At 36.2% G+C, this 72,089-nt stretch overlaps 2 protein-coding genes and 1 long non-coding RNA gene across 5 annotated transcripts; 2 read left to right on the forward strand and 1 right to left on the reverse strand.

The window, feature by feature from the left end:
* Positions 1-17,402: 17,402 nt before the first annotated feature.
* LOC149533803 (uncharacterized) lies at positions 17,403-43,584 on the forward strand. The gene is made up of 2 exons (XR_016356924.1): positions 17,403-17,986; positions 43,219-43,584. It is a non-coding gene; the product is annotated as an uncharacterized LOC149533803 (long non-coding RNA).
* LOC149533804 (uncharacterized) lies at positions 18,780-44,679 on the reverse strand. Of its 3 annotated transcripts, XM_089804237.1 has the most exons (4): positions 44,383-44,679; positions 44,082-44,194; positions 19,359-19,509; positions 18,780-19,159 (listed from the first exon to the last, which is right to left on the reverse strand). In XM_089804237.1, the coding sequence occupies exons 3-4, from the start codon at positions 19,491-19,493 to the stop codon at positions 18,899-18,901; spliced, it is 396 nt and encodes a 131-aa protein (XP_089660363.1). In that variant the 5' UTR covers positions 19,494-19,509; positions 44,082-44,194; positions 44,383-44,679; the 3' UTR covers positions 18,780-18,898. The 3 variants fall into 3 exon arrangements, with proteins under 3 accessions (XP_089660363.1, XP_089660362.1, XP_089660364.1); XM_089804236.1 differs by lacking the exon at positions 44,082-44,194 and having other exon boundaries at positions 44,383-44,574; XM_089804238.1 differs by lacking the exons at positions 44,082-44,194; positions 44,383-44,679 and adding an exon at positions 43,927-44,075.
* On the forward strand, positions 30,228-31,790 carry LOC149533805 (uncharacterized). Its single transcript, XM_089806899.1, has 3 exons — positions 30,228-30,540; positions 30,652-31,147; positions 31,296-31,790. The coding sequence occupies exons 2-3, from the start codon at positions 30,761-30,763 to the stop codon at positions 31,680-31,682; spliced, it is 774 nt and encodes a 257-aa protein (XP_089663025.1). The 5' UTR covers positions 30,228-30,540; positions 30,652-30,760; the 3' UTR covers positions 31,683-31,790.
* Positions 44,680-72,089: the final 27,410 nt, after the last annotated feature.

Genomic DNA, 72,089 nt, shown 5'->3' on the forward strand with positions numbered 1-72,089 from the left:
CTACACCTCATAGTCCACTGCTGAAGCTGAATATGTTGCAACTACTATAAATTGCACAAATATTATATGGATCAAACATTTTCTACAAGATATGAAGGAAGAAGTAACTGAACCTGTGATACTCTATTGTGATAATACAAGTGCTATTAATATATCAAAGAATCTTGTAATGCATGTTAAAGCCAAGCATATTGCAATCAAGTATCACTATGTAAGAGAATTGGTGGAAGACAAACAAGTGAAGATGGAATATGTTAGCTCAAAGGAACAGATTGCTAACATCTTCACAAAAGCACTACCTAAAGATGTTTTTTAATATCTTAGAGGTAAGTTAGGAGTGATACACCTAGCTAAGACTACTTGAGGCAAAAGCAAGAATCCCCTGCATCAAATGAGCTAATTATTGAAGATTTTACACGTTGATGCAGAGGATGCTTACTTTAGCATTCATACCTAAAGTAGTAGATGTGTTAAAGTTCCAAATCGGTCACAAGTAAGGTGACAGAGGGAGAAATTGAATGAAACTACAAAGCTACACTTGCATATTAAGATGCTAATATGTCTTTGGCATTGTTGTCAAAGAGGGAGAAATAGCAAAAAACTAATCAACAATTGTTGAAGATAAAGAATCACAAAAGAGGGAGAAGTTGTGAGAAACTGATTACATGCTGATGATCTAGTGATCAAATGAAGATAGAGGGAGATGTTGATCAGAATAGTAGAAGATGAGTACAAAGGGAGAAAGACAAAGAAGAAGGATATAGTAGCAAAGAAGGAGAAGTAGAAATGAAGCAATTAGAATAGTAGAAGGAAATGTGAAGTTACAATTTACTTTTTGGCATTTGACTTACTATTCTAACCTAGTAAGCTTGTGGTTAAATAGTTTAGTCTGATGGTTGATCAGTTTGGTTTTCCATCAATGCCAAAGAGGGAGATTGTTGAAAATATGATTGAAAAGCTCATTGTTGAAAATCAAAGAGGGAGATTGTTGCAAAGAAAGAAGATTGTTTTTTCAATCATTCTTTTGTCATTAATGTCAAACCTATTATTTTTAGGGATGATATTTGTTTATAAGATCCAAGTACTATCACTTAGTTGATTGATGAAGAGGATTTGATCAACAAGATGTAACAAGAGAACCTAAGGGAAAGGTTGAGTTATGATGTTGTAATGAAGTGCAAGGATCAGTTAAGACAATGGTTAGATGATGTGTTGATAACATACTCAAAGATACAGAGGTTGGTCACACTTAGAAACATTGAAGGAAAAAGTTGTAACAAGGTTGATTGCAAAGCTTAAACTAAGATCATTAGTGGGTGCCAACCAAGTTAGTTGAAGTCGAGAAAATTCTCAGTAGGAGCTGAGCAAAAATAAACTCTAGTTGGTGCCGAGTGATCTTTAGGTGCTGAGTGAAGATTAGGTGTCGAGCATCAGAAAATTCTTGGTTGGTGCTAAGTGATCTTCAAGTGTTGAGCATCAAGAAAAACACAGTGGGTGCCAAGTAACACAGTATGTGTCGAGCACCAATATTTCAATAGTGTCAAGTTGTTGCATTATTTCAAATGATGAAGATTCACCAAATCTGAGCTGACAAAGTGGTTATCTTGAATTTTGTGAACGAGTTGGAAGATAAGGATGATGAGCTAGTGGCACATAATTCTATGTAAATTATTTTTGGGAAAATTTTAAAGGATTATTTAAGAAGTTTCTAGAGGAAACAAAATATGGGTTAGATGCAATGAATCCTACCTAATCCATGCGAATTAAAATTAAAGAATGAGAGAATCGAGTGGGAAAAGGAACTCTAAGACTTCTATTTAAGGAGTCATAGACCAAGAAGCAAATGTTGCTAGTACTATTGCTTCCAAAGAGCCAAAATTGTGAAGTGGTTAGAAGGGTGTCAAGGAAGTGACATCTAGGAGAAGGAAGAGCACAGAGGCTTTACTTCTATAAGTGGTCATGAAGAGATGATTGCACTGGTATATTGAGCATGGAAACTCAAGGAGACTAAGCTTGAAAGGAGGGAAAGCTATCAGAGTTGCAGAGATTGAAGGCTAGGCACGGGTATGAGCTGAGAAGTGATCTGAGATCTGCAAGATAAGTTGTATGTTGTAGTTAGGTCAAGATTTTCTAATACTCTCTAGCAATTGTATTAGATTTGAAAATCCTATGGACTTAGGTTGGCCTAACAACCATTTGTAAATCCTTTAATAGGTTGGCATTCCAAGTGAATGTTCTAAAGTCCTCTAACCAGGCCCACTTCTAACAGGGTGGTTAAATCCTCTAACAAGGTCACATTTAACAGTGTGTTGTAAGCCTTTAATAGGGCAAGCCTTTCACAGGGCATCACTTCAAAAGAGTGAGAATGGAGTAGCATGTTACTGGTGGTTTTTCCCAAATTGGGTTTTCACGTAAATCACTATGTTATGTATTGATTTTTTATGTGTTATGCTTGCATGTTGATTTACAGTAATTTTTTGATTAGAAAAGTTAAAGCTTGGATGAATGAATGGTTGAATGGGCTCACTACACATAGTGAAAAGTTTGAATAGGACATTTGGACCTTGAATAATTGATTCACCCCCCTCCCCACCCAGCCCCCCAACCCAATTATTCTAAAGAATTTCTAACATGATATGCAACTATTGATGGAACGATGAAACTTTAACATCTAACCTTTTTGATCAAGAAGAATCCACGATCGTAGCGACCTTTTCAAGATAAAAACTTGACCCATTCTACGTATCACTATAAATCAATGGGTGCAAATTAAATAATTGTATAATTGATTCAAGTGCATCAGACAATGTGATGCCTTTTACTGTAGCTAAAGTTGTAGGCCTCACTCTCACCAAAGTTCATGGTAGATGTTATTCTATGGATGCTAAACAAATCCGACTACAAGTAGCACTAGCCTCTTATCTAGAAAAGAAATTGTTTTTAACTATCCTAGTTGTGGATATGCCAGCAAACTATGGCCTACTCTTAAAAAAAAGTTTTTGTAGAGATCTAGGAGAGATAAAATTAGATTGGTCTCAAGTAGTCATACCCATAGTAAGCAAGAAGGTTAAGTTGGAACTTGAAGAGAAAGCTAAATTTTCAGTTTTAAAGTTGAATGACCCCAAAGCCCAAATTCTCTACCAAGAATTAGAATTCGGTAACTACATGTTGTTTACTAAAGATGTTTTAAATAATCAAGAGGTTGAAGACCCAAAAAATCAAATCCTTAGTGAGGAGAAAGAATCATCGTCCATATGGACATTGGAGTTTGATGGAAGTTGTTCCTCATCTGGGTCTAGTGTAAGTGTAGTGTTGATATCTCCTAAAAGAGAGCTCGAACCCATGGCTTTCAAACTAGAATATGTGAATACAAATAATATAGTAGAATATGAAGCCATGTTACTTGGGATAATAGTTGCGAAGGAAAAGGGAATAAATATCCTAAGAGCTTGGGGTGATGCAGAGCTCATTGTGCAAAAAATCAAGGATAGTACTCTATGAAGAACCATAAATTGAAGAATTATAGGAACAGGGTTTGGGGTGAAATAGAGGGGCTAGATGCATTCACAATTGAATTAGTGCCAAGGGAGATGAATTCTAGAGCAGATTCACTATTTGTTTCCACCTCCTTGTTGCTCCCTCACCCAGAATTCAAGGACAAAAAGTACCAGGTGGAAATTGTATATAGAGCTTTTGTTCTTGACAATATAGAAGCTTGCCATTTTCAGATAATTCCAAAGCTACTCACATCATCCTAGTAAAATCAATCAAGATGACCTTCACTAGAAGTGAAAAGAAGATCAAACTGATGAAGTTCAACTCCAAGGTAATATCATTCCCCTGCACTTTGTATCATTGGAAAAATTGTTTAATAGGAATGATACCTACATAAAGAAAAAGAGGATAGAAAAAGGGCCTACTAATGGTGAGTACAAAGGAGTGAACATTGGAGATATGCAAAGTCCCAAAATAATCAATAGTGGAAAGTGTTGTTCAACTGAGGAGAAGGAAGTTGCCAAACAACTTTTTGTAGAATATCAAGATGTCTTTTCTTGGAGTTATAGAGATTTGAAAAGCTATAGAGGCAGGAAAATAAAACATCAAATTCCCTTGAAACCTAATGCAATTCCTTTCTGAAAAAAGCAGAGAAATTACAATCTGAAAGTAGTAGACACTATATTCTAGGAAATTGACAAGATGCTAAAGGCAAGAATCATTTATTCTATTCATCACTCTACTTGGGTAGCAAATATAGTACCAATTAGAAAGAAGAATGAAGAAATAAGGATCTGTGTACATTTTAGAAATCTAACTGAGGAATCTTTGAAGGATAATTATGCTCTCCCTAACATGGATTATCTACTACAAACAGTGGCTAGAGCTAAAATGATGTCCATGTTTGACGAGTTCTCAAAATACAATCAAGTAGAAGTGGAAGAGAAAGATCAACACAAGACGGCTTTCACCACCCCTTGGGGTACATTCACATACCATAGAATACCCCTCGGCCTCATCAACATTGGCACCACATTTTAGAGGTGTATGAATAAATCTTTTGCTAACCTAAAAGATTGAATCATTTTTATATACCTAGATGACCTCACTATATTCTCAAAGAAGAGAAAAAACTACATAGAAGATTTGAAAAAGGTGTTGAGAACACGGGACCTTACAAAATCCTAAGAAGTCTATTTTTTGCGTAATAGAGGGTAAACTACTCAGTCATATAGTATCAAAAGAAGGTATGTAATTCGATCTTGAATGAATTAAGGTCATTCGAAGGTTAAATCTACTTGTGAGAAAAATAGAAGTTAAGTCATTCTTTGGAGAAGTGAATTTCCTCAGAAAGTCTGTACCTAACTTTGTAGAAATCACTAAGTGTATTGTAGATATGATGAAGGAAATTTTGGGTTTTAAATGGAATGAGGCAGGAAAAAAAGCCTTCCAAAATATAAAGACTGCTATTGTTAATGCTCTGGTATTATGTCATCCAGACTATAAGCTAGATTTCATGATCTATTGTTATGCTTCTGAACACACCTTGTCAACCATCCTTGTGCAAGATATCAAGGAAGGAATACAAGCCCCTATCACCTTCATGAGCGTTCCCCTGAAGAGCCACAAGTTGAAATATTCTCAAATTGAAAAACATGCCTTTGCTGTAGTCAAAGCACTAAAAAACTTCAGATTTTATATCTTGCATTCACATTATGTAGTTCATGTACCTGACCTAGAAATAAAGAGTGTGTTGACTCAACAAGATGTAGGGTAGCAAAAACACAAGAATATGACATTGAAATCAAGCCCACTATGCTAGTAAGAGGTAATGCCCTATGCAAGGCTATTGTGGAAAAAAAAATTACTGAAGAGCCAAAAGAGAAACAATCAGTCTTAGTTGTGGGTCTGCAAGACCCTTAGTTCAAGAATATCACTTATCTCCTAACATATGGAGAATGTCCCGAAGGGATGACAGCAAAACAAAGAAGAGATCTCAAGCTAAAGGCAACCAAATATGTAATTTGGGATGATAAATTATTCAAAAGAGCTATAAACGGTACTTTTCTCAAGTGTGTAGATAAACAACAACAAGAAAGATTGTTGAAAACATTTCATGATGAAGCATGTGGCAGACATTTCTCATCCTCAGCCACTACCTTCAAATTACTACGACAGTGTTATTATTGGCCCAACATGTTTAAGGATGCCTACTACTAGGTGTCAAAATGCGAAAAATGTAAAATTTTCAATAGCAAACCTCAGTCACATTACCTCTTAGGCATGTGATTATTGAAGGTCCTTTTTAGCAATGGGGTCTTGATTTCATTGGCCCTATCAGTCCAACATCTAGTGCAGGTCACACATACATTATTACTACAGCCGACTACTTCACCAAATGGGTGGAAGAAAAAGCAACCAAGAAAACTACTTCCAAAGTAGTTTGCAAGTTCATCAACGAGAATATACTAGTTAGATTTGGTGTACCCATCAAACTAGTAATGGATAATGCAGCATACTTCTCTTCAGTTGAAATTACTGAATTTTGTTTTGAGTATGGTATAACACTCAATCACTCATCTCACTATTTTCTACAAAGGAATAGTCAAGCTGAATCTAGCAACAAAAACTCGATAAACATTGTTAAAAAAATTGGTGTCAGACAATCAGAAAACTTGGCACAAGAAGATTTATGAGGTGCTTTGGGCAGATAGAGTGACCCCAAAAAGGGCAATTGTCATCTCCCCTTTTGAACTGGTCAATGGAATAGAAGCTAGTCTTCCTTTATCCTTGGAATTGGCTACAAGCAAACTAAGAATAGTTATTGAAGATGACATCTATAAAGATGGACTAGAGAAGAGAATCATGTACCTGAGCAAGCTCGAAGAAGAAAGAGAAGATATTGTGGATCACATTACACAACATTAGATGCATGTAAAGAACTTGTTAGACAAAAAGGCAAGGCTACAAAAGTTTATGGTAGGAGATATTGTACTACTATGGGACAAGCGACAAGCACCAAGGGGCATGCACAAGAAATTAGATACTCTATGGAAAGGCTCATTCAATATTCATCGTGTTTTTGAAAAAAAATCATTCAAATTAGCATATCTAGATGGTGAAGTGCTACCCCAGACCTACTATGGTCAGGATTTGAAGCTCTATCAAGTTTTGAATTGAAAACTAGTAACCCCTATGTTGTACTATAGTTACATTTAGTTCCCCTTTCTATTTTTTCCTAGTTAGGTTTCCCTCATTTTTCTTGCTTCAATTTTGTTGTGCAACCACCTTTTAATTTTGCGAAACTAGAGATCTTGGATTTCTTGCTTGGACATAGATTGCCCAAGTCCCCAGACAGACCCAATTGCTACCCCACTTTTTGTTCTCAAACTGATTGGCAAAAGTGAGTACTTGTATTTAAGTGAAAAGAGTGAAGTCTTAGTTTTTTTTTGAGTCTAAGTCCTTTTAGGTTAGGCAAATCTCTATCAAACTTTCCCTTTTCTCCCTCTCCTCATTTCTAGCTGGGTGGGTTTTCATTTTGTCAAGTGATCTTATGGGTAGGTTAGTGCCTAATCCGATGGAGATTTATTTTACTCATTCAAAGATCAGCTATATTCTATATCCCTTTACAGCATTTCATTGTTTGAAAAACTGATGCTAGCAAAAATTTGGAAAACATCTTCTCCTACTCAGGTTTCCTACCTATGGGGGCAATTTCTCATGAAAGGCACTAGATGATGCACGCATATCAAAAACATGCAAGTAACAAGGCATCCTAAAGAAAATAATGTTTTAATTTACAATTATGACTCCCAAATATAGCTAAGATTCATTGTGGATCACATAATCGTTCTCAGCAGAAAAATCAAATTTAACTTCTTCTCGACGAGTTTTCAACCCATGAAGTTAGTTTTCCAAAGAGGCAGTTTGAAATCCAAAGAGATATTAATTGGTCCTTAAAAAGGTCTTTGCACCTCATTTAGACATTCCCAACTTCAAGAAGGGTGATTATCCAAAATTTGACTGAGAAAGGAAACATTAGCAGAGAAACAGAAACTGTCTTCTCCTCAACAGGTTTTCAACCCACAAGGACAATTTCCCGAATTTCAAAGAAAAATCAAGTTAATGGTCAAGTTTGATTCGTAAGTTGTATTTAGAACATGTTAGAACAATACTAAAATGAATCGAACCATTATGGAAAAAAAATGATAGCTCAATTGGTGGAAATTTCCCCACAGAGTACCCTAATGGTAACTTTTGGAAACTTAAGGAAAATGGAAAAGTAAGAAATATGTTTATGGAAAGTTACTGTTGAGTTCAATAGAATAGTGAAAAGACCCCTAAAAGGTTTGTTGAGCATTCACATTTACTACTCAATGGGTATTTCCTTAAATCTCATCCGTCAGGTATGAATTTTGAAGAACAATAGATGAATCAAGGCTATCATATATAGAAACATAAATAGTTGAATGAGCTACTACTTTTTCTTTCAATTGTTATTCTGTTAAACTTGCGTAACTTTTTTAAAACAATGACTATTGCATTCGTTATTCCTTTCATCTCTTCCATTTAAATCTTGTTCTCAAAATCATGGCAACCAGGTTCGTGGGTTTTGACAAATTGACTAGAATCAAATCCCAATTACAGAATTTCACAAACACTTCTCTTCACTTCTATGACATGGAGGATTTTCAAAAGAAAGTAAAATTTTAATGGATTCACCCCATCACTGAGAAACTCCAAGGATGTGGATTAGCTGAAGTTGTTGGTTTTTCGATCACAAATCAGGCCTTGAATCTAATTTACGAGTGCATACATTGTTATAACTCGAAGACAAGGCAGATTGTGCTACCTAACGACACAGTGTTGATTTCAATTGATAGGAAAATAGTAGTAAATTGCCTTCACATGCCTAAATGAAAAAAATTCTCAGACTTGACCTTTGGAGGAGTCGTTTCTGAGTTCTCCACAAAGAAGATGATCTAGAGGAAAGAAATCATGCAGACATGGCTCCAAAAACCACAAGATGCTAAGAGTAAAGTTCCTAAACCCTTTTTTGGGACCAACCTCAAGCCAGAGATAATTGATATTTTGGTTCTCCTACGTAGGTTGAAAGGTGAGGTAGAAGCCTTGAATTTTGTTGAGCAGTATTTCTTTTTAGTACAAGTCATTTGCTCCGAGTTTCTGACACTCAATACATAGATTGGACTCAAGAGGTAAGAGAAATTATGTCCAATGCTCTCTGAGCAACCAAATTCTATAACACATTTTGTATGTCGTCTTTCCTAATTTACATGTTGGCCTCGTTGCAACTATGGCGAAGCCTCCCAAGACTAGAAAGTTTTCCTGATGATGTGAAATCTTATGAGTTTTATCCATGCTTACAGTTACAAAATAGTTATGTAGAGTATGTGAAAGTAAATGATGCATTTACTATGAGGATTTGTATAGAGCTACAAGGATGTCCAGAGAGGAGATTTAGTCCTAAAGCCATGGCTGCTATCAACTAGTTTGGGAGTTATATCATTCAGTTCTCATCTTTCTCTTATTTGTGTCTTGCAGCATTCGATGGAATCCCTTTGAAGCTACCAAGGTATCCTAGTGACATTGTTGTGTTGATTGAGATTGTGCAACAAGACATTCAAGTGTACATTTTGAGCAAGAGCTTGAAAAAGTAAGGGTATAAATTTCCCATGAAGGTGGGGACTTTCAACTGCGACACTTGCTTCGATGCCAAGAACATGTTGAAGGTATTTGAAAAGAAGTATAAGCTAGACACATTGGAAGTCTTGAGGCCCACGTTCGACCCAAATGGGTATGCCAAGGATGTTTTGCAGATAGGAAGTGTGATAAAACATATCACCACCATTGAGGATTATTGGGTCGACTGCAAGGATGAGTTTGAGAGTCGTGATCGAGCCTTCGCCAGATTAATAGTTGATCAAGTGAAGATATACAAAGTTAACATTAATGTAGAAATGGTGGAAGATAATGGCCAAAATATGTATAGTAACGCTTACCTCACTAAGCTCAGAAGAACTCCCATAAGCTTGGAGCCTTACGAAGGCACCAAAGAGGAGCTGGAGGTAATGATGGCTCGAATCTACAAGAGGACTGGAAAGTAGGTCGAATGGACCACGGCATGATGAAGCAAGAGCAAAGGTACAACCACCCAAGCATCTCCAAATGTAACTGCAGCCCCCTCTTCCCAGAGTGGTGCCTCAAGCACAATCTTACCTATAACTCAAGGGGAGCTCAACTGGTCGGTGGAGGTGGCCAACCTCTTGACAAGAACATGCCCCTTAATAAAACTTGTCAAGATGGTTTAGTAACAGTTATAGGAACTGAAATAGAGGCTGAGAAGAAGAAGGTGGAGGAATTGAAAGATAGCATACCCATAGTGGTTCTCTCCCCCCATAATAGTCTAATCCCATCTGTGAATGTTGCACTACTCCTACCAAGTAGTCCCCAAGTGCAAGAGGTGGACCTTGGAGATGGTGGAAGAAGTGAAAGCGAGTCTACTGAGTCCAATGAAGCTGCAAAGAAGATTATAGAAATAAAAAAAGGTCCCGAAGCTTCAAAACTCATTTCTCAGGTCTCAAAGAACCCTTTCTCTTCAGGTACAAAGACATTGACCCCGGTCAAAAGAAAGATGTTCAATATAGACACACTCGGGACTGCATCCAAGGTGATCAACACAGATCATGGTTCGAAGACACCTTGGACAGAAAGAGGAAGAGGAAAGAAGAAGGAATTCCCAACAAAAAAACTTTATCTTTTTTGGGAATTCCTATAAAGAACAATCACAATCAAGAACATGGTGCCTTAAGCACAATCTTACCTATAACTCAATGGGAGCTCAATCGGTCGGTGGAGGTGACCAACCTCCTGACAAGAACATGCCCCTTAATAAAATTTGTCAGGATGGTTTAGTAACAGTTATAGGAACTGAAACAGAGGCCGAGAAGAAGGAGGTGGAGGAATTGAAAGATAGCGCAGCCATAGTGGCTCTCTCCCCCCATAGTAGTCTAATCTCATCTGTGAATGTTACACTACTCCTACCAAGTAGTCCCCAAGTGCAAGAGGTGGACCTTGGAGATGGTGGAAGAAGTGAAAGGAAGTCTACTGAGTCCAATGAAGCCACAAAGAAGACTATAGAAATAGAAAAAGGTCCCGAAGCTTCAAAACTCATTTCCCAAGTCTCAAAGAACCCTTTATCTTCAGCTACAAAGACATTGACCCCGGTCAAAAGAAAGATGTTCAATATAGACACACTCAAGACTGCATCCAAGGTGATCAGCGCAAAATCATGGTTGGAAGACACCTTGGAGAGAAAGAGGAAGAGGAAAGAAGAAGGAATTCCCAACAAAGAAACTTTATCTCTGGCTATCTATTCTGGATTAGCATTGAGTAAAGTCAAGAAGCAAAAGACCCTGTCAATTCTTGGACAAGATCCTAATGCGGGGCATCTGACTATGGAGATTATTAAGCCCACTAAAGAAGGGAGGATTGAAGGCATGTCTATAGAGGATTTCACCTTACATTCTATGGATCTCAGAGAAGTTAGACATGACACTAAGGTGGGCCTGTGGAAGCCAACAAATAATGTGATAGAAGGAAAACTCAAAAGTCTTAAGCTAGCCAAAGTCAAAATGAAGGTGGAGATTCATAAACTTAATTGCTTCATCAGGCAATTAGTCACCCCACTGGCAAGTATCTCAAGAATCTCAACCACCACTAATCCTACAGCCACTAACATTCAAGCTATCACCTCCCAATTGCAAGAAGACAAGAACTTCAGACAAATTGGTAGAGAGTGGAGCAAAAAACTCAAGTCTGAGGGACTTGCAATCATAGAGAAAACTGGCAATGCAGTATTGAGGATCAAAACAAACAAGGATAACTTCTTAGCTAATTGAGCTACCCTAGCAGTAGAGAAAGCCAAAAGAGAAGATTGCATTTCCTTATTGAAGATGATCGTTCACATGAAAGCTAAGGAAGCTATAGAGGCAAAGATTATGCCTAGGGGAGATGAACCCTTATTTGAATGGCTACAAAGCATGCAGTTCAAATCTGAAATGATCCTAGTGGCAGAAGAAGGATTGAAGGAAATAGAAGCTAAAATTAAAAAGGATTAGGACAGAGACTATGAATTATTAAGAGGTTTACATACAGATTCCCAAGCTAGTGGACAAGGAAAATGGATAATTGGAGTAGCTATCATGCAAAAGAATTTCTCCAATTATCTAGATAGCCTAACAGAGAAATCTTCTGATCATCGGAGCAGAGTGTCGGAACTCCAAAAACTTGGCAGGTGTGTACACGTGGCTATGGAGGAAATACAAGAGCGGTTGAATGTCGTCAAAGATCTAGCCGGAGAACATTCCAAGTGGCTCTTGAGATACACTAACGTTCATGTTCATAGGCATGAAGAGTTTATCCCAATCATTGTTTCTACCAAAGCCTACAGGGCGAAGTCAAAAAAGGAAAGAAGCGAAGTGATTTTTATTCTGCCCTTTCGCATTTTGATGTAATTATTATAACTAACAATTGGCTCCTTGCCATATGTCAATTTTGAGGAGATGAACCAATTTAAATCCCATTTTGTAATAGTTGTTTCAAAATTTTATATGTATCTAATTGAAAGATTAATAGAAGGTCGACTAATTTTTGGTGTGAAATACTTGATGTTGCAGAGACAAATTGAGGGTATTTTGTATAAATCATTTTCTGTTCCATTCATTTCCATATTAGCTTTTGTGTTTCTCTTTTGGTCTGAATTGAATCAAGGAATGAACAGAATTTTATTCCCCTATTTCCAAATAGCGAGCCATGATAATAGCATTTTTATTGGAAGTTGAAGAGAGATTCTTTTCCACGCTTTTCTTTCAAAATTAGTCTTTTCCATTCCTAGAACTAGAATCTTACTGATATCAATTTAGTTGTAGATAATATTCATTGTTGAATTGTTAAACTTGGTGAGTTTATAAGATGTGTGAATCCCCATATTTGACTGATCCTAAGACTAAAATTCTTGCCTAAGTTAGTCCATGTTTAGGCCTAACTCGGTTCACCTTTCCTATTATCAGGTTAAGAACATAAAACACTTAGAGTTAGGAACAAACATAATTCATTGCAAATTAAAAATACCAAAGGGATTTGTACCTAAGAATTCAAAGGGAAGTTAGTAACTTAGTAAAAAATTCCCAACTATTGTAATCAATAGTTGTTCACAAATATTGGGCATTCAAAGAGTAAAAGAAAGAACAATCTATTTACCAACATATATCACAAGTGTTTCCAAATATCATATGATACATCAATATATTAAACAGTAATGACAATGAAAGAATAGGGTGTATCAATCAATGAATATTAGTACATGTGTATAGAAAATTAAAAATATCAAGTTCATCTCATATAAGATCGTGTGTGTGCTTTGTGGGTCTTACCCAAGTGCTAATCAAGGTGCCACTACAAGTCCTTAGCCGAGCCTATTGTCCCTATAGGTTTTGACTATGTAGGTTGTAACCTTGTTCCTATAACACTTGCCTACGTTGGTCCTATGAGCATCCTTGCACCTGGCCCTCTGCCTATACCCCTAAATCCCTAGGATCCTTGAGCTCATCTTGACACTAGCCCTAAGCTCCTGCTGGAGCTCATCCTCCTCCCCGACCTAGTACTCCATGTGGACCCACCTATGTTTTGGGATGTCCCACATGTACTCCATCTAGACCCCCTCTAGTTGCACCCCTACTAGTATCACTTGTGTTATATGTGGTGGTGCCACACATATCTCTCACTCACCTATTGGCACTTGTATATCATATCAAGACATACAATATATCATATCAACACCTACACCATCCAAGCTCATGTGTGAGCTTTATCAACTTCTCCATCTTCTTTTCCACCATCATCTACAAAGCCTCAACTCTACCCACACCTGCCCCTCTCTAACACTCGTCCATTTTCCATGGGCATTTCCTCATCCTCTCCTACATTCACTGATGAGACTGCTCCAAGGTATCTCTCACAACAATTGTCTCGTCTCTCTCCCTAATTGAGGTATCTATCTCCTACTAAAAAGTGTGCATATATTGTCTAAGGGAACCCCTCTCCCTCACCAACCCATCTAGCACCCCCGCTAGAGTATATATCTACCTCTATAGCTTATCCTCCTTTGTGTCTCTAGGCATTGTCACCCTCAGCATTGTCAACCTTCTCTCTCAACTCGTTGATATGTCAACAATTCATTACAACCAAACCCACAAGACCACTGAGTCAATATCCCTACTAAAATAATTTTGTGTCCCTTGTGGCCTTCAAGATGACAATTTCCCTACCCCCCAAGTTCCATTTACTTCCCATCCCCAAGCAAGACCTCAATCTTGTCATTTCATCCCCATGAGTTGTCAATCATGTTGTGTCGTAGCTTAATCAGGTTATAGTAGGATTGCACCCCTTTTTCCTTTCACAAAATTGCATAGCAAGAATGTAATCTCAAACTAATCCCTCCCCCATGGAAATGCAACCCCAATCCCATAGGTTTGTTTTCCACAACTATTTTCTGCCCTATCAATCATGCTAGTTGCCCAAATATATTCTTGTTGCCCTGTATCACGAACTTGTGCAACACATGTTTGATGTGATTTCGTCTTTACCTCCTACAAAATGCAATAACTACAAAATATGTGCAAGGTCCAAGTTTTTTATGTGTACCTCTCTATTGGGTCTTTGGTGTTGCCTCACAATCACCGCCACATGCACTTAAGTGGAAATGGCTAAATCATAAACTAAAACATAAGTGTTACCAAGGGGGGCACTTTGTTTTTTTTTCAAACTTTGTATCCTCCCTTGGTAGTATTTACGTTTTAGTTTAGGGTTTAGCCAATTCCCACTCAATCCCTCATTCATCTTGCAACCATCATCATTCTCACGTGCTAAAATGGTCTAGAGAGGGTTAAAAAGTGTTAATTGGCTCTAATTTCTCTCTATTTTTCTCTATCTTGTTAATTGGCTCTAATTTCTCTCTATCCAATGTTTACTCATATAGGAACCTACCAGGTCCTAATTTTCACCATCCTAGTTCCTTCTGGTTCATTTTCTTCCTTTTTTATTCCTATGGACTCCAATTCTATTGTTGTTTTCACCATTGAATTGTGTTTTACATTCCCCTTCCTCTCTATTGGGGCAAAGTTTCTTTCAAATGCCATTTAAGCCTCCCTTTATTATGCACCCTCTCAAGGGGGCATCACCTAATTTCTCTCTATTTTTCTTTATCTTGTTAAGTTAATTGGCTCTAATTTCTCCCTATCCAATGTTTACTCATATAGGGACCTACTAGGTCCTAATTTTCACCATCCTAGTTCCTTCTGGTTCATTTTCTTCCTTGTTTATTCCTATGGACTCCAATTTTAGTGTTGTTTTCACCATTGAATTGTGATTTATACTCCCCTTCCTCTCTATTGAGGCAAAGTTTCTTTCAAAATGCCACCTAAGCCTCCCTTTATCATGCACCCTCTCAAGGGGGCGTCACTAACTCTTAACTCCTCCCTTTGTCACCTAAGTTCAATTATCTTATTTTCCAATTCATCTAGGACATTTTATTGCTTCATTTTCTTTGTATTGCCTATGCCTTTTTATTATTTTGACTAATGCTAATCTTGTACCACTCCAACAATGGGCCAGATGTAGACACCTCAATTTGATTAATTACATTAATGAAATTTAGTTAGCCTAGTTACTTTTATTAATTAGATAATTACATGTTATTTATTTAATTAATGTTATCCCTCAACAAAATAAATCAAATTAATTAAGCTACTACCTATTAATTAACTAATGGCACACAATAATTCATTTAATTAATTAATTTTCCCCTTTCCTCTATCAAATAAGATAAACTAAATATTTTATCTTATTTAATTCATTTTTATCATGTTCCTATTTGTTTCAAAAATGAATTAATTTATAATAATTAATTCATTTTTGTCACTCATCTCCTAATTTGAACCTCTTTCCAACCGAACCCTCCAATGTAACCCACTAACTATCCAACCAACCCCAAGTTCAAACTAATTGTATCCCTTTAACCTCTTTTCAAACCAATCTTATCCTAACCTCCCCATATGTGTGTATATTACTACTTTAATTAAAAAGAAACCTCCATTTTTTGTGGCGTCACTACCGATTGGAGACCTAGCCTCCCCTCCATTTGTCATCAATTAGAATACCACATGTCATTTATAATGACATGTATTGCACTCATTTCCTATTTAAAGCCTCTCATTTCCTTCATTTACCATCCACTCGCATGCATAATGTCATTTAGCTACACATATCAGCACTCTAAATTAAGTAATTTACATCCATTTTAGTCATTTTAGCTTAGTTTTCAATCAATTTTTCCATTATAAATTCGTATTTGCATTATATTACCCACTTTCATCGTCAAAATCCATAGTTTCACAGTCATTGCATCATCATAGAGCTCAACTTGAGCATCCTTAAAAGCTGATTTTATGAGCACATATATATAGAGAATGTCCTAATTAAAAGATGCTTGAGTTTTCTTTTAAATCACTTTCTAAGTTATCTTCATTTTATCACTTAATCTTAAATATTTGCTCTTATTTTATGTAGTTAGATTCTTAGCTTAGTCTTTTTAATCTTTTATTTACCCACATTGTTAATCCACACAATTGTAATGATAATTTAAGTACCTTTGGTACAAATAAACTGAATACTTTCATTAAAAAAATTAGGGTAACATAATTCAATAAAGATGCAAGCTAGTAAATTTCATATTTCAATAAAATTGAATACCTACACACAATTTTAAGCCAAATGTCAAGATAAGCCACAAATCATTTCATTAGATTCTTTGATATATATATACATGCACAATTGCATCTAGCTTCAAAAGCTAAAAGTAATTGTTGAAAAAAATGTTTAGAGACTAAAATACTAACAATTATACTAAAGAGAAATGCTTACAAATGGAATTCACAAAAACAAAGGTAAGCTTCATGAAGACAAACGATCTAGATCAAAACCCTTAGCTGAAAGAAAATTCAAATCAGCTCCTTTTCTATTTGCAAGTGATCAAGAACTCATTATTGCTTGTTGTACAAGCAATTCAACTACTATGCTTTTTGCAAAAATCTATAGTGCATATCACATCATATTTGCTCAAGAAGGCTTTGCAAAAGGATATTATCCTACTTCATTCACTTCCCTACTATGCATTCTTTCAAGCATCTAGGGATCGCTTTCATCATCTATATGTGAATCATGATTGTCTTTTTTTTACTATGTGCAATATCTTATTGCAAGAAATTCACTTTTGAAAAAAGGCTTCGGCTATCCTCCAGAGAAAATGCACCAAAAGTCAAAAAAAAATCTTCAAATTTGCGAAAGCACGATGATTTTTTCTCAAAATTTTTGTTGTTTTCAAATACAAAACATACATATCGTGAAGAACAAATGTTAAAAATTTCCACAAAATCCATTGTATTTTCAATTTTGGTCAAAATTGTCTAGAAGATAGTTGTGTCCTGGAAAAAAAATTGTCAAAGGTATTTTATTAAATATTAAACAATGATAACTTGTTTGGAGATTTCCCATCTACCACAAGCAATATGGAAACGTGCCACTAAGCAAGGCCATTTCATGCTTTTGTTGGACCTCTCTCTCTTGCTCAAGATCCTGGGTAAATATTGCCCAATAGGGTCCACATAGAAGACAAAAAGTTCAAGGGTGGGTGGGACACTCCAAGGTGAGTATTTTATCAAGCGCACATGCTTCCTGAAGAGTCATGAACGCTGCACTAGACCTCATGTGCAATCTCTATTTTTAAGATCAATACTAGATACTAGTTTTTATGTTGAGTTGTTTTTTATTGAAAGTGATCGAGAATAGGGTTTCACCTCAAGGACGCTTTTCATTTCTTCTTAGCCAAAGTTACAATTCTCCAACATTTGAGGGCAGAAGTATCATCAAATCAAATAATTGAAGCATGATTCCTTGTAGGATAAGAATCACTTTATGAATATCTAGGCACACCCAACCATCACCTGTGTTGGGGAAAGTCCACATACATACACAAGCATAAGTACATCTTTAAGGCATATTTTGATCACTCCCTACGTATTGTATTTGATATTCTTCTAATATGTTTTGGTTCTATGGTATAGGCCCTAATCGGATTTATAGTGTGCCTAGTTGAACCCTTTATCAGAACCCACTCGCCAACTCTCAAACTCTGCAAATTTGGCTACAGCCCATTTACCACCTTGAAGTTTGTCATTGGTACTATGAGAGGAAGAAACATTCAACACTAGAAACTGGATCAGGTTCTCATGGTGGCTAAGAGTGTTTTGTGTGCTCAGAAAGAAGTTAAGCTTTCTCACATTGGGCGATGAGACGTTAAAGTTGTAGATTGGGCAACTAATACTGGTGTCTGGCTTAAGAAGAAAACAGGTTTGAGGTATAAAGTCTGGACAACTGGGTTCCCCGTGGATGTTTCATTGTTGTTGGCTAGCCGCAGTGGTGCTGCAGCTGTAGTTTAGCTGGTTGGTCGAGTCTGGTCTGATTATTACAATTTGGTGTGTTTTCTCTGTATATGTATTGATAGTATATGCTTCTTGGTGTGTTGTTTCCGTCTGTGGTGCTCAACTTAAAACCAGGTTTTCTATTTCAGAAAAGATACCCAAAATTCTTCCAAAGAAAATAACAGCACAAAAACATAGTAAAACCCCAAATTGGAAATCAAACATAATTGAACAAAAGCTCAGAAAAAGACAGTTAGGAGATATTTATGCACAAACGACCTGAACTTAATTCATTAAAGATAAATGCAAATAAGATGAGTATGGGCAAGCTAGCTGGCATAGAATTTAAGGATGCCCAAATCATGTGATCTGTTTATTCAGCTAAAAAAATTGCTTTCTAGCACAAGAAACGAAAGGAAAATTCCTAACACAATGAAAAATCCTTAAGACTAATTGATTAGAATGAGAAAAATCTTTTGAATTAAGGATGGGTGAAATTATTTGTCTCCTATAAATGAATCAGCACTGCTAAATTTTCATGCCGAAGACCTAAATGAATCTTGTTCTCTTAAAGTATCTTACAGATAGATGAGAGCTGGGGTGTTCTTGTTTGCTGCCAGATCGTCTTGTTTATTTATTTAATTATTTCTAACAAAAAAATGTATTTTTATTTTCTTACAGGCTACAGAATTATTTATAAATTAACAATCCATTTTGTACTCCAATAAGTTGATAAAATCTAATTGATATCAATTTCATAACTCTATCTAATGTCTATTTTTTGTACAAAACAAATAAAATTACTTAATGGGTATTTTCTCTAGCACTGGCATTCAAGTTTTACCATTTCATTCAATCTCATAGTCTTGATCTTGGAGTTCTTCAATGATCTCATTCCGCATTCTAAGCCACAACTTTTGTGATTCTCTTACAAATTTTTCCTTCTGATGTTTGATTTGAGGACTGTCTCCAGTTTTATCCACAATGCCTTTGGGTCCTATTGTTGTCCCAAAGGAACCACCCTTTGCAATGAATTCTCTAACCGCATCCTCGTCACCAGGGTAAGGAAATTCTCTACGTTCATAAAGATGTGCCATTTGTTTTTCTTCCTACTACCAAATGTTTATCAACTGTAAGTGTACAATTTATGCTTATTTCTAAAATGAAAAAAATGAATACAAGTTTCTCAAATAAGAGTAAATAATTTTTTAGCGAACAACCACAAAGCAAATAAAATCTAAAGCCTATCCTCCACCAATTTGACTAGCATATCACAGGAAATATATTGATGAAATTGATGAGCTAGACCTTAGTTCGAGGCTTTAATGTCCACCAACCAAGAGGTGATGTCTCATCCCATAACCATGCTGCTCCACCGATAGCATAGGCAGTAAGAAGTGCTTTTCCCAATTTTCTCATGTGATTCCAACTGAAGTCAGCCATTTTTTATGTAGGTTTTCTGTGAAAATTCAAACATCAAGTATCACATAGTTACATAGTTGCCATGTTTATAGAACATTAGTCAATCATCTTCAAGGAGCATTTTTCTTCTTTTTTTTATTTCAAATCAATTCAAGGAAACAGGTATAATTAATACAGATACTAAGAAACAAAATTGAGTCCTTACCCATGGGCCATGGATGCGAAATCTTACCTCTGTAAGGTAGATACTAATAAATCCTAAACAAAAAATGACTTTACTGGCTTCTGTGTTCTCTTGAAATCTACATAGAAGTGCATATAACATGCAAACTGCAGACAATTTACAACTAGCACTTGCACCAACAAGGTGCAAGGGTTACACCGATCAATAGCAATAGATAATATATTAATGTCATACTCCTTTTAATTATTGTCTGCGTAAAACATCAAACCTACAATAGATAACATATCATACTAGTCCTAATTAATTTCTGCTGAAAGCAAGACAATATACCACAAAGTTATCATAGGTTTTGTTAATTTATCTGCAACTAAAATGAATTATGTGAACCAAATGTTATCATCACTGTTGCTGAGACAGCAACATTGCCAGACCTGTCTTGTGCATTTTACTCTTTGTTTGAGATCTTTGTTTTGATGCCTCTGATGCACATACTTTTGAGCAAATTGAACCATCTGCTTGTACTCTCAGTTGCAACAGAGTGTGAACCCAGAGAATGAACATGCAAATGTAATATACACACCCTCCCTGCAGTGGGGACGGGAAGGGTTCTGTTATATTGTCAATGGATCTGTACCAATCACCCTGCTGATTACACTATTTCTTCAATAAAAAATTTCACCTCAGCAAATGTGTGAGGGAATATGAACCACCAGCAAATGCAGAGGTCATGGAAGAAGCATAAGAAGCTATAAAGGAGGTAGCATCTAAAGTTCGATCAGCAAATAGGTAGGGTGCAGTGCTTGGAACTGCTTTTTCATTTGGAGCTCACAGCCTATCCCTCCCCTGTTGCTGGCATATTTATTATCTCTTCCTCTAAAATTAATTCATCACAGCATTTTTAGGATTCAAATGAAAAAGAAAGGTCATTGTAAACACTCCCCAGCATATATTCTTATGACCTACATGTGCCCACACAACCACCAGAGGTTTAACTGGCATCTTAATGGTTATGTTTAGGGAATCTTCAAGATAGCCAGTGCGAGCAAGAAGATCAACCATGCATACACAATGATAAATTGCAGGCAAAGTTGCATGGATACTGATATAGACACAAATATGGGTATGGTATTGGATACCGATACGGCCTATTTTAAGACCCCCAATATGGAGACGGTTAGATATGACATCCATTAAAAAAAAACACACATTTTTAACATAATTTTCTAAGTTGCTACAAGACATTTTCATTACTTCAATAGCAATATAGACATATAATTGCTGCATACATAATTACAAGTACTTTTAAATATGTACAATACTCAAAAAATGGTACAGTTGCTTTAGAAGATAACATAAAAAAGTTAAAACGGCTAGCTGAAATAGAAAATCATTTCATTTGTCTTCCTCATTTGGTGTAGGTTTATTTATAGCAATCAAAAACAGTTGCATGAGTGAAGTTTGTGAAGATTTATGTCAGATCTTTAAAAAATCAAGTTACATAGTATTTGGAACAGGAAAAAAATTTAAAAATTGGGCACAAATGGGGAGGAAATCTGATGTGTGTCCATGTCATAATGTATCCATATCCGATATAGATATGGGGATGCACACGCCCAAGGAGGGGCAGAGGAGTTTCCGGCAACTCTGATTACAGGTGTAATGCAATAAAAGTCAGTCATGTGATTGAAGTATCCACATCCCATCCACTAAACTTGCATGGCTGCATGAACATAGAAAACAAGCAAAGCTTACCATGTGAAATATGTTCCAGAGTACTTCATCAATTCAATGATTTTGCCAGCGTCCTTGCAATCTAGTTTGTCCATACCCTGCAACCATTGTATTCTAGGAGAGAAAATCTCTTTTAGGCATTCTGTTGAAAAGTTCTCATACCGTGTCTATGTTTGCACTTTTTGCATACATTTTACCACAAGGGCCGCTGCAATTACATTTGATGAAATTCCTGTAACTTTTATGCTTTGATGGATGTCCATACCATGTCCCAAAACTCATCTCCCATGTAGGCATGGGCAATGAGGATGCTAGCAAAGGTTGAGGGGTCTGGTTATAAACCTGCCAGTTGTATTTTCTTGAAATTTTCCAAGGCTTTTTCAACAAACCCATTTTATGCATATCTGGTGATCATTACAGTCCACCGTACCACATTTCTTTCAGGCATCTATCAAACAACATATCACTAAAGCCCTCTATAACTCTCATGCCTTTTGTGCTTCATCAATTTGCATTCATGTCTACCAAGGCAGCTGCAACTATGACATCTGACAGCATTCCTCTCTCCTTTATGCTTTGATGAATCCCCATGCACTGTGGAGACCATATAACCAGGTACAGACGCACTCACCATCATTCTGTCCAGACATGGTATATTTTCATTTGCTGCACTAGTCCTCAAAAACCTTAACATTGTTGCCACTAATTTTGTATTACAGAAGCAATTGGTAAATACTTGCTCGTTATTAACAAAGACAAAGAGGTCAATATATACAAAAAAATAAAGCGATGTTTCCTTAGGAAACCATCAAAAAGAATTAAAATATTCTATTCTAACAGATAAAGCTAAAAAAGCTAAAGCTAACTAGGTATTTATAATAGATTACTATTAACTAATAATAGACAATTATCTATTATTGTAATACCCTCTCTTAATGGTTAATTTATCTAGAACACCAAGCTGTCCTCTGAATTTGACAAACTTATCAGGACCAAGAGGCTTGGTGAGAACGTCTGCAGTTTGATCTTGGTAGGAACATACTGCAAATCTATAGTCCCATCTTCAACCAGTTGTTGTATGTAATGACAGTGAACATCTACATGCTTGGTTTGTTCATGGAAGATTGGATTTCGTGCTAACTTGATAACACCTTCATTATCCACAAACAGAGTAGTTGGTCTTGTTGGTGACATCCGCATATCCCCAAGCATCCGACGAAGTCAAACAGCTTCACATCTTGCCTTAATAGTCCCTCTGTATTCGGCCTCTGTAGAGGAGAGAGAAACTACCTACTACCTCTTACTGTTCCATGTGACTGCACTGGATCCCAAACTGAACACATACCCAAAAGTTGACTTTTTATCATCAACAAAGCCTATCCAATCTGAATCTGTGAAACCACTAAGTTTGGGATTAGAACTTCAAGAGTATAAAAGTCCATAATCTGAAGTGCCCTTCACATAACGAAGCACATGCTTTGCTATCATCCAATGATCAGCCTTAGGAGTTGTCATAAAGCGTGAAATATAGCTAATTGCAAAGCTGATATCAAGCCTAGTAGCAGAGAGGTAGATGAGGCTGCCTACTAGTTGCCAGTATGTAGCATCATCAACAGAAGGAGAATCAGACTTTGTTGATAACTTGAGACCTTTCTCCATAGTTGTAGATGCAAGCTTGCAATCCTGCATACGGAATTTGTCTAACAGGGCCCTGGCATTTTTGGACTAAGAGATGAATACACTAGAAGACTGTTGCCAAACTTCAACACCTAGGTAATAATGCATGAGTCTAAGGTCAGCCATATCAAAAGACTGGCATAAATTCTGTTTGATTCCCTGAATCAAAGATGCCGAACTACCAGTGATGATCAAATCATCCACCTAAATAACCAAAAAGATGATGTCACTGTCAATAGTCTTGATCTACAGATTTGAGACTGAAGAACTCCTCTTGAAGCCTTGATCACTGAGGTTCTTACCAATTTTTATGTACCATACCCGAGGGGCCTGCTTCAAGCCATAGAAGATTTTTACCAATCTGAGAACTTGATGGTATTTACCAGCAACCTTGAAACTAGGAGGTTGCATCATGTAGACCTCTTCATGAAGATCACCATTCAAGAAAACACTCTTGACGTCCATCTAATGAACCTTCCAGCCAAATTGTGTTGCCATGGCTAGGACTAATCTGATGGTGCTCATCTTTGCAGTAGGAGCAAAGGTCTTCTCATAATCAATGCCCTAATGCTGAGAAAAGCCCTTCGCTACTAAACAAGCTTTGTACTTGTCCAAAGTACCATCCAATTTGTATTTGATTTTGTAAACCCATTTGTAGCCAATGGGTTTCTTTCCTGTGGAAGATCAGAAAGGACCCAAGTGTTGTTCTTCAACAGGCTCTGGTGTGCAGATTGCATGGCCTGTTCCCGCTTTGGAATTCCTTTAGCCTCAGAATATGTTTGAGGTTCAAACACACTATGAATGTTGGCCATGAGAGCAAAGTTAACAGAATCTATAGTTTTGCTCTGTTTTTGAGCAATTCTCCCATCAATGAGCTCATCATCACAAAGATTAGCAAGTGTCTTAGCCCACCACTTAGGCCGAATAGGAGAATGACCAACATGAGTATCAAGAGATGCATGATGATCAAGTTCCTCATCAAAAGATTCTAGATCAAACTCAGGTGAAGCATCTACAAAGCGAGGTGATGTTGTAGGAGAAGTCGGAGGTGTCTGTATAGGTATCACTGGTATAACTAGAGCTGCAAGAGCTATTGGAGCCCTCCCATCAGGTGGACCTAATGGAAGTCAAACTCCCAAATCATGAGCTCAAATCATGAGCTTGCATAGGCTGGTCTGCTAGATCAAGAACAAGAGAAACAAGCATGAAAGGTCCTCGTTGCTCATCAAAGACTACATCACGACTGTAGATGAGACAAGATGTCTCAACATCAATCAGGCAGTATGCTTTGTGAAGACTATTATATCCAGCAAGCATGAGTTTCTAACTCTTGGCATCCAACTTGGTGCATGACGCATCAGGGATCCAAACAAAAGCAAGGGAGCCAAAAATCTTCAGGTCACTTATTCTGGGCTTGCGACCTAACTAAGCGTCTTCCAAAGTTTTACTTTTGACCGCCACTATGGGTGACCAGTTCAATAGATAAACTGCAATGTTAACTGCTTCTATCCAAAACTGCTTCAGAACATGTCTATGTTCGAGCATAGATCGAGCCATCTCGATGATTGTCCTATCTCGACGTTCAGCTACACTGTTCTGTTGTGGCGTGTGGGGTGTGGTTAACTGGCGTTTGATGCCATGTTTATCCAAGAAGCTGGAGAAAGCATTAGAACAAAATTCCCCCCCATTGTCTGATCTAAGAGTAATAATAGATTTTCTAGACTCTTTTTCAACTAAAAGTTTAAACTTCTGAAATACAGCAAATGCATCTGATTTCTTTTTAAGGAAATACACTCACATTTTTCTACTAAAATCATCAACAAACAACAGAAAATACTTGGACCCAAGAACAAGAGTGGCTATAGGGCCGTAGATATCGACATGTACAAGTTTTAGTACCTAAGAAGCTCGCCATGAGTCGCCACTAGTGAAAGGTGTGCGATGTTGCTTCCTAGCCTAACATGCGTGTCTGAATCTCTAGCAATCCAAGAACAAGCTCATCCCAAGCAACTGTGAGAGATAATGCACATTTAAGTGCCCATATCGTTGATGCCAAAGTGTGCTGACAGAAGACCGCCAAGCAACCATAGCTAAGTCCTGAGAATCACCAGAATTAGTAAATCTAAAAAGACCATGATCCTCAAGACCCACTGCAACAGTAGACTTAGTCGCTCAATCAGTGATGGTGCACTGATGTGAACTAAAAGTGACTGCCAAGTGTGGAGAATGTCGTAGCAACTAAGAGTAGATTTAGTTTGATCCCTGGAACGTAGTACACATGAAGAAATATGAGATTCCTTCCAACAAACTAAATCTGAATGTTGCCTTTGCCGACAACCGTGTACTCTTCTCTGCCACCAAAAATAACAGAGTCTGAATAAGGTTGGTAGTTAGTAAACCAGTCTTTGCGGTGAGTGAAATGACAAGAGGCACCTAAATCAATGTACCAAGCAGATGACTTGACATGATCTGTAGGTCTTTTAGCCATGAAGGCGTAAAAGGTAGATTCCACCTACTCAGTGTGCTCTACACTGTTCGCTTTGCACTGCGAACCTGATTGCTTAGGCTGTGCAACTAAGCATTTCTGATATTCAACCTTCATGTGTCCAAACTTGTGGTAGTAGTTGCATTGAATGTCCTTCTTTCAGGAACCATCTAATGTTGGAGTAGAAGATTTATGCTGAGATGGCTACTGAAATTTGCCTTTATCCTTCTAAAAGGATTTCGCAGCAAAGGCTTATTCTGTGGAGGTGGAACTGGAGCTACTACCGAACTGTTATTTCCATCGATCTTGCTGAAGCAATAGGGTCCAGAGATCAATGAACTTCAAATCAACACTAGAAGATGTAATGTTGAGAGTCTCGATAAAATGCTCATAAGAATTTGGAAAACTCCGAAGAGTGACAACCACAATATCCTCTTCCTTCATCTTGCGACCGATGACAAGTAACTGATCACGGATTTCCTGAATCTGATTCAAGTGTGCCTAGAGCGAGGTGCGCTCATCCATGACAATAGAAAATAGAGTGTTTTTCAGAAAGAAATCTCTGCTTTTGTCAAAAGTCTCATGAAGACCTTTGAGATGTGTCCAGATCTTGGCAGCTGTCTTGCCAAATGGAATCTGAAAAAGCTGATCATCAACCACGGATAATTTGAGAAGCATCATTGCCTCTCAATTATTCAGATCCCATGTATCTTGATTAAGACCAGGAGAAGTCAGACACTTCATAACACCCAAAACAAGTTGATCGATGTTCCAATATTCAAAAATTGTGATAATCCGCTGCTTCCAAGTGCCATAATTTCAACCATTGAATTTGGAGTTGTGCTCGAGAAGAATGTTTGTTAGAGATGCCATGGCACGTTTTTCAATTAAAAACTATGAAAATCTGTGAAGGCATGTTCTTCAAGACAAAAAACGAAAGACCTAGAAAATTTGGAGAGTGGCCCAAAAGAGAGATCGAAAAAACCAGAAGGAATATGTTGTCATTTTCTAGAGCCGTTGGCTCGAAAATCGAGGCATAAAAAATGAGGCATCCAGAAAAAACGGACGAGAACCCAATTGAGCTCTCGAAAAACCCACCAAGAATTTGTGATCAATTTTTTTTCAAGCCCAAAAATTAGGGTTTCGAAAAAAACCATAGCTAGCGGCCATTAATGGTCGAAATTGCAGAAAAAAGGTGTTTTGCAGGCAGAAGAATGGCTAATTTTATTTGAAACAGAGGCATTTTGGCTGAAACAGTAGAGAGGATGAGGAAACAGCACCAAAAATGCCCCAAGAAATCAATGGTTTGCAGATTTTCGATTTTTGGAAAAAACGACCAAGAAAAATATGCCTCTTTTTCAAACAAATTTGCAGATCTTTGTCTCTGAAACCCTAGCCGTGACTAGGTATTACGAAGCACGTAAAAGACTTTAGAAAGAATTTCAAAATTTTTTGGAGCAGATAATTTCAAAAGAAATTATAAAAAATTTGAAAAAATTTGAAGTCTAGGCTCTGATACCATATTACGGAAGTAATTGGTAAATATTTGCTTGTTATTAACAGAGACGAAGAGGTCAATATATACAAAAGAATAAAGTGATGTTTCCTTGGGAAACTATCAAAAAGAATATAAATATTCTATTCTAACAGATAAAGCTAAAAAAGCGAAAGCTAACTAGATATTTACAATAGATTACCATTAACTAATAATAGACAATTATCTATTATTGTAATATTTTGGGTCTGTAAATTTAAAAAGCTGAAATTTTGAAAAAGATCTTGTTTGTACTTGGTTGATTTTGACATTGCAACTTATATATATAGTTTATGTATCCTTGATATTGGTTGTGTAAATATTTTTAGATTATGAATGCCTAGTGCCCCACCATATGATGTAGAATTTTTTTGAATGTTTGGAACTTGAATCTGTAAGGATATTTAGAGTCAAGAATCTAGCTTTGTAGTTATCTTAAGTTCTTTTGGGCTCAATGTTACTTTGTATCAATTTTTGTGATTTAAAAGTTTTATACATCTTAATATATGTTGTAGTTTCCATACCCATCTTTCTATCTTCTGATTCTTTAAAAAAAAAGGAATTGTAGTGAACCTACCTTCCTTCAACTTGAGCCTTGAACGTCCCTTGTTGTTACATCCCAATTTTTTACCTAATTTAAAATGTTCACATAACCGTTGAGGTGTCACGTGAAGTCAATTGTCAATTGAAATTTGTTATAATCATGTGAAATGGTAAGATGGTTAATCGTTAAAATTTCATATGAAGATGACATGCTCGTTAATCATTATAATGCTATTATATTGTTATCTTGAAATCTTAGAAAATTGGTTATTCATCATGGGAAGTGGGATGGTGGTTTGCCATAATGGTGGTTTATGAATAATAATTTGTTATAGTAGATAGTTATTATATTGAGGAATATAATATAATCATGGAGGATTCCATTGCAAGAGCACGTTTAAGGGAGGAAGCATTGCCAGAAAGGAATTGGGCATGGAGGGGCACCACCATCACTAAGCAAATAGGTACAAGCCCTGAACCACAAGGGCTAAGGATAAAGACTAGGCAAGCAAGAGTGTAAGTTGGACGACCATAAGCTAACTTGTTAAATCACATATCATTTAATAGTAAAAGAGATTACTAAGCATGAAATGGAAATTGAACAAGTTTGTACCCTTGTAATTGTGTTGTTGTTTGGAGCCTTCTAATGTATAATCATGTCTTATCATATCGATATCATGATACCTACATATATATACATGTACGTGTACATGTGTACATACATAAACCAACTTATATAAGGACGTGTACCTTAGTTACCGGATTCGCCTGGAAAAGGCCGGATCCGGGCTCGGGTCCGATTCGGATCCGGATCCACGTATGGATCCGTGAGGATCCGGGTAGGATTCGTAATCCTGCCTGTGGATCCGTAAGGATCCGCGGCCCGTGGATCCTTACGGATCCACAGGCAGGATTACGAATCCTGCCCGGATCCTCGAGGATCCACGCGCGGATCCGCGTGAATCCGCGGCAATGACAAGAGGAGTATGCAAAAACATGGGCCCATTATCATTTTTTAATATATTTTTTTTTGCCCTAAAGGCCCTAAACCCTAAAAACGACCCTCAAAATCACAATGCAAGTTCATTTGCTCTCTATTTTGCTCTCTATTTTGCTCTCTCATTTTGCTCTCTCATACTTGCTAGTTTGAAGTGAAGTGCTTGGATTCGAAGGAGATCGGTTGTGGAGCTTCAAATACCTTGCAAGAAGTGTTTAAGGTATGCATTTCAACCATATTTTTGAATTCTTTCATAGATTATTGATTTATTTTTAGTTTTCCAAATTTTCAAGTTTTTGTGCAAGTGTGAAGCATGGTTTTCTTTCACTTTTTCTAGATTGCAAGAATAGAACAATGAGTAGTCAAGGCTCAGTGGGTGGGGGTGCGGCTGCATCACCAAGCTTCAAAATTGATAAGGGGTCTCCTTTATGGAGACACACAACAAGAGTTGCACAATGTCCTGGGGGTGGGGCATACATATGGAAATGTAATTTTTGCAACATACAACATAGAAGCTCCTATTCCCGAGTGAAACTACATTTTTTGGGCCCTGCGGGTGAAGGAATTCACGTGTCAAGGTAGTGATAAGAAGGGATTACCAGCTGCACAAATAGCAGCATTAGCAAAAGAGCAAGATGATGCTGATAGAGCAGTTGCAAAAGCAAAACGTGGTGCTTCCCAAAAAACAAATATACCAACACCATCATTTGATCAAACAAACACAAGAACACATCCTTTTTTGCCTATGCCAACTACAAATGATGAAGATGAAGACCCATCTCCACTCACCCGCAAGAGAGGCCCACTAGATAGGGCATTCCAAATTGAAAAGAGAGACATTGCTGATCACAAAATTGGACGTTGTTTAATTGCAAATGGTGTTTCATTTAATTTTGCTAGATCACCTTATTTTAGGGAGATGGTGGAAGCAATAAATGATGCACCCCATGGTTACAAACCGCCTGGTTATGAGAAGTTGCGCACTACCATATTACATGATGAGAGGAAAAATGTAGAGGCTCAACTTCAACCAATAAGAGATTTTTGGGTTCAATCGGGTGTGTCAATTATTTCGGATGGTTGGAAAGATTGTACAAACCGTCCATTGATCAATGTTATTGTTGTATGCCCTAAGGGGGCAATGTTCTTGAAGGCAGTTGATTGTGAAGGGCAAGTAAAAGATGCAGAATTTATTTCACGCATTCTCATTGATGCCATAGAGTCAGTGGGTCCTGATAATGTTGTTCAAGTGGTCACGGACAATGCAAAAGTTTGCAGGGCTGCAGGGATAATTGTAGAGTCTAGATATGATCATATCTTTTGGACACCATGCACCGTCCACTCTCTCAATTTAGTGATGAAAGCAATTGGCACCGAAATAGATTGGGTGAAAAGGATATATGAGGAAGCTGAAGAGATTCAAATGTTTGTGACAAATCACCACATGTCACAAGCAATTTTTAGGAGTTTCTCGGACTTGGAGTTATTGAAGGTAAATTTTTATATTTAATATATAATTGAATATTATTGGATTCCACAATTATTAATTTTTGTTGTTGTTTACATTAACATGTTTTAATTTTTAAATGTTTTACTAACTTGAATTTAACATGTTCTTAGGTTGCTGAAACCCGCTTTGCCTCTCACACAATCGTCTTGAGACAACTTGTGAAGGTAAAAGAAGCATTGAAGCATATGGTCATTAGCCCCCAATGGGGCATTTGGAAGAATTCCAATACAGCAAGGGCTTTAAGTGTGAGAAGAATGATACTAGATGAGGATTGGTGGGGTCTTGCGAGTTATGTGTTGGAAATCACCGATCCAATAATGGCAATGCTTCGCTTCGCAGATAGTGATGAGCCATGCCTTGGGGATATTTATGATTCCATGGATAGTATGCTGGAAAAAATTAAAATGGTAAGTTTTACGCTCTTTTACAACAATTTTTTCTTTGAGAGATATCTAGATTCTAAAGTTTAAATTGACATATTCACTAATTATAATTATTATTCATATTTCATATTTTAGGTCATACAGAGGAGGGAGAATGATCCTGAGGACACCCTTTACAAGAAGGTGGAAAAAATTGTTCATCATCGATGGAACAAGATGACTACACCTTTGCACTTCCTTGCATATGCTCTATCCCCGAGGTACTGTAGTTCTTATCAAATGTTTGTGCTTATTTTATCCAATGTTTGTGCTATTGATATTTGGTAGTGTTCAATTGTCTTTTGTTATCCCCAGGTACTATAGTGCAGATGTACTTCGCCTTCCAGGTAGAGTGCCACCATTTAGAGATGCAGAGGTTGCAGATGGGTATAAGAGGGCACTAGCTAAGATATTCCAAGATCCAGAGATTGGGGCAATTGTGAGGAGTGAATTTGCTGCTTTCAACTCAGGTGAGGATTTCGACCCTATTGCCATAGCAGACCAAAGCAGGATGGGTGCCATCAAATGGTGGTACCTTCATGGGCAAGCCTTCACGTACCTCCAACCTCTTGCCATAAAGGTCCTATCCCAAGTAAGTTTGTAAAATTAAGCTTAAGGTTAACATTCTCGATAGGAAGTTTGTAAAATTAAGCTTAAGGTTAACATTCTCAATTCCTTGAATTTATTATTTAATTTATTTATCTTGATTGTTGTATTGATAATTTTTAATTTCTCTTTAGGTTGCCAGCTCTTCTGCCGCTGAGCAGAATTGGAGTACTTACTCCTTTATCCACTCAATCAAACGCAACCTGTTGGCTCCAAAAAAATCAGAAGACCTTGTGTTCATTCACAACAATTTGCGCTTGTTGTCACGGAAGGATCCTAAGTACAAGAAGGGACCCGAAAAGCTTTGGGATGTAGCACCCGAGACTCCTGATTTAGATATGACCATTCGAGATCTTGCTAGATCCACTTTGATTGATGTGGATGATGAGGAGGAGGATTATGAGTTAACAATCCCCTCTACTACTAGTGGTTTGGGTTCCTCTACTAATACAGATGCAGCACTTGCAGCTCACCAGTACCCCTCTGATGCAGATTTTCTTGAAAATCCATTTGATGATTAAATAAAAAACTTTAGTGTTGACTCTTGACTCTTTTATGAGTAAATCATGTTATAAACTTTAAGTTTAATGATCTATATTTTGAATGTTACAAGCTTTCACTTTCAGTAATTCAATGTGAATGTGTTGATTTTCTTTATAATCGTGAAAATAGATTAATTATCAATGTCATTGATCAAGTATACTAGATTCATACTATGAAATGATTTAGTGTTAGAATTATGTATATTTCTCTTATTTTTTAGTATATATAATGCATATATATATATGCACGAATCCTCCACGAATCATAATTGGGAAAAAAAAATCCCGAATCCACAGATCCGATTCACGTGCCCAAATCGGATTCGTGTCACGAATCGGCAACTAAGACGTGTACACATACTTAATATTTGGCGTATACGTAAGAAATACATGGTTGGGGTTTCACGTGTACACGTATATGCATACATACATATATATGTATCTATAGATACCATGATGCTAAATACTAAGACAATATTATTCTTTCACCTTGGTTGTGGCCTAATATTATTTCATGCGTGACAACCTTTCATATTCTATTTTATTTTTTCATTGGGCCTTACAATTTGAGATGGCCATTTTAAATATTGGTGTCGATGACTTCTTGTTTACATTTGTAACTCTCACCGCCACCCTCTTCTTGTAATTAATGTGCATATGACTTTTCTTTATTATTCTCCCCACTGCCTAGGAAGCGGGTCCCTTCCTCTCGCAATTGTCTGAGTTTGTATTTGTTAAGCAAGGCACAAACCCTTGGTAGCATGGATTACCTTCTCTTTTCGCATCGTAAATTCTCAAAACCATAGCCAAAGTTCTTACATCTGTTAGATAAAAATTCTTCCTACATTCTGAGTTCATATAGACCCTGAGTAGAGTCATTGCAAAGTGATGTTTGTCGTGCACCTTGGTTTGACAGAGCACGACAACAAATTGTATGAATTAACTCTAGGCAGAGCACAGTCCAAGTCATGTTTTACTTTTCACGTTTGAATCTTTATGTGGACTTTGAAATATGTGCATCTAATTTGAAGCCATTTCATGGCTTGGGCGGTACAGGCAGCCACCCGGTGAGTGAGTATGTAAGTGAATAAGGCTTCTTTCTTAAAGCTCTGATAGCAATTCAGATTGCCAATTCGATGGCAAATCCTGATTCATATCCACCTGATATCCACAGGAAGGTACATCCAATAGTTTGAATAATGGATTACAATTTTTTGCTAGTGATCCCCATTTAGAAAGTTAATTGCATAATGATATATGATTTTGCTTAGTCAAATGTGTGAAATACACTCAGAATAAGGACATCTACTCTTTAGTCCGTGAGTTAAGGACAACAAGTGAAAGAAGATGCAAGTATATTATATTTCATAATTCTATGATAAGTCTGAAAAGGACATAAGAAATTGACTGTGCCTATAATACAGAAAGAACACTTAAGCATACACCTAAAAATTCATCCAAGAGGGCCATCTTGGTTGAGATGAAGGGTGAGTCAAAAATCATTGTACCATAGAATTATTTCCTACATGAAAAGAAATGAACCATTAATAATAATAATTGTAAGCTCAAAAGAAAAGAGATATTAATTAACAAGAGTTGGCTCATGGTAGTCCAATATTCAGAACTTTATGCTTAGTTGAGCGGTGGGAATGATACCCTATACCAAGATGCTTAGTGGCTGATCAAGGTGTTCCATGTCTAATTCCAGGTAGGGAGGGCCTTTCTAGTTAGAGAAGGTGTGGAATAAGTTTAAGGTCCGTGATTGGGAGGTTAAGCCCCTAACAATGTTTCCCCTCTCCTCAAGATGTCAAGACGTGCATCAAAAAAAGAAAAGATAAGCATTCAAACATTTGATGGAAACAAGTATTTTACCTTTATGATGTTTATACAAGTAGAAGATATGATAGATTGTTTATTCTGTCTTCATTTATTTGAATAATGAGTATAGGCATATTTTCCTAACTAAATGTTATTGATGCCCTAATTGATACAGTGGTATGTAATGCCCTAATAATTCCTTGATGCCCTAATCGATACAGTGGTATTTGATGCCCTAGATGATATATTGGTATTTGTCATTACGATAAAGTAGTATAGCTATTTGTTCCTTAAGAGGTACTTTATGGACTAACCTAGGTTTTTGCAGAAGCATCCCCAGATGGTTTTCAGCTTTGAATTCTACAGTATGTAGATTTTAAATTCCTTGATAAATTCATTGATGGTATCTTCTATTGTTAGTTATGAAATTTTCGTTTAACTGATTGTAACCGTAAACCTCATTCACATGAACATAACTGATATAACTATCTTCATATAAAAATGAAGTAATAACTGTATTTCTTTGATATGTTAGTTGTTAGTTAAGACTTGAAAATTGTGAATGTTACATATGTTACCAGAGCGTTGGGTTCAATGCTAAAACCTTGGGCCCAACACTATTTTAGAGAAACTGATAATGTAATGTTGAAAATGATTTATTATACATAACTGAGTATTTTATAATCAAGCATCATCTAGAATAGCCAAGAAGGGCTGAGATGATGGTGTGGTGCATATGAAATGGATAGATGGATAAACTGCAAAATCATAAAGATGAATCAAAACTAAGGAAAATGACATGATTAGCAAGTCAAGCGGTGGTGATCGGGCTGCTCATTTGCCCATCTAAATCGTTGGCCAAGGTAGATTTAAGGCATGCTTGCCTAAATGGATCACTAAGAGGTCGATAGTGCTAGCTAACAGGGAAAAGGTTGGTGGAAGTGTATCCTCAACCTTGTTCATTGCTGAGGGGACACTCTAACACCAGGACACTCGAGTGGCAAGACCAAAATGGTACATGTGCCTTATCCCAAGAGGGAAGGCCATTCTCAGTAGAGAATGAGAAGATTAAATTGGATCAAAATGTTGAGGCTTGCACAATACAAACTAGTTGCTATAACCTTGATGCGATATTATTTAAACCTTGATGATGACTAGATATTTCTTTTTCAATTGCATGTTTCTAGCATTATACTTTATGCAATTATATCCCTGTTCATATGAAATGGTAGTAATATTATGTTTTGGATTTGAGCTAGAGGAAAAATTAAATTGTGAACCATGATTTTGAGAACTCTTTTAATTTAACAGTGATAATCCTTTCTGATGTTGATTAAATGATAAGAAGGCCATTTTGTGCTCCAGTATGGAGTAAGCACACTTGCATAACTGGAAATTATCAATACTTTTTTATAGATGTAAACTTTTATTGACTTGAGTTTTTCCTTGAAACATTATAGTGACAAGATAGACATGGAAGCCTAGGTCACACGACTGAGAAAGATAAATCCTCAAAATTATGCAAGCAATTGGCAAGCACGCCCAGATGATCTACATGATAAGAACCCTATGTAAATTTATATAAGATGCTTGTGATCAATCCATGACCCAAGGATGGGTTGAGCTAAAAAAAATTGGCATGAAAGATAGAGTTCCATGGAAATCTACGAATTTTGTGGACTCAAAGTCTAAGCCACAATCAGAATATGATAGGCAAAACATACAAGCATCAAGTTGCACCCCGTCTCAGGAATTGCATGTGGGCATGTAGTCCAAGTACTATGAGATTGGGATACATGTAGTTTACTACCATGTTAACCATAACCTAAATGATCTTGATTGAATGTATGATGATCTTTCATAGTATATCATGTTTTTACCCTTTGACATGCTGCTATATATGTATAATACACATGCGATGTTGACTTTACGATAAGGAAATAACAAGACATATTGAGCTGCTGTATATTGTTTTAGAGATGAAGTATATATTCTATCATGAGATGATTATTCTAATGAATGTTATTGTGATAAGATGGGCATGAAGGCCGAGGTTACATAAATGGAAAAACATGGATCCACTAAACTTTTTCAGGTGATCTGTGAAGGATGATTTATTCATTAACGAGTATCATATGCCAGACGGTATGTATGAGTGATTTAAATTATGTGATCAAGTTATGATCTAGAACATTTTAGTTGAGGAATTACAAATTTTGAATATTTACCTTACTCTCAATTATTGAACATTGAAAAATTCTCTTATATGAGATATTAATATGAGAATTGAACTAAAGATATTGTGAGTGTCCACATGAGTATGACAAGAATATGAAATAGAATATCCTACAACATAATCAACTCAAGTGATGCTGAGATGATCACAAGTATGGTAAAGTAAACTCATGTGAGTGTGTGTTTAATTTGATGATATCATGCAAGTGTTGTTATGGAAGCATTGAGGTAAAGGAATAATAGACCTTGAATTTTGATCATGACATAGATTTTGATTCAATTTTGAAAAGAAATGATATCATGATGCTATATATACATCTTGTATTTGGAATATTATTTTACTGTCTAAAAATTGCAAAGATCATCGAGGACGATAGAACACAAAGGGGAATGGTACGTTATGTTCCAATTTTTGGCCCAATTTTATATGTTCTTTTATAATGTTCGTTACAATTTCAAGTTCATCGAGGACAATGGAACACAAGGGGAATGGTATTTTACATTCCAATTTTTGACCTAATTTAAAATGTTCATATAGCCATTGAGGTGTCACGTGAAGTCAATTGACAATTGAAATTTGTTATAATCATGTGAAATGGTAAGATGGTTAATCGTTATTATTTCATATGAAGATGACATGCTAGTTAATCGTTAATATTGTTATCTTGAAATCTTTGCAAATTGGTTATTCATCATGGGAAGTGGGATGGTGGTTTGCCATAATGGTGGTTTATGAATAATAATTTGTTATAGTAAATTGTTATTATATTGAGGAATATAATATAATTGTGGAGAATTCCCTTGCAGAAGCACGTCGAAGGGGGGAAGCATTACCAAAAAGGAATTGGGCATGGAGGAGCACCACCATCACTAAGCAAATAGGTACAAGCCCCAAACCACCAAGGCTAAGGATAAAGACTAGGAAGGCAAGAGTGTACGTTGGACAACCATGCACTAACTTGTTAAATCACATGTCATTTAATAGTAAATGAGATTACTAAGCATGAATTGAAAATTGAACGAGTTTGTACCTTTGTAATTGTGTTGGTGGTTGGAGCCTTATAATGTATAATCATGTCTTATCATATTGACATCATGATACCTACATATCTATACATGTACATACATGTATATGTGTACATACGTAAACCAACTTTATATATATAAGGACGTGTACGCATATGTAATATTTGGCGTATATGTAAGAAATACATGGATGGGGTTTACACATGTACACGTAAATGCATACATACATATATATGTATCTATAGATACCATGATGCTAAACTCTAAGACAATATTATTCTTTCACCTTGGTTGTGGCCCAATATTATTTCATGCGTGACAACCTTTCATATTCTATTTTATTTTTTCATTGGGCATTATAATTTGAGATGGCCATTTTACATATTGGTGTCAATGACGACTTGTTTACATTTGTAACTCTCACTGCCACCTCTTCTTGTAATTAACGTGCATATGACTTTTCTTTATTATTCTCCCCGCTACCTGGGAAGCGGGTCTCTTCCTCTCGCAATTGTCTGAGTTTATATTTGTTTTGCAAGGCACAAACCCTCGGCAACATGGATTACCTTCTCTTTTTGCATCGTAAATTCTCAGAACCATAGCCGGAGTTCTTATATATGCTAGATACAAATTCTTCCTACATTCTAAGTTCATATAGACCCCAAGTAGAGTCATTGCAAAGTGATGCTTGTCGTACACCTTGGATTGACAGAACACGGCAACAAATTGTATGAATCAACTCCAAGTGGAGCACAATCCAGGTCATGTTTTGCTTTTCACAGTTGAATTTTTATGTGGACTTTGAAATATGTGCATGTAATTTGAAGCCATTTCATGGCTCGAGCGGTACAAGAAACCACCCGGTGGGTGAGTATGTAAATGAATAAGGCTTCTTTCTTAAAGCTCAGATAGTGATTCAGATTGCCAATTCGATGGCAAATCCTGATTCATATCCAACTGATATCTACAGGAGGGTACATCCAACAGTTTGAATAATGGATTACAATTGTTTGCTGATGATCCCCATTTAAAAAATTAATCGCATAATGATATATGATTTTGCTTAGTCAAATTTGTGAAATACACTCAAAATAAAGATATCTACTCTTTAGTCTGTGAGTTAAGGACAACAAGCAAAAGAAGATGCAACTATAGAATACTTCATAATTCTATGATACGTCCGAAAATGACATAAGAAATTGCTTGTGACTATAATATAGAAAGAACACTTAAGCATACACCCAGAAATTCATCTAGGATGGCCATCTTGGCTGAGATGAAGGATGAGTTGAAAATCACTGTACCATAGAATTATTTCTTGCATGAAAATAAATGAATCATTATTAATAATAATTGTAAGCTCAAAAGAAAAGAGATATTAATTAACAAGAGTTGGCTCATGGAAGTCTAGTATTCAGATCTTTATGCTTAGTCAAGCAGTGGGAATGATACCATATTACAAGGATGCTCAGTGGCTGATCAAGGTGTTCCATATCTAATTCCGGGTAGGGAGGGTCTTTCTAGTTAGAGAAAGTGTGGGGATAAGTTTAAGGTCCATGGTTGGGAGGTTAAGCCCCTAACAATGTTCCCCCTCTCCTCCAGATGTCAGGATGTGCATCAGACAAAGAAAAGATAAACATTCAAACATTTGATGGAAACAAGTATTTTTCCTTTATGATGTTTATACGAGTAAAAGGTATGATGGATTGTTTACTCTGTCTTCATTTATTTGAATAATAAGTATAGGCATATTTTCCTAACTGAATGTTATTGATGCCCTAATTGATACAGTGGTATTTGATGCCCTAATCTATATAGTGGTATTTGATGCCCTAGATGATATATTGGTATTTGTCATTACGATAAATAGTATAGCTATTTGTTCCTTAAGAGGTATTTTATGGACTAACCTAGGTTTTTGCAAAAGCATCCCTAGATGGTTTTTGGTTTTGAATTCTACGGTATGTAGATTTTAAATTCCTTGGTAAATTCATTGATGGTATCTTCCATGGTTACTTATGAAATTTCCATTTAACTGATTGTAACTGTTAACCTCATTCACATGAACATAAATTATATAACTGTCTTCTTCTGAAAATGAAGTAATAATTGTATTTCTTTGATATGTTAGCTGTTAGTTAAGACTTGAAATTTGTGGATGTTACACTTCTTCTATTCACTAGAAGTTTTTAGCTCTCTTTTGATAATTATTCCTTCAAGTGCAGCTTTATTGTGTTTTATGACTTTTTTGTCTTGATGTCTACTTTAATGTTCAAACCTGCTTTTATATCTTCTCGCCATTTTTTGAAATTAGGAAATATTAAGTACCTAAGATTTGAAACTTCTAACTCTATGGTCTTAAATGGTTCAATCTTCATGCTTTTTCTTCACTGAACTAAACCTTTGCATTACACACTTCCTGGATAATGTTTGTTAGTGTCTTTTCCCGACAGTTGTTGGTTAGTATTTTATATATCCCCTCTCCAAACGTAGCTATCAAAATCAACTGGGCTGTATTTTTTCTATTTAACAATATTATTATTAAAGTTAGATAGGACATCTGCATATTTTTTTGTTGGTTAGTATTTTATATATCCCCTCTTCAAATGCAGCTATCAAAATCAACTGGGCTGAATTTCTATTGTATCTCATTAGCTTATAAGTTATTTGCATTAGTGAGTTCTAGTCTGCTTGCCTTATTTCTTTGTTTTTTTTCTCTAATATGGAGTAAACCCCAGGGCTGAGACAGAAGAGGAGATAAGATTGAAGGAAGAAATCAATGATTTGAAAGCTCAGGCATTGAGCAGCATGCTGTAAATGGTGATACTTCCAAAGGAAATCATAATGCCTTGTATGAAGAAATAGTATCTAAAGAAAAAAAATGGAGCTTCTAATTAGGGAATTGGATGATATAGTTTTATAAAAAATGGCAAAGATAGGCCAATTTCAGCAGCAGGACAGCCTCCTGAATCTTTTAATAGGCCCAGATCTCAATCAGGATGCTCAGAATCCGGGAATAGCTTTGAATCACTTAGCAGACCCAGATCTCCTCTATGCTTTATGCTTTGATGGAAGTCCATTCACTGTTCCAAAGCTCCCATCTTGGCATAGGCAAGGAGGGTGCTGGAAAAGGCTCTGGAGTCTGGCTATAAACCTGCCAATTGCATTTGCTTGAATTTGTCTAAAGCTTTTTCATCAAATCTATTTTGTGTATATCAAGCAATAATTGCAGGCCACGATACCACATTTCTTTTGGGCATTCTGTCAAACAAGTCATATGCATTATCAATGCTTCCACATTTTGAATAAATATCTAACAGGAAAAGCATATCTATCAGAAAATGCAAGTGCGCATCAAAAAAATTAATATTCAAGGAAAAACTACTCTGATTATAGCTACAGAGGCTTCCCCCAGGATTCACAAGGGGAGATTCTCAGGTACACTCCAAAGACCATACTAGTATTTAGTCAACTAAATAAAATTGCAAATTACTCTGGCGATAACAAGCCTTTGACCTCAGGAGGTAGGAAGTTTGAAAACATTTCCTGATATTACAACAAGTAGGTCTCTTCAAAGAAACAGTTCAAACTGCGCAATAACGCATACACATATTTAACACAGTTTTCTAAGTTATTAGAGGAGATTTTCATTACTTCAAAAGCAATATTGACACATAAATATTTACAGTGAAACCTCGAAATTCCCATCCCGGGGACATCCCTGCACCGGATACTTGAGTACCCAAGTACCCCTACCTCCACCATTCTGCAACCACACTGCTGCCGGAACGGATACTTGAATGTCTATTTGAATTTTGATTTTTGAATGTTGCTATTGTGTATGAACTATTGAAGCATAAGCAAGCATCAAAGAATTAAAACACACTCAATTGGCTGGTGCATAGCCACAGATTCCATGGCCTCTGACATATCACTTCATGGAACACAATTTGACATTTGTAAGAACAACTTCAAGACCTTTGCTGCTGGTATAGACGGGCATACAAAGTCTGAGATCCTACACAATAGCATGAACTGTTGGACCAAATACTTTGTAGAAGTGGTGATGTGCGAAATAATGATTGCGAGATTTGTTCAAATGACAGTAGACTCGTTGGTAATAATCTAGAAAAATCAAAAAGAAGACACAATTGGAAAGTACAATGCCAAATTCCACAACCTTTGACAGCCTCCCTTCATGTGCTATGATGGAAGCCTTCAAAGATAGTGTGTAGACATCCTTTGAACCATAAAGAACATGGTTTCTGATGTTACAGCCGCTGGTCATTCCAGTAGACACAGTATTTGTATTCCAAGTGTTGTTCAAAGGCAAAGGTCACTTTATGCATGCAGAGGAATGCAAACTCATAGAGGAAGCCTATGCTTCGTTTGAAAAATTACCTTTCAGATATGTGATCTCAAATGATGTATCCAAATAGTTACAGAAAATGCATGAAATGGATCATTAAATCTGTTTTGAAACACAAATGAAAATCAAGCAAATCATGTCAGTCAGTGTAATGAAAAGATTCAAAAATTCTCAAATAAATACACTGTTAGATATGGATGTAAAGCATGGGTTATGCAGGGGATAACCGCCAACTATTTGACAGCATGCCGGATAAGAAATATGGTCTGATTAGGTGCAGCATGTGTCAATATTAAGGGATCAAATTTTATGCTTCTAGATTCGTTGGTGTGATTGTTTTTGCACTGACATTTCGGATCATACTCTGTGATCCATCATCAGGATGAGAGGGGAGAGAGAGAGAGAGAGAGCATCATGAGCATCGACATTTCAGATCACACTTTGTGACTTTCTCCTGATGCTCTATTTCTCTTCTCTTATCCTGATGGTGGATCACAGAGTGTGATCCAAAACGTCGATGCAAACATAATCACACAATCAAATCCAGAAGCATAAAATTTGATACTTTCATATGGATTGTGGAAATCTTCCTGTTCTCAATATCAAGGTTTCAAAATAGAGAGTCCATCCATCAAAGCATAAAAAGGTGAAACATATATATATGTATGTATGTATATTTATATGTATATATATGTATATTTATATGTATATATATGTATATGTATATATGTATATGCATTACATATACTTAAAAAGAAGAGAAATATACATAATTCTAAAACTAAATCATTTCATAGTATGAGTCTATGATTCTAGTATGGATCTATGAATCTAATATACTTGATAATTGATCTATTTTCACGTTTATAAAGAAAACTAAACACGTTAACATTGAATTACTGATTACAAGATGAAATTATGATCCTTGAGGATCCTCGAGCTGTGGCTTGGATCCTTGAGGATCTGGGCAGGATCCTTGATTCAACCTGTGGATCCTCAGGGTGTGGCTTAGATCCTTGAGAATCCAGGCAGGATCCTTGATTCTGCCTGTGGATCTGTCAGGATCCATGGCCCAAGGATCAGAATCCGGATTGTGTAGGACGAATCCGGCAACTAAGCAGAAAAGCCATAGAAGACATTTAAGGAAGGAAAATTGTGAGTTTTGTGTGAGAGACAAGTGTCAATGTAAGCAATTACTCTTCATTTTAAAATTAAAAGTTTCTTGTCCACAACCACTGCCTGCAAGTCAAATTTCTGCATGAGAAACTGGCACAAGTACTTGAGAGTCAACTTCAAGTTGCCTTCACTGTAACTCATATTTTATTTCATTATGCATTTGATTAAAGTTGCAATTTAGGTTATATGTGTATATTTTGTAAATATTGTAACCTTTTGTCAATTTTTGGGTTTTGGGAAGAGTTTGACTTTCTTTTTGATGAAGTTAGGATTTGAGGTTACTTTTTCTGAAAGTTAGAGTTGGTTATATAAAGCATGTGTAACTTCCACACTCTTAACTCAGACAGTTATTAACCCAAAAAGCAGCAGTTATGACAGGAGGCCTATAAGTACAAGGCTTTACCATTGTGAAAAGTGGAGGCAGGGCAAGCAGGGGTTAGTGGGACTCTTATGAAGGAGAAATTTCTAAAGAAACTTCTGGCTTTACTCTATGTACTAAAAGGGGTTTTGAACTTGTACATTTTCAAAAAGATAATGAAGAATGTGTTTGTTTTGCGTGTATTGAACATGTTTGTGAGTTTTTATTATCAATTTCTCGTATGGTGAATTGATGATATCTTTATGTGTTGGTGAAATACATTGGTTTCAGTTCTAAAGATATATGTAAATGATGAAATGCAGTCATACCTTGGTTTCTTGGCTTGAATGTGTTTAGGTAACATGTCACTTCATATGTCAAAATACATTTTATTCTTTCATCTTAGTTGTATATCAAACTCATCTTGTGCTAAATCTTCTTTGGAATCGTTATCCATTGAGAAATCTTATTTGGTATTTGTATGTCTATCAGCCTTTATTTTGTTCATATTGTTTTAGCTTTATATTTTCCAGGTTAAAAGCACACAAAAATTTTAAATTACCCCATCATACAAGGGAGCTGATCCTCTCAAATGCAAAGGAAGATTGTGAACGATCATTATTTGATCACAATCTCTCTAACTGTTGGTACAATAGTCACTGCACATATGGTGAACAGGGTTAGTTTTGAAGACAATATCACAGTGGCAAAATATGTTCACCAACAAGAGTTTTAATAAGATTCTCTCAGAGGTCCTTATTGTTGCTGCTCTAGTTATAGTTAATATTGCTCATCTCAATCATTATGGGTATGAAGGTGTCAACATGTAAAGCTCTGAAAGCTCTGATCATACTTCAATTAGTAATATACTAATATCATAGCATGTATTTTATGTTTAATACAGCGTCTTTCCAATTTATTCTATCAAAAATAAATAAATAAAACATTTTGAATAGAAATTTCAAAAGAGCAGTGGCAAGCCACGTTATAATTCAATGTGAAATGATTGAATCCTCAAAACTGAATTCGCCTTTACGATCCACGTATTAAATAATCTACAGAGATGAAATATGATTAACATTAGCATCTAAAACACTGAACAATATGCATTGAACATGTAATGTTGAAAAAATGAACTCAAATTTCGAGTTAAACCCTGAAATTCAAATATGCAACTGGTAAACACAAGTAACTGATTGTTGTATTATTAATGATCATTAAAACAACTGTTTTAAACTCACCCCTAGTCTCTATTTTCCCAAAGTTTTTCTTTTGGAAAAAAATTATGCTTTTCAAAACAAATGTTGATGAATGGGGTCATCAGGACGTTCCTTGAAACAGACAACATAGTGTAACCAAGTATCGCCTTAAAAGCAAGGTTTCCAGAAAATCTAACCAGTCCCAAGACATTAGACTCGTTCAGACAAAAAGAGGAGGCACTGCGATGTCCCCTTTGCATTCCAGCATCCCCAAAATGTTCAGATCAGCAACAGAGTGCAGGGGACACTTCTACATGGAATAATCCAATTAACTGATTCAATGTCTTTAGAATTTACTGTGCCCTAAATTCTGACGCAAATCAACATGTGCCCCCTATTTGCAGCATTTAGGTAATTATCGCTGATTGGAATAACTGATCCAAGAATAGAAGGGAAGAACTTATCAAGCTAAAAGGGAGATATGAGAAAAACTCATACCTTTTTAGGTTTCATAATTCACATCGCTTGAGAGCAGAGATCTTTCGGAGTGAATGGTAACTTATTCTCTGCAAATGAAAAATATGAGATTCCCTCGGTCGGTCTTTGCTTTCTACGCAGCCATCGCCATAGAAATCTGAATTGGTATTAAACCGACAGATAAATACATACAGTGCTCAATTGGAAAAAATAAAATGTATGTTTAAAAAGATTTATTGAAGAAACAGAAAGTTGTGTTTAAAAATTTTATTAAAAAAATCTATTATTTTCCAGCCCACAAAGATTTAATAAAGAAAGAAGGTATTTTTAAAATACAAAACAAAATCCTTCTATTGTTTTCCAGCCCAACTCTTTTCTTTGTTTGTAGAAAGAAGTCCTTGAGTCAATGGTCTTGGAAACTAGTTTTAGCTTTCACAATTTTAGTAGTGTATAATTATACAATAAAAATTTATTTTATTTTTAAATAATAAGATATTAAAATATATAATAGATTTTTAATAAAATATATAACATTTATTTAAAATTTTATTTTTTAAAATTAAATGTGTGTTTGTGGTTCATTCATTTTGAACTAAATCTTGAATATATTTAAAAATTTAAGAATAAAATATTTTATTACATAATTTTTTCTAAAACTAAAACTAAATTGTACAAAATAGCATCACATTGTAAATTTTTATTTGTAGAATTATCAAAATGAATAATTTCTACAATGTTTCATCAACAAAAGGAAAAAACATAAAAAAAGAATAAAGATGCAATAATATCAAGCAATAATAAGATGAACAACTAATAAAACTTAATTAATGACTTTCTAAATTAAATTATAAGTGCATTAATAAATACATCTACATAAGTGATAGATGAGCAATTAATAAAGATAGACTTGCGAGTTAGGGTTTCTCATTGATGCAGGCTGCGCAACAGTTGAAGCGAAGAGGAAATTTATGGCTTTCATCTTTTACGGAGAATCCCTACTTTAGAGGTAACTAAGAGATTTCCACCGTCGGTTGGAGTGAAAATAAATTTGGCCCTAGGCCCTTGTGGTGGTGGCCCCTTCTAAGGGAGGACGACGAGGCTTGCAATAAATATCAGAAAGGTTTCGAGAAGATTTTTAATGAACTCTATCCGTTTCTTTCTTCTGGTTTGCCCATTTCAATGCTGGAAGAGAAGTTAATAGCGCAGGGGACCAACTTCTCTGCATTCTGACAGCTTTCTGGCGAAAAATGGTTGAAAGAACGGTCAATGCGGTCGTGAAAGGATTTATTTTGGTGGAAAATGTATGCTAACACTTTAAGCTAAAGGCACGGTTGTCATTTTCACCAGTGAACGCTTTTCGCTGCGTTGTCATCGATTTTGCGGGCATTTTAAGCGGGGACAGGTGTTTGAGGGTTTTTTATTAAACTTTCATTTTGATCAGCGTGGGCGCTTCTGTAAGAAACAGTGGGACCAGGGCAGCAGACACAATACCAGACAGGGTTCAGATCCTAGGTAGGCCCGTTTCCAAGGGTAAAACGAAGACTGGGGCCCAACTCACAGCAAGATAGTGGCAGGCCTTAAGCCAGGGGTTTCAAGGTGCACTTTTTGGTTTTGTTTTATATATTTGCTCTTGTTAGCTTTTGTTTCGCCCTTTTTTCTTTTGATCAATGGAAAAACAAATTGAGGATACACAAATGAGAAAACAAACGGTGGATATGCAAACCATGGAAAAACAAACCATCTCATTGGTAAAAAACGGTCAAGAAATTATGGTACACTTTGAAACTAACCATTTAGGGCAAGTCAAAATGGCATCACTTGGCAAGACAGGAAAATATATCTGGGTCAATGTTAAACAGTTCAAGGGCATTTTAAAACGTAGAATTGCTCGTATGAAAGGGTCACAGGACAAGCAAAAACACGGGCAGAGATTGCATAAACAAGTCAAAATGTGCCCTCCTCCACACTTAAGTGGTGACAGTCATCTGTATGGTAGTAATAACTTCGATGAGTCTGTCAGTTACAGCCCTACCTCCACACCTCTCGCTTGGTGCCCAGATCTTTATGTGCAAGAACTTTTGAGGGCCAAGAGGAGGTTGGAGCTCCTAGAGGCTAAGGAGCAAGAAAGTTACCGCAATATACAGGTGCTAATTGCAACAAATAAAACTCTTGCAGATGATAACAACACTTTAAAAGCTCAAATCTCAACGTTGCAAGAAACACTTTTAGCCGGAAAGCTTGAATGGCAGAATATGAAGGATGAATGGAAAAACCTGAATGTGACATTGGAAACAAACAAGGTCACAGCAAATACCGAGTCATCTCATAATAAGGAGAAAACGATTCTTCACACTAGTTTGCCAGGAAAGGCAGATGGTGAAGAGAAGAGAAGGAGTTTTGCAGAAGTCACCAAAACTTGGGACAAAAACAGCAAACACCCTGATATGGCAAGAGAAGAGGCAAAGATTCGTGTGAACACGCAAGACAAAGAGGTCAAGGAAAGGCAGCTTAGGGCATCCAATATAATTATCAAGGGGATAAAAGACTATGGGGAAGGCGAACATACCCTTGACCTAACGAGGGATTTCCTACAAGATGTGCTGTTGTGGCAAGGACAAATCTGCCAAGCTTGGAGGGTTGGCAAACCACATGCTGAGAGAAATAGGCCAATCAAGGTAGTCATGCTCAGCATTAGCGACAAACAAAATCTACTTAACAAAAAACAGCTTTTGTGGGGTTCTCGCTTCGTTTTAGAGGAGGATTTAACTATGAGACAGCAAGTAGAAAGAAGGATGGAAATGGAAAAATCAGAACAGCTAGAAATGAAGGCAAAAGAGCTTGGATGTTCAAGGGAAAAGCAGTTATTGCTCATTTTGGCCACCGCTACAATGAAGGGCAGCAAGAAGGCAACAAAGGTGCAACAACAAACACCTTAACAGGCAGCGATACAACAAGATCCATAATCACACCTAGCGATAATAACTCAACTTTGAGTCTTTCGCATCAAAATAAATAGCAATCAAGCTTAACCCAGGCGTCCTTAAGTTTAGTTTGTTGGAATTGCAGAGGTTATCCGTGGAGACGTGGGCCTGGGTTAGGGCCTATTGCGGAAGGCAAAGACATTATTTGTCTCATAGAGACACATGAGCATGAGGGATGTAAGACCCCATTGTTTGAAGGCTACTGGAAGATGGCAGTGTGGAATGAGGCAGCGGGAAATGGTAAAGGTTATGGAGGTATAATGGTTCTAGTAAAAGAAAAAGAAGGTCGTGTCATTCAGCTGGAAAAGACTGATTCTAATAAACAATTTATATGGCTCAAAATCATGGAAAATAACACTCTTCTCAGGATTGCAGCTTGTTACTTTGCTCCACAAGTATCTAAAATTTATAAAAAGTGTGGTTTAGATCACAATGACCCTTATGCTACGTTAAAGAAAGATGTTGTTGTTTTTTCACAACGTGGGGATGTCCTTCTCGTTGGAGATTTCAATGCTAGGACAGCAAATTGGCAAGCAAGTATTTTCAGCTCTGAAGTAAATGATAACCCTATTTGGCTCACAGAAGAGAGAAATCATCCATGGGATAGAATATCCGAAGATGCTAAAGGCTGCAATCATTTTGGGGAAGAATTGATCACTTTGTGTGGCACATTTGATCTAATAATCTGTAATGGTTTGGCTAGATGGGCTAAGTCGGGCAATTTCACTTGCAACACATACAACGGGGCAAGTGTGGTAGACTATGTAATTTGTTCGCAGCATTTGTATAACAATATTGAAGAAGTTGAAATTGGAGAGCACATTTGGGATCTCAAATCAGATCATAGACCACTGTACGTAAATTTGTATTGGGCAAAGGATAGACAGATTGGGGCAAAAATCCAAGGCCCTCAACACCCACCTTCTCAGGGCAGAATTTTGTTAACTTCAGAAAATAGTAACACTTTCAGGGCTGCTCTTGAGGAACTTTGTATGGGACACCCTATGTATAAGCATGGTGTTAATAGTCATGATTTATCAAATCTGATTCACAAGGCTCTTTCAAAATGCAAGAGAGCAAAAAATAGAAAATCTGAAACTAATTGTTTTCCAGCCAATGCATGGTTTGATAAGGAATGCAAGAGGGCTAGGAGAAATCTAAGGGAGTCAAATAAAACTAACCTTGACATTAAGACCTACAAACAGATCCTAAAGAAGAAAAAAATCGATTTTATGTCCACAAGGAGAGAGGAGCTAATTTTCTTGGGCAGAAATAACCCCAAACGTTTTTGGAAAGAACTCCAACCAAGGAGGAAGCAAACTGAAAATAATATTACTGCCACCCAATGGTTTGATTATGCTAAGAAACTTTATGAACAAGAGGGTGGAGTGGGACAGCCACCTTTGGTCAATGATACCACAAATATTTTTACTGTGCAAGAGATAGAGACAGGGATTAAGAAGTTGGGTGGAGGCAAAGCAAAAGACCTTGTTGCGCTTCAAGCTGAATATTTGAAGTGGGGTATGAAAACTCTTGCACCGCACATCACTGAAATCTTCAACAAAATCTGCCAGGAAGGGTTTCCAAAAGATTGGACAATCAGCCTTGCAATACCACTTTTTAAGAGTGGTGATGTTAACAATCCCTCCAACTACAGGACTATAATGATCAATCCCCTCTTTGCTAAACTTTTTGGCAGTATGATAGAAACTAGGATCAGCAAATGGGCAGAAGAAAATCATAAACGTGCTAAAGGGCAAGCTGGTTTTAGGCCAAAGCACTCGACAGTGGATCACTGTGTCACTCTGAGACACATTATTGAAAAAGAGTGGGAGAAAAAAGAAGAGGTTTTTTGTTGCTTTGTTGACTTCAAAAAGGCTTTTGATACCGTTCCGAGAGACAAGCTTTGGTTGAGGATGGAAGAATTGGGGATTCCTAGGCATCTCAGAGCTGCTGTTCATAGAATGTACGAAGAGGTGAAAGTCAAAATCAGAACTTCAGATGGCATTTCAGAATGTTTTAGGAGCGATATCGGGGTCAAACAGGGCTTCCCTTTATCCCCTACTTTATTTGGTTTATATATTGACAAACTGGAAGAGTGGTTAAACACGCAAGAGCGTGAAGGCATTCAGCTAGGGGAATTTGTTATAAAGCTACTCCTATATGCGGACGACCTCATTTTAATTGCCAAATCTGCTTGTGGTTTGCAAGACCATCTATCTTCTCTTGAGCACTTTTGTAGAATGGTGGGGATGCAAGTCAATATCAGCAAAACCAAGGTTATGATTTTCTCTAATAATAAAAAACAGCATCAACATGAATTTTATTACAATGGAGGTGTTCTCGAAGAAGTTGCGGAATATAAATACCTTGGCATCGATTTCAACAAAAAACTAAGCTGGTCTAGCTGCAGGTATAAAAGGACATTAGGTGGATGGAAGGCTTTCTACGCTCTTCAGAATAGGTGCCGTGAAGCGGAGTTGTGGGATTGGAAAACTATTCAAACCTTGTTTGGTCTTCTTGTGCTGCCAGTTGTTCTTTATGGGTGTGAATTATGGGCCAGCAGCACTACTATAGCACAATGGAAACAAATCGAAGGAATCCAAAAGCGCTTGATTACAAGCAAGTTTAAAATTAAAAGCATTGTTCCATATGACATCATGCTAAGTGAAATGGGGGCTGCGCCTATTGAGGCACTTGCTATGGTTCGCCTTTTAAGCTATCTAAAAAGAATCAAAAAAATGGAAGAGGATAGATGGCCGAAAGTTGTCTTTAGTGACACACTATGTAAGCGAAAAAGGACATGGATGCAACAAAACATCAAGTGGATGAGTAAATGGAATATTCATTTCAATATGTGCCCCACAAGTAATAAAGAAATAAAGGTCTTTGTTATGGAGAAATTCTACAAGAGAAATTGGGGAAGCGAGATTGGGAGGAAGAAACTATATTATATAAATGAGTTCAACCCCACTTGTGATCAACTCGAAAAAGTGTACATAGGAGCCAACATTTCTTGGAGAGCTAAAATTCTTATTGCTCAGCTGAGAACCAACTCTCACCAACTTCGTTGTGAGACCGGGCATTGGAAGAAGCCAAAGGAGGCTTGGGAAGAGAGAATTTGCAGATTTTGCAATTCTGGGAAAGTGGAAACTGAACAGCACTTTATTCTAGAATGTGAGGCCTACAAGGATAGCAGGGATAAGTTTGTGGATACTATATGTGACAGTTCTTGGCATAACCTGTTCAACGAAGAGTACATTGAGCAATTGGGGGGGCTCATCATTAGTCTACACAAGAGGCGAACAGCGCTACTTAAGTCTGCTTGAGTTGTCTTGTTGTCCCATAGGCTATTTTTGGCCTCGTGGACGTTAAAATTTTATCTATCTATCTATCTATCTCTCCCTTGTGTTATGAGCAATGTTGATAATGAAGATCGTTAGTGCCCTGTCAGAGACGTGGAGGTAAAGGTGGTCTTTTTTTTCCATGAAAGATAATAAATCTGTGTGGCCTAATGAATTCCCCACTACCTTTTATCAATACTTTTGGGATTTGGTTGAGTTTGACCTTACTAAAGCCACTAAGGGCTTCTTCAAACCTGGTGAACTTCTTAGCAATCTTAATAATATCATTATTATTTGGTCCTTAAAATCTTGGAACCCATAACTATGGCTTACTTTAGGCCAATAAGTATAGGTAATACTTTTTATAAAAATTTCTCCAAGATCTTGGCGAACAAAATTAAGCCACTTCTTGACAAGTTCATTAGCCCCTTTGAAAAGGGGTTTGTTCCTAGGCGGCAAATTCTTGATGTCGCAACTTCTACCCAAGAAACTATTCACTCTATGGGGAAAAAAACAATATTTCTGGTATGGCCCTTGTTGAAGTTGATGAAAGATCAACCCCACAACTCCCAAAAATCACCTACATGCAAACACCTATCACAAAAAGAGAGAAGTTGAATCTATGAAGGATGGAATTCTCAGATCCACGGAAGAGACACTCTTGATGATCAAAAAGAGAAATTTCTATCAGAAATGAATGAATTACAAAGAGAGATCAATCCTCATAAAAGGAGATCCAAAACCCTAGAAGGTAAAACTTGTATGCACCCTAAAATGGTTGCCTACTATGGGCCCCCATTCTTCAATTTATCAATTTCTTGAATCAATTCATCAATTTAAATCAATGCATCACAATATTTTACTGAATCAATTCAAATCATTTTACTTGATCAAATAGCAATTAATTTAATTATTTCAATATTTCCTAAGGTTGATCATTTCATCAATAATCTTATTTAATTAAAAGAAAATCTCTCTTTTAATTAAATAATTTTATCTTATTTAATTAACTTCTCTTTTTATTAAATAAGCTTATCTTATTTAATTAAAAGAAAACATTCATTTTAAATAAATTAATGAATCTTATTTAATTAAAAGAAAATTTCTTTTTTAATTAAATAGTTTTATCTTCTTTAATTAAAATATCTCTTTTAATTAAATAATCTTATCTTATTCAATTAAAAGAAAACATCATTTTAAATAAATAAAATAATCTTATTTAATTAAAAGAAAATCTATCTTTTAATTAAATAATTTTATCTTATTTAATTAAAATCTCTCTTTTTATTAAATAATATTATCTTATTTAATTAAAAGAAAACATCATTTTAAATAAATAAAATAATCTTATTTAATTAAAAGAAAATCTCTCTTTTAATTAAATAATTTTATCTTATTTAATTTAAATATTTATTTTAATTAAATAATCTTATCTTATTTAATTAAAAGAAAATCCCTCTTTCAATTAAATAAATAAATCTCTGCTTAAAGCTCTGTTTTTGATGAAAAAGGAAATAAATCAAATAAAGATTCCTTTTTTTTGCACGTATCTCTAAGTGGTGGGTTGTTTCCTCTTACTTGCCTTTTTAGGGATTTATCCCACTTTTCTCTTGAGGATGCATTCATCTCCATAGTTTCCTTTATAAGGAGCCCTCCTCCTCATTTAGATAAATGTTAGTTGTTATAGTATTCTTATGTTGTAAGCTTAGAGAGAAATTTTGGAGGAGTTTGAACCTTAGAGTTTGGACATTAGAGCTTCATTGCAAGTTCTCTCTTCTTGTCTTCTTCTCTCATGCATTCTTGGTTTCCATCATTATGCTTCATCCTTGCATTTTCATATTAGCTTAAAGTCATATTTTCTTTCATAGATTAATCTTGCATTGTTATTTCCTTTCATAGATTAGATTTTCTTTCTTGCATTGTTATCATTTAGATTATCTTGCATCTTCATTTGCATGCATATTTTGATATTTATATCTCTCATTTTATGGTGTACTTGCATGGGCACAAACTAGGTCAAACTGAGGGCCTCCATTACAAACCCTTGCACTCCATGAATAAAGAGTTATGAGTCATCAGTTGAGACCACGTTCTTGAGAAATCTTGGATATAATGACTCATAGAAGTGCGTCAACATTTTAACACATCTTTTTTTGGTGCCCACCATGCGGCAACCCACCTTTACATGCTAGTTTTGGCTATTTTTAGAGCTAACCCCCTTGTGCGGATTTTTGTGGGGATGAAAAACGCTAGATCTTAAAGATATGATCATATCTCTCAAATGGCTTGGTATTTAGTCTTAAATATTTTTTTGCTTGTTCGAGAACTATAAGGGAAGCTTTGGTTAAAAATTCAATTTTTTCTAAGATAATTTGTATTTTTATAAATTTTTCTTTATTTTTGATGAAAAATCATTTTTGGGCGCAAATCAGCAAATATTTTGGAAAAGTCTACATTTTTGAAAATTTATATGAATTATAAATTGGCAGTTTCTTTGTGTTTTGAGTTTAGAGCTCATATGATTGCTCAAACACTTAATTTACAAAAACTAGTATGTTTTGACAAAATAGGTCCCTAAGACACAAATAAAAATATTTTTCTGAAATTCTGACATTTTTGGAAAGTTTTTTTTTTCAATAGGGGTCTCTTTTCTATATTTAGGGTTTTGGGTCCGAATTCATGACATATATGTCCAATCTTGTTGATTAGGTCAAAAATCAAAATTTAAAAAAAGGTATTAAATGATTAACTTGCATTTAATTTTCACATGGTTCAATGCATGATGTGAGTTTTCATTTGAGTTATTTTATAGTTATTATTACTCCTGACAATCATATTTTGAGATCTAACCCTAGGGTTTGCATAAGACATATCTATCTTGTATTAGTTTGCTGGTTGTTTGTTTGAAGCACTATCTTGGTTCATTAGATTAGTGGAGTGATATGTGTGCATTGCTTTGGATCTAAGGTATTCCTATACATCTCTATAGTATTTGGACTTTGGAATTAAAAGTGAACCCCTCATGTTTTTGGCTTGAGTGTTTTAAATGCTTCCATAATTCACATATGATTGGTGCTTTAAAATTGGACCTAGATTTGTTTTCTTGCATATATGTTTCAAATAGTAATTAGGCCCTATGAATACTATTTGTGGTGATCTTGAGAGAGTGGTCTTCATTCGCTTGCCTTACATGCAAAGCTCTTTTTGACGATAGATTCCCTTATAGGTAGGGAAGGATTTGGTATTATTTCATTGTCTCGCTTGGTTTGTCTTTGACATTTGCTAGTACTTTCTCTCTTGAGATTGGTGGTGATTATTGTTGGCTTTCCAAACCTCAATAAAGTAATTTCAAATTAGTGTGTCAATGAATTTGTTTGCTATTTTTGGGTGAGATGAAGAGGCTAGAGGATTATGCTCTATTCCCTTTTGGGCACATCAAAAACTTGGAACCCTTGAATTTGAACTAAGTCCCCATGTGGTCCAATTTTGTGTGTCTTGTTTGATTAGAAAGGGTTAACCATAGTAGACACTCTCTTTATTGAGTAAACCATATGGATGGAACCTTAAGCAATAGTAGCCACGTTTACCATGGTAGAAACACTTGCTATATAAATGTCCTTATGGAATAAATGTCCATGGGTGTAGTATTTTTTTGGGTTGTCAAATTTCCTTAGTTTCTTCAATTGATTAAATTCTCGAAATGTGTCAAAACCCTGGTGTGCTAGGATTGGATTTTGCCCACTTGAGATTGCAAGAGTTGCAGAGTTAACAATTACTAAGAACCATAGTGCAGCCCAATTTGTTTTTCTAGGACTATGTGTGTGATTGGAGAACATTTTGAGAACATACACAGTAGTGGTTCTTGGGATTAGATTCATACTAAGACATTATTCTTGTTTATGTGTAAAGTTGCTTTGTCCCTTGCCTATTTCTTGTAGATGTTTTTTTGAACTCCCTGTGTGTTTTCTTGTGTGCCTGATTTATGATAAAAATCTATTGATGCATCTAGTTGGTCAATTAAAACAAATAAGAAAACTAATTTCCTAAGGTTAAACTTTTCTCGATTTGTTATTTTGTCATTTCCAGTCCTCCTTGGTTGATCTGGGCCATATTAGGTCACTTAACCTACTATTGGAAGCTTGTTTGCACCTTGGATTTTGTGTTTTGACCTCTTGAATTAGTAATCTTTGATTTTATGAGTGATCTTGCTTTGGAGTTGGTGAGTTAGAAACCATCCTTGTTGAGAAGATAAACCTTTGAATTCTTTGATAACACACTTGGAGAGTCTTAGTAATCTCTTGTCCGTTCACTTCCATTCAAATTTAATTTTAATTAATTATAATTTGGGTAAATCGTCCTCCTAATCCATATGTGTTAGGGTATTCACTCATATTAGTGGGCACCTCTATGGCAGTGTTGGTTTATGCCTATTGCAAAAATTCTATATTATCATCTCTCTTTTAGACAAGTGAGTGTTTTTACTATCTTAGTTTGGTACTAACATTTCTTAGGGTTTTCCTATCAACTAGTACCTTTTTTTACATATTGATTACAACAAGATATCAAGTAGATCAAGGAAAGTGACCTCAAGTTGCTTTTAACCAATTACTCTTAGTTCGAACTCGCCAAAGACTTAAGAAAATTGAGTGTGAAAAGAAAGCCTTCATAGATGAACAAGATGCAAAGGAAGAGCAATTTAGACTCCTAGAGTTGGAGAGACATGCCTTGTTGGAGATACAAGAGAAGAATGATCTACTTACTTTTATCTCACTAAGCGCATAATGAGAATGCAATTTAAATTAGAAAAATTATTAGAGGAGAAGATTACATCATTACATAAATCATCTTCTTTAAGGTCTACATCCTCTAATCCAAGACATCAATTGTCTTCATATTCTAGATCCAAAGACCTCTTGAGAGAGAAAGCAAGTAATAACTCCTTTGAGCATATGCTAATATTTCATGATGGACCTATCTTTGACCAAGATGAGAATGACAAAAATGGTCCTAGACATACTTTTGAGAGAGCTTTTACTCCTTTGGGATTTTCATATGACATGGTGCTTGAGACCTTAGTTGCAAACAAGATCATTACTTTACCATACAAATTTTCTACACCTTATGAACCTAAGGCAAAACCTTCATGGTGGAGAGATGATCACTACTATGGCTACCATACGAGAAAAGGTCATAAAACTAAATATTGTATTGCATTTAAATTTATAATTCAAGATCTTATTGATGATGAAATCATTGATGTTGAAATTCCTAAAGACTTATATGATGAAGATACTTTTCTTAAGCAAGATCATGTTGATGAACCTATGTATAGTGATTGTTTCCTTGATACCTTCACTTCTTCCAATACTTATGCATCTCCCAAAACTTCAAAGCTACCCAACATTCTTCCATCAAACAAAGAGCCTAATTCTTTCTACATTGATTATGTGTATCCTCAAGGTCTACCTCTAAAAGAAACTCAAGCTAACATACACTTGGTTGCAAACCTTTTTCATGCTACTAAGACTAAAGATGCTCAACCTTCATGTGATGCTATGCCTACTATGCTCACTTCAACTAGTCATTCACTAGATCCTCAAGATATTATCATGTGAACCTCATATACTCCATTTTCCTTAGAAGTGGCTCCATGTCAAGAGGACTCTGAAAAGGATAAAGATAAAAATGTCAAGAAAGATCAAGATCAAGCACCCCTTCATCTCCTTTGAGACGTCACTCTTCCATATCCTATGTCTTATCCACCTCCTAAGTATGATGAAGACACTACTTCCACTATTTCTCTCAAGCTTACTAAAAATTGTGATCAAAGTTCTATGCCTATTCTATCCAAAGATCCTTGTCAAGATCAAAGTATTCCATCTTCTTGTTCTACCACTCCATGTTCACTTCCACTTTCTACTCTTCCTAAGTCTTTTCAAGATCCAAACAATCCTATCAAATAATTTGCTCCTATTCAAGATGATCATGATCCTATTGAAAATCCTAATGCTCACTGTAAAGATGTTGATGTCCTTGGTTGTCATATAGATGTTGATGGACTTATTGATTATCCTTTCTCATCTTCCACATCCATCCTTGGACTTCCTTCACCAATATCATGGGCTTCATGTCTTCCTTCCATCTTGGGTCCTTATGTCCCTTCATTTTTCCCTCCTAAATCTCCTAATTTTTCATCCATCTTGGGTCCTTACGTCCCTCCAACTCCTATCTTTCCTCACGATCAACATAGATGCATATCCTTGAATCCTTTTCATCCACCCATCCATCTAAACAAGTCATATCCTCCTTATTCGACAAGTCCCAAGTCTTTTGGAAGTAACTTGAATGTTCAATACAAGAAAAAGAAGAAATACAAGAATCCATCTAAAAAAGAAGATCACCATGTCTCCTCTAATCGACATAGGGACATAAAATAAAAAGAGATATCTAAGAAGAGAACTACAAAGAAAGTATGGGTTCCAAAATCTATCATTGAAGATATTCTCTCTAAATCATCAAAAAGAAATGAAAAGCCCATGACTATATGGATTCTAAAGTCTCTCTTGAAAGAGTCTAATGTTGAGAAACAAGTGAAGTTGACATTCAAGCTTCCAAAGACTTCCACTTCATCTTCTTCCAAAAGCATTCTTCCATTCCATGCACCTAGACCACAAACTTTTCTATCCATTCACCATATTCCTTCATGTATTCCTTCATTTATGTTTCCTCCATCCTCTCACCACCCTTTTAGGTGTGTGTTGATGTTGATCTTGCCTTTCTTTCTATCTACCCTTTCACAATCTTTTCATTCACTATCCTTCTACCTTCTATCCTTTTTCCTCATTTTCATATTCCTCCTATCTTCCAACCTCACTTGCTTTGCATAAAACCTTATCCTCCATTTTTCTCTTCCACATTCCTTTCCCCACCAACATCTTTGAGCATATCATTTTGAATCCTTGGCATATCATGGTTTATCCTTTAAAGGACCATTATCTAAAAAGATTGCCTTCTTCCAAAAAAAATAATTTAAAAAAAGAAGAAGAAGAAGAAAAGGAAAAATTGAAAGTGTGACTTGGTGAAAACTTGGAAACAGGCACCTTGGTAGCAAAATTAAAGAGAAATAAATTCATTCTATGGTGAAAATGACTCCCTTGTGGTGCCTAGGATAATTACTATGATGAAAACCTGGCAATTAGGCATCATGCATAATTCTACATCTTTCATCCATTCTATCGTCTCACTTTGATATTCACAATGTTGATCTATACACAAACATTTTGCTATCTTGTGAACTATCTTACGATGATCTTGCTTTCATTCCTTTCATGTTTAGCCTTCATATCTATTTTCATCCATTCATTCTAGTCTTTCACTATCATTTTCTCATTTGGTCTTCATCTAATAAAAGAAAGAGTAAAACATGATGCTATGAAGTCATCTTGACATTTCTAATCCTTTGGACTGCATCCTTTCCTACTTTTGCATTACACTTTTCATGACTTATCCTATGTTGGCCTTTCATTGCTTGTTCGAATGTGTTTTACATGACAATTTTTCCCTAGTTTGGGTACTCTTGAGGAGTTTTCCCTTGAGGATGTATTCTCTTCATTTTCCCTCATTTTCTTGTCTTTTATCTCTTCTGCTAGCTTGTTAATCCCTCTTATCCTCCACCTTGGTAGATATCGAGACTACACAATGTGATCTTGCTTGGGAGTTTGGTGCTTGTTCTATCTAGGGGCATCCTTTGTATATATTTGATGATCCTGAAAAAATCCAAAAAAATGATATATTTCAAAAAATCCAAAAAATATATAAATTTCAAATATCCAAAAAATTATATATTTCAAAAAATCCAAAAAAATGATATATTTCAAAAATCTAAAAAACAAATATATTTCAAAGATCCAAAAAAATTATTGTTAGTAGTGTTTTGAGTCACCATTTTTCGAAGGTCTTTCCTTCAATTTTTGCCTATCTATTTGTTGAAGTCTTTCCCTTGTCGCTTTGCATATTCATCATCTCCTGAAGTGATTATTTGAAGTTCCTTTTGCCACCAGTCAATATCTCTTCCCTCGAACCACTTTGAACCTCGGTTCAAAGTAGTTCAAAGCAGTTCAACCAAAGGTTTTGTACTAACAATTTTTCTAGCAGGTGATATGCGTCAACTTGTCGGAGTTTTTTTTTTAATCACTTTGAACCACTTCGAACCTTGGCTCGAAGTAGTTCAAATTTGTTCAACGACTGAGGTGTTTTGGAAATATTAAATCTTGGTGTATGATGCGTCGTCATCCCGCAAGGCAATTGATGGTCATGTCAAAGAACAATGAATAAGAGGACATTTCTATTTCCAATGAGGAAAGTCATCATTATGGGGAAAGTGGGAAATCTTCAACATAAAAAGGGATTGGATGTCACATTATAACTAATCATTTCCAATACATTTGAAAAGGAAATCATTAAATACAAAGTTTATACAACAAGGCTTTCGAACGTGCAAATGTTTATAAGGAGTGATGTGTCATTAATGCCTTATAATGAGCCTGTACTTCCACACATAAGTACTTTCCCTTTAAAACTTGCTCAACTTTCTTTTTCTGTTTGTCATGTGAAGAACTAAAAGTGTGAAGAAGAAGTTGTTAAGGGAGACAAAGAAAATTGTTGATATTTCAGCAGAATATAGATGAGAACTTAGCAATTCTTGTTTTGTTCTACAAATCTTTGTATTTTCCAGCATTATCTATTTGAAGCCTTATTGTTTGATTAAGAATGAGGTTTGTATTGCATTTCTTCGATAATGTCACAAGTTTAGAATGTAGAAAGCCAGTCATTTGTGATACGAATTTGCAAGGGGTGAAGTTGGAGAATTTATAGGCAAAATTTCTTGAATATGCTAATAAGGTGAATGGGTGTATCGAAGTCCTAACTAGTGGGTTAATTGAGGCTATTGCTTTTCCCCTAGCCTTTGTGAGTCCTAAACTTCTTCAAGTTTGTATTAATCACTATGATGTTAAAAGCAAGAGTATTGTAAGTTAAAATGGCAACACGGTACTCTCAATTTCAAGAGACACTATTGCCTCTGTATTGTGTTTGCCAGAGAATAACTTTGCTGCATTTTCCCCTATTCAAGCCCAGGCTGAATATCAAGAAACTCCAAACCAATTTCGCAATACCCTGGCTAGGAAACGAACTGAGATCATGTATGGCAGAGGTTCTAGGCTACCCAAGGTCATTACTAAAGATCACCTAAAGCCCCATATTCATGACCTAGTGGTGTTGTTGCATAGGATAAAAGGTTCAGCCGATGTGCTTCTTTTTGAAGAATGGATGTATAGGTACATAGAAATCATCTTGAAGGGTGAACAGTGGATGGATTGGGTAGAGATTATTGTCAATTCACTGAGGTCTCAACTCAAACATGCTAAGGAATTCCAGGAGGATTTTAATGTGGTTTCCTATTTAACTTACTGCATTGCCTATACTTGTGATCTTACCCCTCTCCCTCATGGAGTATGGAGTGAAGAAATAATAGTTTTTTAGTATTGTCCTCTACTACAGAAAGAGAGTCTTGAAAGATTTCAAGAAAGTTCATGATGTGTTGACGGAGAATGTTTTTGTGTCTCTAAAGAATATGTTGATGCCTAGATTGTCTCTTGAAGCCAAAAGGTTAGTTCAAAAATATGGAAGCCACTTCATATAGTTTCCTAGGTTCCCGTACTTAAGGATAGGTGGATTCAAAGAAGAACCTACAAAGTTGCCATGGTATGCTTTGGACTGTTTTGTTTTGGCCGAGATATGTAGGCAACTTTTCTCTATTATAAAGGATAATTTACCGCAAGAGGATTGGGAAACAACTTTTCCTATCAAGCTCGGTTCGTCGGTTTGTAGTAGCATGACCAACACTTCTATCATTGGGAGTAATTTGCTTGGGTTCAATTTCAGCTCTTACCATAGTAGAAGGAGTTTTGATAGTAAAGGGTATGCAGTCCAAATTCTCAGTCTTGAAGTTCACCTACCGGAAACTCCACAGTTAGAAGATCTATGGCAAGATTGTAGGGATGAAGGAGAAGTTCTGAGGAAAGATAATTCAAGGCTGACTTTGCAAAAAATTAATGTTTGAATGTTCAAAATGGGAAGAGTACTTTTGAGGGGGGGGGGTGTGAATCAGAAGTATCACACCTTTTGACCTTTTTCAATCATTTAAACATATAACTAAAAAATAAATTGCATGCATGTAAACATATAAAGGAACATAAAGTAAATTACATGCAATGACACATAACATCATAATTGATAACCTAGAAACCCTCTAGGAATAAGAAGGTAAAATTGGGGTGGGAATAATACCCACAAAAATCACTGCAACAATATATGTTCAACCACTTTTGATGGTCTTCCCTATGAAAGGCTTGCCCTATTAAAAGCTTTACACTATGTCAATAGTGACCTAGTTAGAGGATTTACAAACACTTACATGAAGTGTCACCCTATTAAAGGATTTACAATAGGTTGTCAAACCCACCTAATACATAGGATTTTCAATCACCTTCTCCAAAGGTTCTCCTACCTAGTTGTTAAGCTAACCTATCAGTATAGGATTTCAACATCTAATACAATTAATGTCATTTTATTTCAACATCTAATCTAATTCCAAAAGATCTTATGTATCTAATACAATGGTAAGAAAGTATTAGAACATTTGACCTGATAGTATGCAATCTCTAATTGCTAGATTCAAGCACTTGATCTGCTCCTTCTGATCTTGATCCTCTGAGATCTGATATATGATCTTGTCCCTTATCCCTTGTGTTGTTCTGATCAACTAGATATGAAAATGTTGCTCTGTTCCTCTAAGTCTTTCCTTCTGCTCGCTGAAATTTTGCTATAATCTCCCCCCGCACTATTTCATTCACACATGCAATGGAGTATTTGACCTCTTTTTAAAGAATTCAAAGGCTTAGGGTTAGGTATGCATCTACAATCCCCATTGAATCTCAAATTCCTACTCATACCTTATTTTTTTTATTGGTTGCATGCCTTCTCCATTTTTCTGATTGGCTACATGCAGATCATATAGGGAATGCAAATGATTCGTCCTTAGCCTTTTTCCATTTCAAAATTTGTCTATGTCGACTCCAAAAATGGTTTACATCTGATTTTGTGAGGGCACAAACTCATATGTTGATTCTATGTTACTCGACACATATTGGACTGCTGATGCTCGGCACACACTATCCCAGATTGCTCGACATCTATTACACTTTGTCTCACTTGACACATACATGATTCTAGCTCACTCGGCATATACTGTATTTTGGCTTGCTCGGCATCAACTATGACTCGACACCTATTTATCACTCGGCATTTATATACTACTTGGCACCTATTGAAATACCAGCTCGACATACATGGTGTACTTAGCTTCAATAGAAAAAGTGATTAAGTGTGTTGACACTCAAATGTCAAAACTATCTAAAGACTAACAATCTCCCCCTTTGACATCAGTGTCAAAAACACTTAACTAATCATTGTTATTATGTTTTATGAGTACCTTATCCACAAAATTTCAAAAAACGTTCAAAATTTGTTTAAAATAGCTTAACTCCCCCTGAGTTGATTTGTGCCTCGTCATTTTTGCAATCAAAATTCTGTCTTGACTGTGCCTAATACTCTTTGTCTTCTGCTCTGTACCTGTATTCTATACTTGTGTCTCTGTATCTATTTTATCAGAGCTTATGGAATTTCTACGTTTGCATCAGAGGTATTTTCCATATAAGTGCCAAAATTTCAAAATTTTGAATCTCCCACTCTTAGCTATCAAAATTTATAGGTATTCTCCCCCTATCTTATATCTTCATCAAAATACTATATCTTCATTAAACATCTATTTCCCCCTTTATTAATTCTCCCCCTTTTTGACACAAATGTCAAAGGGTTCTAAGGAGTAATACCATATTTAGCCAAAAAATTGTTGTTTGCCTCCATTATTATTTTCAGAGCTGCATCCCAATTCTCCAAAGCAATGTCCAATGACTTGTGTTGGATGGCAGTCTCTATAGCAAGGTGTACAAGTCCATCAAGAGTAGGAAGATTTGGATCTTTCTTTAAAATTGTCTCAGCATAAACTTGTTCCTTGTGGAGGACTTCTGAATGAGGGGTTATGGAGGACTGGATCTACAGTAATTTTGCCAAAATTATTTGCTTCCTCTACTGTTAGTACAGCTTACTCCCTTTGTGTGTGAAGTGATTGTGCAAAATGCTTCTCGCTCTAAGCTGGATCTCTAGGTAATTGCATGCTAGAGATTTTCAAGTTTCTTTCCAAGCTCATTATTTGTTGATTAGTTTCTTGTGTGAAATTGGAAAAATCATACAACTTCCTATACAATGAAAAAATGTTTTCAAGAACAATTTTGGCCTTATCTATTGTCTTGGCCAACTCTACCTATTCAAGTGCAATGCCAGTTGATATCTTCTCATTAACCTTTCCTTGAAACTTTCTTTTTGACCATTCCATGAGTTTAACATTGGTGTCCTGGTCTTCATTTGTCACCTAGTCAACTATGTCTAATAGTTGCTCAATTATTGGCTTCCCTTCATCTGGTGACTGCAAGCTGAAGGCATCCATGAAGATGTCCTTGATATCATGAAGTGCTTTCTTGTATTTAAACTCTTTTCTTAAAATTTCCTGCCTCATGCTTCTATCCAATGCATTTTGCATTTCAGTCATTTGTGCCATTTTGATAGTTTTGGAATCATAGGAGGGTATCACAATCTCTTCATCTAGTTTAGGGTCTCCATAGTGAAGTACCCTAGCCACTCTTGTTGAACTCGATCCTAGTGTTGAAAATTGTAAAGGAATAGCTTCAGTGCTCGACTTTTGAATGGTCTTAGTAGGAGTGCCAGTCTTTGGTAGTTCTACCAATGTCTGTATGGCAGCCTGCTCCTTTTCTTTTGTTGCATCTTCCTTTTCATCTGATTTCCTCTCCTTTGCACTCGACATCTGAACATTATCACTTGTTGCACTTGGTGGAGGTGGTGGTGGCAGCATCAAAACTTTAGTTATAGTAGCAGTGTATGTAAAAGGTTGTACCTTTGGCTTCACCATTTGTCTTTGTGGTGCTGCTACTGCTCTTTGTAATTCATCTACACTCACCAATACAGGGTTTGAGCATAATTGTGCCTGTAAAGTAGATTGGTGAAGGATCTTTGAGAGATCCTCTACAGTAAGTGGATTGATGTTCTGAACTGTCTTGTCAATAACATCCTCTATGATGACTGTCTCTCCAAATGTAGTGGTTATGTGAGGTGGACTAGGAGGTGGCAATTGTGTGTCTTGCACACTCTGTTCTTCTTCTTGTTGCTGATCAGCTGTTGCCATAGTTTCTTCTCCCTTAGCTAGTTCCTCCTCTTCTTTCTCCTTATTCTCCTCTTCTCCTTTCTCTTCCTCACCTTTCTTTTCCTCTTCCTTCTTTTCTTCTTCCCTTGCTTTCTCCTCTCCTTTTTGTTCTCCCACTTTCTTTTCTTCCACCTTTTCTTTGGCACTAGATTCTACCTTATTTGTTTCTTCCACCTTATCATCAGATATCTTGTAAATTATTTTCCATATCTGTGTGGATTTATTTACAACATCTTCAATTTTTTTTTGAAGAATGCAAAAGGCTCTATATTTGGGTGCAAATTTCCCACTATGTTTCTTGTTTGCCTTGGTTATTTGAGCCTTTTTCATATTAGGCTTCACTTGTGCTAGGGTAGACTCTCTAATCTGCCTTTCCATTTGTAAACAATAATGCCATTTATGCTCCACTATCTCATATAGTTCCTTTGGCATAGTGTTATCAAGCTCTAGAGGTGTGTTTTTGAATTCTTCCATCATGGCATACACAGATTCCTCTATTTTATTCAGCTCTTCCCTACTGAGCTTATTGAAATTTAAAGACTTGAAATCATTTAAATCTGCATTTTTAATTTTATTGCAAAGTTTATCAATTGTAGATTTTGGAGGATGGCGTACCAGTTTAAATTGGCTTATATCCTCAGATTCTATCCTTTGATCATCTGTATCTGGTTGAGCCACATATCTTCTTCTTTTCTTGGGCTCTTCAGCTAGCTGTGCAGTAGTTTTCTTCTTTTCCTTTACTAGCTCTTTGGCCTTTTGAGTTGATGCTCTTGTTGTGGCCCTTTTTGTTGCTGGTTTGATTGGAGTTGGCTTGGTTGGAGCTTGCTTTGTGACCTTCTTAGGCTTTGCCTGAGCTACAGGCTATGTTTTCGCCTTTCTCTTCTTCTGCTCAGTACTTGATAAATACCTTTAAATCGATGAGTTTGCTCTGAATTATTGTTGGAGTCGATGTAAATGACTGTTTGGTTGCTACTTAATCACCTCTTTTCTCTTCTTGTCTTTTCTTTGTGTTTGAATGACATGAAAATGAATAAAAATCAACCTTATACTTGTCAATGACTTAGCATTAAATGCTTTGTGCATACAACTGTAAAACTTGACACTTGAAGGATTCACCATCACTTGGCTCCCATTGTACTTTATTTACTCAACCTCTAATAGACTTCTTTTTCACTCAACTTCAACTATCAACTTGGCAACTATTAGAAACTCAGCATCCATTGGAGCTTCACTCGGCATCTAAGAGTAACTCAGTAGCTTCTTCAAAATTTTGCTTGGCATCTTTGCTCATGCAAGTTTCTCCTTTACAGTACTTCTTTATTCTTTGGAACTGATGTATGATTTGACTTTGTATATCAATCCCATGCACTTTTCTTTGCTTAGTTAGATGAAGTGTGATCACTTGACCTCTTGAGTGAAGTGATCTCTCCATTTGATGTGTTGCATTCACCTTTCTTCTTCCATGTCTTGTTCATTTGTCCTCTTATTTTTTCAACATCAACCTTCTCTTTCCCTTAGTTGACTTCTGTCTTTGGTTCTTTTGACTTTGTAGGGTAGTTCATGTTGATATGACCAGTCTTCAAGCAACTAAAACATGTAGTTTAGTTTAGCCACCTACTGTAACTTCCTCTAAAATGTTTCCTTATGCAATTTACAGGAATGTGTCCATAATCTTGACAATAGTGATAGCTATGCCTGGTATTGTAATCCCAATTGTAGTGGTGTGCATGATTGGTTCCTCTTGTAGGCTAATTAGATGTCCACATAGGCTTTGATCTGCATTCAAGTGCTCTATGTCTATACTTTTTGCAATTGTAGTAGTGACCTTCAAATCTTGGTGTCCTCATGGTCTTGGTTCTACATTCATGTGCTTGATGTCCTTGCTTTTTGCACTTGTGGAAAAAGCTTGTATTTGTAGGCTTATCATGCTGATGATTATTCTTGATCTTGCACACATTAGAGGTATGTCCTTCTTTACCACAAAAATGACAAGTAGGTTTAGTATTCTTACCTTTGTTGCTTCTTTCTTCTACAGTCTTGGATGATTCTCCTTGTTCAATATTGATGTAGCCAAGTCCTAAAGTATCATTACTAGCCCTTGGTGATTTTAGCAATTGCTCAAAGTACTTGATGGCCTCATTGGGTTTGTTGTAACTTTCTACTATCTCATTTTCTCTCTTCAATTCATTCTGCAATTGTTCATTCTACAACTTCAGTGTGGAAATCTCAATGGCCTTCATGTTTAGCTCATGATGAGCATTCATCATCTAGCTTAAGGTGTCTAGCTGCATGTTTGAGATCTTTTCAAATTCAATTTTCTTCTCCTCCAGTCTATTGGTGAGATTTCTTTTGTCATCTTCTATCATGGCCTTGTCTTCAATAGGTCTTTTCTTTTGTTTAGTCACTTCACAAAGCAGTATGGCTTGTGATTCTTGTTCAGGCTTGAGTAATCTAATTTCTTCAACTTGTGCTCTATTTTTCTCCATCAATTATGCTATTCATGCATCAAATTCCTTGGAATATCCATTGGAAAACACTTGTGTAGTATCAATCTCCTTGTAGTGTATGTCATGTTCAGCTATGACTATCTCCTTTCTTCTTTTTAAGGATTTTCTTAGTTCCTCTCTGGCTTCCTCTACCTTGTGTAGAGTGAGATGAACATCAATCACTTGATTATCAATGATCTTCCCAAGTTTAAAGACTTCCATCTTTTGATCTTTTTCTCCAAGCTGTTATGCTTCTCCTTGTGAGAACCAGAGCTCTAATACCAATTGTTGGAATGTTCAAAATTGGAAGAGTACTTCTAAGAGGTGGAGGCAGGGGGGGGGGGGGGGGGGGGTGGTGGGGTAAATCAAAAGTGCCACACCTTTTGACCTTTTTCAATCCTTTAAAAATATAACTGAAAAATAAATTGCATGCATGTAAACATATAAAGGAACATAAAGTAAATTACATGCAATAACACATAACACCATAATTAATAACCCAGAAACCCTCCAGGAATAAGAAGGTAAAACTAGGGTGGGAATGATACCCACAAAAATCACTACAGCAATATATGTTCAACCACTTCTAATGGTCTACCCTGTGAAAGGCCTGCCCTGTTAAAGGCTTTACACTGTGTCAATAGTGACCTGGTTAGAGGATTTACAAAAACTTACATGAAGTGTCACCCAGTTAAAGGATTTAGAATAAGTTGTCAAACCCACCTAATACATAGGATTTTCAATCACCTTCTCCAAAGGTTCTCCTACCTAGCTGTTAAGCTAACCTATCAATATAGGATTTCAGCATCTAATACAATGGTAAGAAAGTATTGGAACATTTGACCTGATAGTATGTAATCTCTAATTGCTAGATTCAGGCACTTGATCTGCTCTCTTCTGATCTTGATCCTCTGAGATGTAATATCTGATCTTGTCCCTTATCCCTTGTGTTGTTCTGATCAACTAGATATGAAAATGCTACTCTGTTCCTCTAAGTCTTTCCTTCTTCTCACTAAAATTTCATTATAATCTTCCCATACACTATTCTCATTCACACATGAAATGGAGTATTCGACCTCTTTTTAAAGAATGTGAAGACTTAGGTTTATGTATGGATCTACGATCCACATTGAATCTCAAATTCCCACTCATACCTTACATTTTTTTATTGGTTGCATGCCTTCTCCATTTTTCTAATTGACTACATGCAGATTGTATAGGGAATGAAAATGATTCATTCTTTTCCTTTTTCCATTTCAAAATCTCTCTATTTCAGCTCCAAAAATGGTTTACATCTGAGTTTGTGAGGGCACAAACTCATATGTTGATTTTGTGTTACTTGGAACATATTGGACTACTAATGCTCGACACACACTATCCTAGATTGCTCAGCATCTATTACACGTTGTCTCGCTCGACACACATGTGAAGCTGGTTCACTCAGCATGATATACTATATTTTGGCTTGCTCAGCATCAACTGTGACTCAGCACCTGTATATTACTCGGCACTTATATACTGCTCGGCACCTAAAGTCACTCAGAACTTGTTGAAATGCTAGCTCAACATACATGGTGTGCTTGGCTTCAATACAAAAAGTGATTAAGTGTGTTGACACTCAAATGTCAAAACTATCTAAAGACTAACAATTAATTCCTTTAGGTTGAAGTTCAAAATACAGGGAGTGGTTGAGGATGGCTCGGATATAATTGAACCTAGCTGGGATGAATCTAGTGAATTGAAGTCTCTGTCAGTTGATTGGAATAAGGATGAAGAAGATGATATCAGCCTACGGGCTAGATTTATACTTACCTTCACAGATGACTAGTTAAAGAAAAAGAGCAAAGGAATTATCAATGAACCCTCTTCAGGGGTGGTTTCTTTTTTCTAAACCATCCCCATCTGACATCCCACTTTCTCCTATTGCAAGTAGTATATTGTCTTAGGATAAACAAAAGAAGATGCCCCTTCATTTGCAAACTACGACTTGAAGGACTAGATCTCAATCTAAGTCTAAAGCTCAAAAGCAACATAAACTTTAGAAGGAGAGAATGTCAACTTAGGGGCAGGATTTGAATGAGGGCCTCAATTCCTCAAATGGTATGGATGGTGACGTTCAGTTCATTGAGGCTCCTAAGGTAGATCAGCCCAGATTCCTAACTCCTACTAGAGATGCCCATGCAATGTTTGTGAGCCCTATTATTCCTTCTTGGATATCTAACACAATTAGCAAGAAAAAGAAAGTTGCAGCTAGTGTCCACACTAGTGAAAGACATCGTCACTAAATATGCGGCTAGGGGTTTGAAGGTAAAGAAGTTGAAGATAGATGCTCACCTTACCAAAGACCCAGTGACAGGAAAAATCACTGCTAAAATAGCTACCTATAAGTAGAAGAAGGAGTCTGAGGATATTGATGATGAAAGTTTTAAAGTACCTCTGTTGAACTAGGGACCATTAATAGGAGCATCGGTAATCACTTCTTTAAATTCTTTGCTAATCATATGTTGACACAATCTGAGAAAGATAGTAAAGATAAAAAGGAGTTAAAAGGCATGGTAATGACAATGGCTGCATATATCGATTCTCTGATGAACCTTGGTGCATTGTCAAGTGTTCAAGCCCCACAACCCTTTGATCCTAATTTTGTAGGAAGTCAACAATTAATGAAGCAAATGCAAAAGGGTAGGCTGTTAGCTAATACCATGAAGGACTGGGTGGACACTATCATGAAAGAAGGTAATAAATTTATTTCAGAGTTTGTTAACGTTTATGCTGAGGGAGAGTCATTGCTGGGAGAGATCCAAACTTTAGTTCCAGTTTGGGAAATAGAACTAGGTCGATGTCAAGCAATTTTTTTCAAGTGATTGAAGTTGAGAGGTTTGGGGTACTCAAGTTCCTGAATGAGAACCCAATGAAAAATGTGGATCCCTGCATGTTGTTCATTATGAAGAAAAACATGGGCTGGAAGGAGTCAGTTTACAAGGAAACAATTAAAGAAGTGCAAGGCATAGAAAATAAAATTACTAAAATGCACGAAGAACTCCCTAAGGATATAAAGGTAGTTAATCCTACAGGGATCCTACAATTCGACAATGGGAATATGGATGTCGAGACACTAATGAAGAGCTTTAATGAAGCCATGGAACAAATTAAGGATAGTGAATCGCCAAGTGCCAATGATTTCATTGCATTGGCAAGTATTGAATCAATGTTGTGTCTCAACAAGAACCTGATGCCGCATCAGAGTTCAAAGATAAAGGAATTCAAATGGAAAAAAGACGTGTGTAGAGCCTGTTTGTTGAGCCTAAAGAATCCACTCTCCCACGTGATGTAGGAGTTTATGAATACTTTCTGAAGTTGGAAGCTAGTATGTCAGATTGTTGGTGAGGAGGAGAAAACTAGCGATGACGCTTGAATTGAACCATTGCTTTCAATTACTTTTTAGTGCTCATTTTTAAACTTCTTTCTTGTTTTGTAACTATTTCTTGTTTTAACCGAAACGACTGGGTTTTGATGGAGGCCTTTCAAATTTGTATGGAAAAATTATAAATGCTAGGGCATTGAACTAGTTTAAGGCTGGCAATAGATAATTAGAAAATAGATAGCTAAAATATCTAATAAGTAGATACTTTTATATAGTAATCAAAGGATAATATATGGATGTTATGCTTTTGAATGACTATGTGCATGCAAAAGGTTTAACATATATTTGAAACCACTGTTACTTTGCAAACTCTAGTTTATTGGTTTGAGATATTTGATTGATGTTTTTACTGTAAGTTCTTTTCAATTAAGGTGTTTGAATGATTGAAATCGATTTATGGTGTTATTCATTTTTCTGAAGTAGATTTTTTGTATAAGTATATTCAAATGGATGTTTCTTTGAGATCTTTGAATTGATTTTTACCTCACTACCTAAGAGTAGTCGAGAGACCCTTATGCGCTTTTGGGTAAAAGTGCAAAAGATAATTTGAATTCATTGAAAATCTAATTAGGGAGTTGTACCTTTAAAAATTTCAGAGAGAAAGTCAAATAACATGAGATTTTCTCAACTGTTGTGAACATTTTGTAATTTTTGAACCTTGGGCATAGAGTAAATTTATTAAAATCGTTGAAAGGACAATCTGTCCACTAACAGTTATATATTCCAAAAATACAAAAAAATTAAAATTAAAATTGCAATAAGATCCAAGTGGTGAAAACCTAGAAACAGGCACTACTTGAGGCCTTTTCACCCCTATTTCTTAGCGTGTGTCCTTGACACTTAGCATTCCTTCATCATGCCTTGTCTTTTTTGCCTTGGTTTGGAATTAGTCTTTGTCTTTTTCTAGGGGGCATAACTATGTTAGCTTTGGTCTCGTGGATGCATTAGTCTTTCGGAAACCTCGCAAATGGTGTTTTTCAACACCACCCCAACTGTATTTTTCAATACAACCCTTGACATCGAGTGTTTTTCAACACTTATTGGTTTGGTCTTATCCAGTTTTGTCATGTGATCTTACCTACTTGCAAGAATTTGATCCTTATCCTCGAAATCCAATATCAGTTAACACACTTAGATTTTTAAACACAAACTTAATGCTTGAGCTATGTCATGATCTTTTCTTTGTGTGTTGACTGTTATTAATTTTTTGTTGAGTGTTCTTTTCTAATAAGTCTCTCTAGTATGCATAGCTAGAGGACTTGGGACATGGGGCATTTTTTTTAAAATTTTCTTTCTACTTGTGGGTGTGGTCTTGAAACTCTAGAGTGTCTCTTGTTGTCCCCTTGAAACACTTAGGAGATTTGAGGCATCATCCTTGATTGTTTTTGCATAGCCGTTCTTATGGTCATCTGACATCTATGCCTTAATCAGAGCATGGTTTTGCTACATTAAATTTCGTAAGCTAACATCGAAGTCATCTTGACCTTTGTGTCTTTGATGCTTATGTTAGAATCTTTCCACATTCCAATCTGGTATAAATTAGATTCATATCTTCATAGTTGTGTGTGTGACTAGTGATGATTGTGTGATTTTCCAATGTCTATTGATAATGGCCCAATGATAAAAATAAGTTCCTTAACATTCTCTAATTAATGATGAACACAAAATCCTATGTTACAGCTACTCTATTGCAAGTACACCTTGCATTTTCATGTAGCTTGCATTATTAGACTTCATTTTTAGGTTGCATCATGAGTTTGAGAGGGTTTTCCTTCATCTTTCTTGGGGACTTTTAATAAACTACGGTCATGTCTTGATCTTCATTTCCATATCTTCTTTCGTGATCTCAATCAAAAAAATTTATCTTAAACAGTTGATTGATTTTTAGGCATTCTCTTTCTTGAGGAAAATTCTCTTTCTTTTTTCCATTTCTTTCCACCTCTTCCAAACTTCTATCTTCCATTTTCTTTCACCCCACTTATTTTCTTCTAATTCAACTCTGGGGCATAATCTCTCATGCTTGACAATATACCTTGGTTCTATGATCCTTATATCTTTCATCTTACATCAAGAACCTTATCTTTAGTTTGACTTGAT

The sequence above is a fragment of the Cupressus sempervirens genome, chromosome 10, assembly GCF_028749045.1.
Source record: "Cupressus sempervirens isolate cs-2001-9-10 chromosome 10, ASM2874904v1, whole genome shotgun sequence".
Taxonomy (NCBI): Eukaryota; Viridiplantae; Streptophyta; class Pinopsida; order Cupressales; family Cupressaceae; genus Cupressus; species Cupressus sempervirens.

What these genes read in the sequence shown, in the direction of transcription:
- LOC149533804 (XM_089804237.1), bottom strand. Translation starts at nt 19,493, where the DNA reads ATGGCTGACTTCAGTTGGAATCACATGAGAAAATTGGGAAAAGCACTT. An exon ending in CATTAAAGCCTCGAACTAAG is followed by an intron (nt 19,160 to 19,358) that starts GTCTAGCTCATC and finishes ATTTGGTAGTAG; the next exon opens with GAAGAAAAACAAATGGCACA.
- LOC149533805 (XM_089806899.1), top strand. Translation starts at nt 30,761, where the DNA reads ATGCTCTATCCCCGAGGTACTGTAGTTCTTATCAAATGTTTGTGCTTA. An exon ending in CCATAAAGGTCCTATCCCAA is followed by an intron (nt 31,148 to 31,295) that starts GTAAGTTTGTAA and finishes ATTTCTCTTTAG; the next exon opens with GTTGCCAGCTCTTCTGCCGC.